We start from the raw sequence: 69,233 nt of genomic DNA, 5'->3' as shown, positions 1-69,233 counted from the left end.
TAGATCATTAGGAAATACGTCCAAAAACTCACACACCAATCTGGTCTCTCCCGGGCCTGCCGGCATAACCCTAGTAGTATCCACTACACTAGCCAGAAAACCTATACATCCTCCCTGTAACAAGTCTCTGGCTTCCAATGTTGAAATCATGGGTACGCGGGGTCCAGACATCGCACCCACAAAGACAAAAGGATCCTCGCCCTCAGGCTCAAAAGTCACCATCTTCTTCCTACAGTCGATTGTAGCCCCATACCTGATCAACCAATCCATCCCTAAGATCATATCAAAATCCTCCATATCTAACTCAATCAGATCTACCGAAAGTTCTCTACTATCAACCATCATTGGCAGTGCCCTAATCCATCTCTTAGAAACTACCAGTTCCCCTGTAGGCAATAAAGTCCCAAATCCCGCAGTCCGATATTCACTAGGTCTACACAATCTATCAATCACTTTACTAGAAACAAAGGAATGTGTAGCACCAGAATCAATCAATACAGTAAAAGGAGAGCCAGTGCTATAAAGCTGACATGTCATTACCGAGGGACTAGCCTCGGCCTCTGCCTGTGTCAAAGTGAATACTCGAGCTGGAGTCAAGCTATCCACTTTCCCTGTTTCACCTTTCTTCACTGTTGGGCAGTCTTTCTTGAGATGCCCCACTGTTCCGCACACAAAACAAGCTTTGGCCCAACATTCACCCAAGTGACGCCTTCTACACCTCGGGCACTCTAGATAGGTCCGCCACACCTCGCCGCCACCCTGTCCACTCCGACCCGTCCTATCAAGACCAGCAGCGGTCGAAGTGTCAGGAGTCGTTCTCTTGAAGTCACTGGGGCCTCCGCCCCTACCTGTCCCTGAATAAGGAGGCACCACTCTGCGGCCCTCACGCCTCACCAAACTTTCCATCCAAATCTTATTCTCCGCTTCCTCAGTGGTAAGAGCCTTCTCAATGGCCTGGGCATAAGTTGTTCCTCCAGGTACCGTTGTAATCCTGACATCCCAGGCTATCATAGCATTAAGCCCCCTGATGAATCTGTCTTTCCTAGCAGCATCGCAAGCCTATCAAATTTTAGGGCATACACTGTAACAGTCATATTGCCCTGCACCAAACCCACAAACTCATTAACTTTTGCTGCCCTGACGGCAACATTGTAGTATTTTTGACTGAACAAGTCTCTTAAGCCTTCCCAACTCAGAGTAGTGACATCCCTGGTCTGTGAAGCCACTACCCACCAGATGTGGGCATCCTCTCTCAACATATATGTGGCATAGGCCACTCTATCATGCCCCTCTATCCTTATAAAATCCAGGATAATTGTAATCATTGTCAGCCATTGCTCGGCCTTTAGTGGATCAGGTCCCCCTTCAAAGATTGGAGGTTACTGCTTCCTGAACCGTTCATATAACGGCTCCCACATGTTCCCAACCTCCCCAGACTGTACAGCCGGTACCACTACAGGTGGTACAATAGGGGTAGCGCTCCCTGATGGAGCCTGCTGTCGCAGTAGGCGAATCTGTTCATCCTGGCTCTGTAATCGAGTGTGCATATCTTCCATGACTTGCTGCCAGTTCTCAGGGACTGGCAGAGGAATCGGGCCCTTGTCATCACCCTCGGTCTCAGACCTAGTGTCGACTAGTCGCGTAGATTTTCTTGGACGCATAGCTATCCAAGTCAATATGCAATCAACGAGTCGGCAGTCAGACCATAACGACAGGGTAAAAACTTCTCCAAAATCCACCAATGGAACATAACCAATCACAAACAATCAACATATATGCATTTATCCACATGCACCGGCTACTAATAAGCATGCCCACCCCCCCCCCCCCCCCCGACCGATCTCATCACACAATAGCTATGAAACAAGCATTCATCCATACACAATATACAATTAATCACCCAAATATTCATTTACATGCACGACGATGCTAATGAACATGCCTCAATATTCTCACACAACAATCAAGTTCCAGGCCCTATCAGTATCTCATGCTCCCTATTAATCTAACAAATAACAACAATCGTAGTTCATTCCAGGCATATAAGCATATAAACACATATACACATTATTAAACCCTGAACCGAGCTTGTCTCTAGCAGTAAATGTACATGTCCAGCCGATTCTCAGGAACCCTCAAACCTAGGACGCTCTAATACCAAGTTGTAACGCCCTGGATAGCCAAGACCGCTACACTGTGTACTTATAAACGTGCAAGACTTGCTAATCAAGTCATTAATTTAAAAACGTGTCACTAAACATGTATGAGCTAGAGTTAAAAAGGTTTTGGTCTCAAAGGTTACACTTTATATAATTAAACAGTTTTATACATGGGATCCCAAAAAGAAACAGAGTTTAAAAGTTGGTTTACAAAATCTCCAAAATACAGACAACCATCAGCCATACTAAGGCAAAATAGACATTTTTGGTTCTCACGTCCCTGCCTAATCCTCAACCGTGGTGGCTGAGCAGCTGGTCAAGTACATTCAGCTCGCAGAGCTCTCCAAGTCAGGGTTGATCAAGCTCTCCCTTGCCTTTACCTGCACCACGTAGCACCCGTGAGCCAAGGCCCAGCAAGAAAACATATTATGCAACACGAACAACAATAACAGATAATCAACTCTTTAAGCATGTTCAAACACTTAATACTCCACATTGACCACTCAGCACTTATACATAACCAATAATCCAACTAATCACAACTAACAATTAGGTCACATAATAGTTAGGGCCGACAACTTAGGTCGCACCCTCTGTTTACCCCACTGACTCCGGCCTGCTTAAACCGAGCTCAGTGCATAATAAGTTGTCCTTAGCTACTAGTGGCCAAGCCGCGCCCTGTACGCTAGTGTAACCCTTGGCACTCTTAGGTCATTGGTTCACTGTCTACATGGCATAATACCATCCTTTCAGGCATACATATTAGGGAACCCTTAGTCCCATTACAGATATACAATCGGGTGCAGTTTTCTTACCTTTAGTTTTTGCGTTCACTGATTACGAGCGACGCTCCCCGAGCACGATCCGTTCCTGGGCCCTAACCTTAACACCTAATCATAACCAAGGTATTGGATTCCATTAATATTCAAGTAAATATTTTCGCGTACAATACTAACTTCCGGGACAACGAATTCTATCAAGCACGGTGGGAAAATCAATCCCGAGCACCCTTGGCTAGACTCCTGCACCTAAAATCCCCAAATATTCAAGAATACACCTAAGGGCTGCGGCCCTTGAAGCCTAGCTGTGGCCCGCCTCCAAAATAGATCCCAAGGCCCCCAGCAAGCAGACACGCACCGCGGCCCTGCCCAAGGGCGCTGCGACGCTCTCCCCTGGCCGAGCCTCCCTGGCTCTCTTGCTTCGTAGGGTTGAATTGCTCTAGAACAGAGCCGCGACCCTTCCCTTCGTGCCCAGAAAAACCACCATTTCTAGCATCCTAACCCCATCTAAAACCATTCCAAAGCACCTTAACTCAAAATCCATTAATCACAAAACTTTTATCATGACTCTAACAACATAATCCAACATAAATTCAGCCTAAAAACCTACTAAAACTCCATTTTGATTCTCTGAAACCCAGCAACTCTAAACACCAAAACCAGTCATGCAAAACTCAAATTTTAACCTATGAATTTCGAATTGAAGCTTACCTCTTTTGCTAAACCACCTTCTTGACGAATTCCTGAGCTTAAATCCAAGCTTCTAAGCTTAATTCAAACCTTAAACATCAAAACCATAAACTCCCTTAATACCCAGTCAAAACTCAAAATTCAAATGCCCAGAGACATGATTCAGCCCTTACCTTAATCTTGGTTGAGTTCCCTTAGATGAGCACTAGATTTAACCTACAAGTTCCATCCCAAATCACTAAATTCCCAGCTGATTTCCCTTGAATTTTTCTGTGTTTTCCTTGAAAGAGAAGAGAGAAGGAAGAGAAGGGAAGAGAGAAGAAAAGTTGAGGTCGGTTTGTGTTTTGTTTCTCTATTTTTTCATTAACTTAGTCTAATCCTAACCAGTTAAGTCAATCCCGAGGCTCGGGGTACCGGAAACATCCCCGAGGGCAAAACGGTAAATTTCCCCAATATTCCCGTCTAAGCTTTCTATCCACAAATATATCAACATATATTTATTTCCATAACCCAATAGTCTAGATAACTAACCGATACCTAAAATACCCCTGACTTATCCAAAGTCAAATATTATTAAGCTCCGTTGTGACTTTTCCCGCTATCTGGCTCCCTAGGATCGCCTCAAGTCGCTCACCACTCATCTATCCACATAATAATGTGATTCTCACAGATATAACATTTAACTACATTTACATTCAAATATTCATACAAGCATGCATTAAATCAATAAATTCACTCATAAGTCAATTATGCCTTCCCGGCAAACTAATCAGGGCCCTTTAGCCATATTAGTGAGTTTGGGTCATTACATAAGGTTTCATCTTTGATTTTGAGTCTCCATACTTGTTCTTGAGAGTTTGGGGTTGAATGTTGGAAATTGGATTTGTGGCTTAATAATTGTGAAGATTCAACTTGGGAATCAGAGTATTTAAGCTTGGAATTGGACTTGAAAGTAGCTCAGGGTCGAATTCCTACTCAAGGTAAGAATTTCATTAATTTCTGAAATGAATTTTGTGTTGTGGTTTAAGTTTTGTGGAGATTTAAACCACTAGGTGATTTTGAGCTTGGATAAGTGTTTGAGTTAGTTTTTGGTGTTTATATGTTATGATGTTGTTCATTTGGATGTTTGGGTCGAATTGGGACTTGGGTGTACTTGGGCAATGATTTAGGTAAGTTTTGGCTTGGGGAAAATAGTGGGAAAAACCCAGTTTTCTGGGTTCGTGTATGAGCGCCGCGACCCTGTTCTTCTGTGTCGCAGCGCTGGGATGAATCTTGATAAGGATCCCCTGCTGGGTGCTGCGTCCCTTGTAGGGCTGTGCCGCGGCGCTAAGCCATTTTCAGGATGATGGATTTTGTGTTTTTAGGGTCTTGGCCCAGGGGGCTCAGGGGACACTTTCGCCACCTTGTGTGGGGAAACGGGAGGTCCCGAGAGCATGGGATTGGTTCCAGGGTACAATTATGAATTGGTTAGTAACGAGAGCGTTACTTGTATGTTGTGACTAGGTTTTCAGCGAGGCTCACGTTAGAGGACTGTGCTCGGGATTTCTGTGCTCAGGAAGCTCGGGACACAGGTAAGAAAACTGTTGTACCCGTAAAGCATCGCATGGCCCTATATTTTGTATTGTAGGGCACGACCCTATGTGATTGAATTGCAGGGTGTAGCCCTATTATTTATGTTATGTATTTGTTTAAGTATTTCTTGACTATATGCTATGTATTGCATACTTGTGAATGAACAGCAAGGCTGGGAACAACGAAGGTCGAGAACGATAGGAAGCCGAGTACGGCAAGGGGCTGGGAACGGCGTTAAGCACGTGGAGTGCAAGGCCGAGTACGACAAGGGGCCGGGAGCGACGTTGAGCACGTGGAGTGCAAGCCGCCAGGGTGAGACCCTTCTTGGATGCTTGAGTCATCCTCCCGGTGTAGACCGCGAACCCAGGGCCTAGTAAAGTACCTGGGACGGCATGGCCACTATATGTTTAGCCTGTTGGCGACTTTGTTATATGCTGATTGATAAATATGCGTATGTTGACTATTTGTGTTGAGTGTTCTTGCTGGGATTCGGCTCACGGTTGCTCTATGGTGTAGGTAAGGGCAAGAGAAAGATCGACCAACCATGAGTACGGAGAGCGTGAAGCGACGTGTACATGTTGGGTCTGCCTGGTTGCCACGACCAGGGGTATTTTTGGGAAATGATGTGTATTGACCTGAATTTGTCGCCTAGTCGACTTTAAATGTATTTTGAGTTGTAAAGTATTTTCTAAACAACATTTTAGGATCCCAAATGTATAACGATTTATAATTTCAATGAATGTCTACATTTTCAAATTAAATGACTTTTATTACAGTTTAGCCACACTTTGAACCTAAAACCTCGATTAGCAAGTTAATTGCACGTTTTCAACTCACTTAGTAACATATTTAAGGCAGTAAGGCGTTACATTGAGGATTCAAGCTAGGGAATCAAAGCTTGAGGTTTTAGGGTTGTGATCAGTAGCTGAAGGGGGTTCATTTCAAAACTGAGGTAAGGTTTTCAGCCATGTTTTTATGGTTTTGCTATGTTTTTAAGTTAGTTTTGAGCTTGAAGTTTTGATTATAGAAGTGGCTATTTGAGGTGGTTTTAAATGGTTCAAATTTTGGGTTTTGTTGGTTGAATGATGTATATATTGTGGTAATGCTTGGATGTGATTTATGGGTTGATTTGATAAAGGTTTGATGAGGTTTGAATTAAGAAAATGGCAGGGGAGCTAGGTTCGTGGGGTCAAGTCGCCACTAAGTTCTAGCAAGTCGCAACCTAGACCCAAGTCAGAGCCTCCCCTAGGCTCTGTTAGGCAGGCGTGCCGCGACTTGCTTGGCTAAGTCGCGACCCACCCCTGGTACCCCAGACAAATTTCTCTCTGTCTTGGGGGCGTGCCGCGACTCACTAGGCCAAGTTCTGACCCGCCCCATCCTTTTGTGTCAGGGAGGAGTTTTGCTAGGGCTTAAGGTCGGGGTGTCATTTACTAAGGCTCAGGATACTAACCATTTTAGTATGATTCGAGGTCCTGGGAGCGAGGTTTTAGATTATAAACCTTTTATTATTTATTTTTATTGATGGGATTTCATATTGGTTATGACTAGGTGACTGCTAAGGAACTTAAGGACTGATCATTCTCAAAGGTCGTTCTTTTACTATTTCTCGCTCGAACCAGATGTAAGAAAACTGCACCCAGTATGTGGCATGCATGGTTATTGGTGAAGCATGTTGAATGCTTTATTTATTGACATTGATTGCATTGTAAATGCATAATAGCCTTGCTTATCTGAGTAAGGGAATGAATTATTTGTCAGAGAACGACAATGGTGTTTAGTATTGATCCTGAAGCTGTGACTTATTTGTCAAGTTCAGCGGTGATATGAGCATTGATCGTATGGTATTGGCTTAAGAGTCAAGAATGACATTAATGTGTTTAACACAGGCCGAAATGATTAGATCTAATCAACATGAGCATTAAATGCTTGACCGACCCTAAGTTTGATGAAAACTAAAAGCGCTTGTCTAGTCTAAAGGCTAGATACGTAGAGCTGGGGCCAAAAGGCTTAGGTGACTGTAATGTCACATGGCTTAGGGTGCGGAGTCCAAGTTTGTGACTCATTAGTCACTTATCTGATTAAGGTGAAAAGCCCAAGTGTGTAACTCATTAGTCACCTATCAAGAGTGTGACTAATGAGTTACACACTTGGTAGGTGACTAATGGGGCACACACTCATTAGTCAACTACCAAGTGTGTGACTCATTAGTCACTTATTTGATTAAGGCTGCAAGCCCTAGAATGATTACCATAATCATTTATTGATATTACATACATGCAGTAATAAGATTTCTTGCTGAGCCTTGGCTCATGGGTGCTATATGGTGCATGTAAAGGGAAAGAAAAGCTCACCCAGCCTTAAGTGAAGAGCTTAGGTGGTGATGTGTACATATGCGACCGCTTGACCACCACGACCAAGGTGTTTCTCAGAGGAACTAGGGGTTAACCTTATTTTTGCTGCTTAGGTCGGCAGGTTGTAATTTTTACACTGTAATGACCATTTTGGTTTGTAAATAACTTTGTAAACACTTTTATGGGGCCATGTACAATTTTATGTTTTAAATAAAATATATCCATTCTTGTTAATCAAGATTTTTCACCTTAGCCTATTAATAATACCTAGATGCACGTTTATAACCAAATGACTCGTTTAGCGAGTTAAGCACTGTTTAAAGTCCACAGTAACGATATTTGAGTAACCAGGGCGTTACAATACACCTCACTCTCTCTAGAATGGTCTTATTCATCTTCTATGCTAGGCCATTCTGTTGAGGTGTTCAAGGGACAGTTAAATGTCTTCCAATGCCATGTTCCTTGCAGTATTGAGTAAACTCATCAGCACAAAATTCCAATTCATTTTCGGTTCTCAGTTTCTTAAGCTTCTTACCAGTTTGATTTTCGAGCAATATCTTCCATTCTGTGAACTTTTGAAAAGAATCATTCTTATTCTTCAAAATATACACCCATACATGCCTTGAATAATAATCTATAAAGGATAAGAAGTATTTTGTTCTTGAAGGCCCCCATAAGTCCGAGTGGATATAATCTAATATCCCTTTTGAAACTTGCAGACCAGTCCCAAACTTCCCCCTAATAGCCTTCCCAAGCACACATTGCTCTCGAAACCCAACTCCACTATTTGATCTTTACCAAATACACCTTGTTTCTTGAGAACCCTTAGTCCTCCATTGCTAATATGGCCGAGTCTCCTGTGCCAAATCATGGCAGAGTTCTTGAAATCTTTTATGGCAGCATTAACTTAAGGCTTCATAGTACTCCCTTGTAGAACATATATCCCATTCTCTTTTGCTCCCTTCATAACAACCGTGGAACCTTTTAAAACCTTCAAGATTCCATTTTTGATCTTGACATGACACCCTTCTTGATCAAGCATAGCCACATAAATAAGGGTTCTTTTAGTTTCAGGAACATGCTTGATGTAACGTCCCAAATTACCTAATAAGGCTTAGGGCCTTGATTAGGGGGCAAAGATGGAAAATTATGGAAAGTGTGTGTTTATGTGATATATATGTGTATCATTATATGATTATGTGAGTTATATTATAATATGAATTAATATGCATGTTTAGGTGTATTAAATATGAATGTGGACCCGTTTCTCATCAGAAAGGCAATTTTCATAATTTGGCCCGTTATAGGTATATTTAGCATATATGTGATATATGTGTGGAACCACATTATTATGTGCATATATTTGGGTTACTCGACACGAGGCGATCCTAGGGAGCATGTTAGCGAGAAGTCACAACGAGAACAATATTTGACTGGGGGTGAGTAAAAGGGTATTTTGGGTATTTAGTACATTACTATGATATTGGGTAATGAGAATGAATATTTGAGGATATATTTGGAGTTAGTGAGATCAGGAGGGAATTCTAAAGATTTTGACCATTTTTCCCTCGGGGACGTTTTTGGTACCCCGAGCCTTGGGATTTGCTTAAGGTTACTTGAACTCGAAGTAACCTCTCATAATCATATAACCATATAATGAGTTTTAGCTTGTTAGCTTTTTCAAAGGAAAGTCAAGTTTTAGGGCTCAGATTCAAGCAAGGTTAGAGTCATAACGATTCTAGGGAAGATTAGAAGCTTGATAGCCAAGGGATTTAGCTAGAAAACAACATAATCAGAGGTAATCTAAGCTTTAAGTTTATGAGTTTTGTTTTCCTTAAGTTTCTGAAGCTTTGATTAAATTTTATGGTTTCTGTGAGTTTTTGATCCGTTTGTAAGTTGAGTTTTGTTGCCTGAATACTGATGATGTTTTGGGATTGAAATATGGGCTTGGTATTGTGTTAGGGGTGAGTTTTGGAGGATTTGGCTCGGAGAAAACTGAGTTCGTGGGGCCGCGCCACGACCCTCATAACCCAGGGGCCTAGGCGGTTCTCTGAACCGCTATCGCGTCGTGCTGCTTGAGGAGCTGCGTCAAGGCCCGAATCCAGAGTAATTTGGGTTGGGCTCTTTGTTTTGGTAGATTCGTGACTCTAATTGTGGGGCATTGCGACCCTAATAGAGGGGTGTCGCGGCGCAAATAGGGGTTTTTGGCCAAAGAAGGTTTTGTGTGCGGGAACTTAAACCTAAGGGCTCGAGATCGATTATGTCCTAAGATTAAATCAATACACTAGATTTTTACTGATTGGGTAATCTACGATAAGATCTACTTGTACATCTGGTGTGATGTCATATCTAGGACATTGACCAAGTAGATAAGATTGGATGTAGGGGTGGCAATTCGTGTTATCGTGTCATAATCGTGTCGACACGATTATGACACGACACGATTAGACTAAACCCGTACACGACACGATTATTATTCGTGTCAGAAATCCAAACCCGTCCACGACACGATTATCTTAGCGGGTCACACGTGTTGACACGATAACACGTTTAATAAATTTGTCATTTGACACAAATCTAAAATTGATACGATTAATACACAATTAAACGTGTAATGACACGACACGAAATTGACACGATTAACATAATATAAATAAATTAAAATGTTTATATATTCTTAAACGTGTCTTAAGTGTGTCATTTTCGGGTTAAGCGGGTTGACCTGAAAATGACACGTTTAATAAACGTGTTAAACGTGTCGACATGATTATGACACGAAAATTAAATGTGTCACCCAAACCCATTTATTTCGTGTCGTTTTCGAGTCGTGTCATCGTGTCGTATCGAAAATTGCCAGCCCTAATTGGATGTATTTTGTTACATTGGACTGGACCGATATTGATTATTGAATGATAAGTAAGTATCGCTATTATATAATCAAATCATATCACAACGCCGACATAGGTCAATTTAATCTTAATTCTAAGTGATTATTATTCTGCTAATTGTATTATTTAAGTCTTTTGATTTGTTCGTTACCAGTATACCATACAGACTAGCTCATACTTACATATTGGAGATTTGATAGTATAATTGAGTAGGAGTATTTATCATAGATATGGAATCAATAGCTCCTGTTTAAGAAGTGAAACAGTGATTTCCTTATAGCTTGGTTCTAGTGTTAAATGATAGAGTATTCATTTCTGTAATTAAATTTACGGAAATATCATTTACAGGGAACGTTGTGGGAGTTAAGGATAAACTACCAATGATGGGTAAAACGATAATTTTCCCCCGTCTTATTAGTAGATCATCTATAGATGATTGAATGATGATTATGGTTATAACAATGGATAACATATTTACATTTGGTGGAAAGCGTTCTATGAATTAAAGAATGCAATATGAGTCTATAGGGGAGTCACAATGAATTAATAAAGTAGTAAGATTATTTGTTATAAAAAAACTCACGGCAACTTATTAGAGCTTGAGTTTATGAATCCATGGTCCCCATGTTATTTCTTATCAAAACGAACCTAGTAGTCTTGAATAATTAATTATAAAATTATCACATTGACTAGGTTAATGAAAATAAATAATGTTAAATTATTTATTGATATTTTGTGAAAAAAGAAATAGAAGAAAATTTGAGATTTTTATTGCAAAGTCTCAAAAAGAGAGTATTATAGCCAATCGGGACAATTTTGTTAATATTGATAAATTGATATTAATATTACTACAATGAATTGAATAAAGGTCAAAATTATAATTAGTTAATTTTGACAAGTATTTAATTAATTATAATTATTAAATATAAAATGGGTAGTTAAAACCTATTTTATGTCCTAGCTAATTGCCTATATATACTAGTGTTATAGAATGCATTAAGTCAGATGAATTTGACTAGGTAAAATTTTACTCCTAATATTCTATACCTAGCCACCTACTCTCTCTTAGTTTTCTCTCTAGGAATTCTCTTCTCATGTGTTGAGACTTGCCCACACAAACACTAGGTTGTTTTAGAGAAAGACTTGGAGCTGTGGTCTTGTTTCAAAGCGGTTTGAATTCATTGCAATACCTAGCATTCAACACTTTGAACAAAGACGGGTAGTTTGTCATATCACTAGGGTGTAGTCATTGTTCCGCTACGCATCTTGTAAGTACTCTATTGATTTTATTTTTGTATTTGCGTATCTCAGTAATAATATTCACATGCTTGTATGATTTTATGCTTTCTATTATGTATATTGTTTTGAATATATATTTATAGGGAACATGCATATAGACTTATATAAATGAGATCCTACAATTATATCACCTTAAGTCTAGCCAATGTGTTTTCATGAAAAGTTATGGAATTTTGTATCAATGTTTACAATCAATTTCTAGGTTACCTCTTGAATTTGAATTTAGTTTTTATAGAAATATGGAAATTGTGACCTAGTAACCCATCATCAATATTTTTATTTTTATAGTGGTAACTGATTACTAGTCTATAATAAATTTAAAATTAAAAAAATGATATTTGCAGCGAAAGTACTTAAATTATTGTGTCGGCGAAAGTACCTTCCGTCCATGTTTTGGTACAGTTTAGTGCAATTGTCTGTTTTATCGTTAAGTCCACCTACATGGTGTAAAGTTTGTTTATAACTTGGGTACTTTAACCACACACATCTCTTAAATTTGGTACTTTCGCCGCAAACATCTTTTAAATTGGGTACTTTTGCCGCAAATATGCCTTTAATTTGGTACTTTTGCCTACGTGTCACGAATGAACTTAACGGTCAGAATTAACAGTTGTACCAAATTGCCCCAAAACATGGATGAAAGATTATTTCACTGCGAAAAACATAACTTGGGTACTTAAGTGATACAAACGTAATAACTTGAGTACTTTCGTCGCAAATAACCCTTCAAAAAATTATAGAAATCCAACACAAATTCAAGAAATTACAATAACCACAGATCCCTTCAATCTCATCATCCGCACCCTCTACATCTCTACCAACAATCTTAATCCACATATATGGCAGCTTAAAAGGAAATAATTTTGCCAGATTTAGTTTTGAATCTACAATTCTAAAATTTGCATCAACCAATGGCAACATTGATCAATATGCAATTCTTGTATAAAAAGGGGCTTACAATTGATTTATGGGTTGATTTTTGAAATTGATATTTTTTTTTTTTGTGGAACTTGAAAATCATGATATAGTAACATGTTACCAATTTTAGAATGATAATTGGTTACTAGTTTGCAACAATTTTCTTTTAAAACAAGCATTGGTTAATTAAAATATTCAAGAGAATTTTACATAAAATGTCGAAATTAGACATTTTGTTACATTTTTACTGTTTGGCGGAAATTTAAACTTTTATATCATTTTATATTTTTTTATACAGTATCGTTAGTTTTAATTTTTCAAAAATATGGTTTTGTGTATTACCGTGTATACCGACTTACATTTATATCTTTCTTTTCCATTTTTTTTATTATTTTCACACTCTCTCTCTCTCTCCAACACTCATCTACTTTAATTGTCATTCTCCATCATTTTTTTCTTGCTGCACGGTCACATCATCATCGTCTTTTTTTTATTATTATTTTTAATTGGTAGAAGCGTAGAATATAATATAATTTAATAAAATAATATTTGAGTGTAAAAGAAAGAAAACTGTAATTATACCCAATAATACTCCACCATCTTTAATCATGACACTCCACCATCTTCTATTTCTACACCTTTAATCATTTTTTTCCTTTTCTTTTCTTGCACTTTATCCTATATACTCATTTTAATTCTTCTTCTTCTTCTTCTTTTTTCGAAGATCAATATATTTTTTTAATCTCATATTCGTCATAATGATCACTGCTCAATGACTTTTTTTTCTTGAACATTACCTTATACCCATTACTCATTTTAGTTGTTGTTCATCTTCTCCATTTTCTATCTTCTTCTTCTTTCTTTTTTTGAGAGATAAATATATGTATTTTTTTTATATCATACTCTTCAAAATGCTTACTGCTCAATGAAGCTCTTGTTCTCCTTCTCCATTTGCAAATAAAGATATGGTTGTTGTTTTGTTGGTTTTAAGTTTATGTTGTGTTTTTCGTTGGTTATTTTAATGTTGCATGTTGTTATCCAGATTATTTTTGTGTCGTTTATTTTTTAATTATTTTTTTTCATTTCAGCATATCATTGTCTTTTAAGATGTTTTGTAGTTATTATTGGGTTGTTTTCTGTTTTTAAGTTTGTTTTGTTTATCTTCGGCTTTCTATCTCTAATAGAGTTTGAGCTAATCATCAAGGTTTTTGTGGATATTATTTTATCTGTGTTGTGAAATAAATGGGGTTTGTGGGGTTTGATTCTCTTCTCCAGAGATGAGAAGTAAATATGTTTCTTAATTCTATGTTTTTTATTTTATTGTGAGAAAAATGTGCTACATTGTGTTACACACCCTTTTGATCATTGAATTTTTTTATGCCTATTTTTTCAAATTTGTAACGTTGAATGATTTATTTTTATTATATATTTTGTTGTTTTTCAGCTTCTATTGTGTTGTTTGTTAGTTGTCTTACTGTTGTTGTTATCCAGATTATTTTTGTATTGTTCAATGTTGTTTTATTTATATATTTTAATTGTTATTTTCTTTTATTTTTTTATTTTTTTGTTGTTTTTTGTTGTTTGTGTGTGTTACTTTTTGAGGATGTTGTTGAGGGGGAGGGGAGAGTAGTGGCGAATAATATTTTGTGGTTAAAGAAGACGATGATTTTGTCATTGAACAATTGTTGTTTATTAGTTTTTGGTTCATTGTTGTTCAATTAATTTTTGTTAATTAGTTGTTTTAATGTTGCCGTCAGGTTGCGATGATATTGATGTTCCTAAGTCAAATGTTGTTTTTATATATATTTTACTCCACTTTTTATTTATTTATTTGTTATTTATTATACTCTATCTCCACTTATTTTCCTACTACACTCTCTCTCCATTTGTTTCTTTTATGTGATTACATGTTATTATTATTATTAGATGTGTAGAAATAGTTAACAGGTAGCAAGTGATATGACAAACTACCCGTCGATGCCCATCATGTTGATCTGTCTCGTTACCATGCCTTGAACGAGTAACTACCATAATCAAGCATTCGCGATAGCACTAATTTGAACCCTCTCAATGAAAGCACCAAACTGTCGATGCAGTTTTTCGCCAACAGATAATTATATGAATAAATAGGATGGATTAGTACTGATTGATAAACCATAATATGAAAATGATAATAATCGGGAATGTGGAAACTAATTGCAAAGAAAAGATGGTCACTCCTTTTTTAGGTGGTTTGGAGGTTAAAATCCCCCTAGTCCACCAGTCAATATTATTGATCTCTCCTTACTATTTCTTACAAAGTATTTGCTTTACAAGAGGAAGCCAACCCCTTGCACTACCCAGGGTTTTGGTATTTATAGGAGATTGATCTCTGAGTAGGTATTGGGGTCATCCCGTGATCTCTTCATCCATGATGTCATTTATGTGACATCGATGATTAATTCCTAAACCTTACAGTGAAGTGTGGTCTAATCAATATGTAAAGATGGGTAATGGGCCGTATGGCCCAAATCAGGTGTGGGATGTCTGAACACGCACGTTTATACTGCGTATCCGAGAATTCAGGAATAAAACAGACACGTGATGTCTGGTATATGCACGTTTATATTGCGTGGTTGACTTTATAAGAATTCGGGGGTGTCAGACCTCTGATGCACCATGAGCTTAATGCGCCGCCAGCTCGTGGCTTCTATTATGTCGGCACAATGGCTCCAAGGAACAGCTAAATGATCCATCAACTCAGGCTGGTTGTTTAGGGGACTGTAACAAACAGCTCCGGGTGGACGGTTGACACGTGACAGATCGATTTAGCCCCTTTTCTAGCTTGCCAAAGTGTGTGCGGATATTCAGGCCGTACATTTGCCCCCAAGACCCTGCTCGTGACCTATGACGTCAGCTTTGATCTTCACAGCGGGGGCTTTTAAACTTCCCTTTCGACTCTTCACGTCCTGCCCACCACATTGGTACCGGACACGTGGAACGTCGTGGTTGGTGACTGTTCAGATTCCAAGTGTAATGCCCCGAATTCTCCGATGTGGTTTAATGGCGGGATTAGTAGGGGATTAGTAGGCCGGGAGGGCCATACTTGTTTAATTATGCCATTAAATGATATTATGCATGTATATGTGAATTATATTATAATATGATGTTAAATGTATGCATGTGAGTCCACATTTTAATTACAGGGGTGTGACGGTAATTTGGCCCGTTGAGTTTATAATTGTATAATCGTATGCATGTCGATGATATGTGTTTAGACCACATTATAATGTGGGTTTGTTCGAGCTATTCGGCATGAGACAACCTTGGATTATTGATTAGCGGTCTAGTCACAACAGGTTTGAGTGCGGGACTCGGGTTGAGTCTCGGGGTAATTTTAATGATTAAAGCGTTACCGGGTATTAGAGGGTAACAGGATGTGAATTATTGGTGTTTGAGATTATTGGGAATAACAAGAATTGGAGAGCGTTAATTATGATTAACGAGATAGGAGGAAAATACCAATTTTGCCCTTGGGAGCCTTTAGAAACTTTAAATTGACCTAGGGGTAAAATGGTCATTTCACCCCTAGGATAGATATAACCATTGTTGGCTGAAAGAAGGTAGAAAAACAGAGCAATTTGGAGAGCCTTCCCGTACCATCTTCTCCTTCAGTTTTCTTTGTAATTTTTGAACCATTCTTGAGGATTCAAGCTTGGGAAGCAAGCCTTGGGAGTTTGGGAGTGTGTTCCTCCATTGAAGAGCATCATAAGCTGAGCTTTGGGTAAGTTTCTAACTGTTGACCACGTTTTTGGCCAACGACGTGAGAACATCAAATACGACAAAAACCTTCAAGAGAAATAAACGACACAGACGATTTTAAAAAGAAAGTAAATAACACACGTAATTTTTATAGTGGTTCAGCCCCAATATGTTGGTAATAGCCTAATCCACTTAGAGTTGTGATTATAGATCTACACTCAAGATCAGATGAACCTGAGTCAACTGAGTTTCTTCAGTGTAGATTACAAGAATACAAGAATTCTCTCAAATACAAGTACTTTCTCTCTCTAGAAAATTCAGATCAAAAATTTTCCCCCAAAAAAGTCTCAAAAGAAGAACCCCCATTTATGATGCCATAATCCTTGTATTTATAGGCTCAGGATCGTACAGTTGATATCCCCCATAATCGGGATATTTCATTATCCTCGTTATATTTAAATTACATCAATATTCAAAATGTAACAATGCACTAAATTTGTGGAATAAATTGAGAGATTCCCGAGTATGCCAAGACCGATTCTTGTTGAGGTCGTTTATGGGAATCTTGATGTAGTCCTCCTCTATATGGTTGATCCATATCACCTTCAGTCTGGTAGGCCACAATTTTACTGGGCAGTCACACACTTGACTGGGCAGACATGCACTTAGCTGGGCAGTCATGCACTTGACTGGTCGGACATGGTCATGACCGATCGGCCAAGTTCATGCCTGGTCGGACAAAGTCATGTCTGGGCAGGCAAGGTCATTCCTGGGTAGACTAGGTCATTCCTGGGCAGACAAGGTCATGCTTGGGCAGACAAGGTCATTCTTGGGCAGACAAACACGTGACTGGTCGGACAAGGTCATTCCTGGTCGGTCATGACACTTCTCAAGCCAGTCAAAATTCTCCAATGGCCTACTGGGCTACTCCTAAGCCAGATCACTTTATCACAACTCTGAGGAGCCAATATATTTATTGACTATTAATGTGTCTTTTAAGGACCATGTATTGCCAATTTTCACCTCCATTGCCACGTCATCGATCTCCAATTTTTGGGGATAACACTAACCATAGAATTCTCTAGTTTGCCCTGTTTTGGTTCTGTTTTGCGGTTGAGATTTTTAGGGTGAATATTTGGTTTTGTTGGAAGTTTTGGCTAGGGTTCCTACGCTTGTGATGTTTGGGGTGTGTTAGGATGGTTTTTGGGTTCATTTGGCATCAAGAATGGGATTTGGAAGCTTGGGAATCAAGTTGGAATCGAAGGAGATGAAGAAGGTCGGTTTAGGGAAGTTTTGGTTTGGAGGTAGCGCTGTAGCGCCCACCCTAGGGCGCTACAGCGCTCCTCAGGAGGCTCTTGGGCATGTTGGGGGTTCTGAGTATAGCGCTGGGGCGCTAGGGGTTCAGCGCTGTAGCGCTACCATGTTCCTTCAAAGTCCCGTTTTGAGTGTTCTTAAGGGTTTTTTTGACTTGGGGTTTCAATCCTTAAGGCCCGGGATCGAATCTACTCACTGTGTGGGTATGTTTCGAGGTCTCGAGAGTGGTGCTTAGGTTAAGACCTATTATTGTGGATTCTCATTAATGAAGGTTATAATTGGTTGTGATTAGGTAACCGCTAAGGAACTAAAATATCGATCGTTCTCAGGGGTCGTCCTTATCATACTTCTCGCTCGAACCTGAGGTAAGAAAACTGCACCCTGTGTATAAATGACATGTGTGATTGTTATTGAGGCATGTTGATTGATAAATGTGGACATGGATTGCATACTAAATGCTAGTGAATGTTGATTACTTGTATATGACACTAACTAGTCAGGGACATTGACCTAAGAGTCAGAAACGACATAAGCATCCTGAACGCGGGGCCGAATGAAGATTAGATCTAATCGATATCAACAATCGAATGGCTCTATGGCATTAATGCTGGACCGACCCTAAGGTCGATGTACTAATAAGTGCTTGGCTAGTCCAAGACTAGTTATTCAGAGCCAGGGCATAAGGCCTCGGTGACTGTTGACACATGGCTAGGGAACAATGTTCCAGGTTTATGACTCTATGGTCATGAGGAAGGTTATGTTGGTGACTATTCACCATACACCTATCTTAGTCAAACTTATGAAAGGCTCACTTATCAATTAAGCCCTGGTGACCCTATCGTCACATGGCTAGAGGGGGCTGTACCCACTTTTGTAACTTTTGCGACTATCACCTATCCGTTTGGACTGATAGTCCTGAATGATTATTATGATCATTGTTGATTTTATGTCATGCTATATTTTTTTTTCTTGCTGGGCCTTGGCTCATGGGTGCTATGTGGTGCAGGTAAAGGGAAAGAAAAGCTCACCCAGCCTTGAGTGGAGAGCTTAGGTGGTGATGTGTACATATGTGGCCGCTTGACCACCACGGCCAAGGAGTTCTCAAAGGAACTAGGGGGCTTACCCTATTTTGCCGCTTAGGTCGGCGGGATTGTAAATTTGAAATAGTAAGGACCATTTTGTACTGAGAACAACTTGTAAATGTTTTGATTAGCTCTGCAGAGCGATTTATAATATAAACTATCCTTCCCTTTTATTGATTTTTCACCATAACCTATTAATCACATTTATAGCACGTTTTTAACCAAAGGACTTGGGTACCGGGTCAAATTTTCGGTTCACCGATCACCGTAACTGTTATGGGGTAACCAGGGCATTACAACTTGGTATCATAGCAATGCCAAGGTTAGGGTTCCTGTAGACTGGCTGGGCATGTACACACATCACTGAAGTCAAGCTCGACTCATGGTTTGGTAACTATTTATGTAGTTATATGTATAACTGCTTAAATGTGGTATATATGCTTTGCCTGTATGCATGAGACACCATGTTAAACCTGTGCCCTGAAATATTATATTCTCAGTAATTGTGTGCTTATTAGTACTGGGATTGCTGGAACATAATTATAAGTATGATTGATTATGAGATACATGCTGAGTGTTAAATGCTATAAACATGTATCTGCCTGTATATCTGTATGACTGTGGAATGTGATAATTTTCTGCTTGTTCTTAGACCATAAGGCGGCAAGAGGTTTAGTTATTACTACCTGACTGGCTGTATTGATCATTATTTCAGCAAGGTATCAGTGATAGAATTATGAATCCAGGGCAGACAGACACTTCAGCTGGCCAGAGTGATCAGGGCCAAAATAATAATAACAGTCAGGGTCAAGAAAATGACCAGTCACTGATTCCACAGCCAGCTCCTGTAAACTGGCAGCAGATAGTCAGTGATCTGCAGGCTACGATATTAAAACAGGGGGAAGAGCTTCGTCTCCTGAAACAACAACAAGTGCCTGCAGCGGCCAGTGGATCAGAGGTGCCTCCTGTGTTAGTGCCAGCAGCTGGGTAGTTTCTTGAGGTTGGAAATAAATGGGAGCCTCTCTATGAAAGGTTCAGGAAGCAGCAACCTCCAGTATTTGAGGGCAGTGCAGATCCTGCCAAGGCTGAATAGTGGATGAGCATGATTACCACTATCCTTGACTTTATGAGGGTATCTGGTAATGAGAGGGTGGCCTGTGCCACCTATATGTTTCGGGAGGATGCCCGGATTTGGTGGGAAGTGATTACCTAGACCAAGAATGTGAATGCCCTGACTTAAGAAGAGTTTCAGACTCTATTCAATGAAAAATACTATAATGATACTATTAGAGCGGCGAAGGCCGAGGAGTTTTAGGCTTTTTAGAAAAAAACACTGGTTAATCAATTTAACCAACTTCTAAGTTTTAGGACCTGGTTGGTGTCTAGGATATTTAATTTTAAAACTTAGTTCGCATTAGTTTTATCGATACCTCATGCTTTTTAGAAAAAACACTGGTTAATCAATTTAACCAACTTCTAAGTTTTAGGACCTGGTTGGTGTCCAGGATATTTAATTTTAATACTTAGTCCGCGTTAGTTTTATTGATACCTCGTGCTTTTTAGAAAAAATAATGGTTAATCAATTTAACCAACTTCTAAGTTTTAGGACATGGTTCTCGAGATATATGCCCCCCAAGTAATCAGAAGAAGAACTTTCTCGGTTACTTTGGACACACTCTTTCAAATCTACACGCACACGGAAACATACAACGATATAAGAAATATACTTCTCATTTTTTTAATAAAAAAGGGTGGCTTTTATAATTAAGCGTTACAAAAGTATGAATATTGATACTATTTCTTTAGGTGCACAACGTTCCATGTCTGTGGGACTGTTTCTCCATTAAGCCGAGCTAGTTTAAAGGTCCCTTCCTTCACAACCTCTATTATTTGATAGGGTCCTTCCCAGTTTGGTCCCAAAACTCCATCCTTGGGATCCTTACCGGTTAAAAAGAGTCTTCGGAGCACCAGGTCGCCTAAGTTAAAGATGTGTCTCTTGAACCTTGAGTTAAAATAACGAGTGACTTTTTGTTGATAGTGCGCGAGCTGCAGCTGTGAATCTTCTCGTTTTTTGTAGATTAGGTCGAGGGACGCGATAAGCTGCTATTGGCTGAATGCTTGGACTCTGTGCGTAGCTATTTTTGTTTCAACAGGAAGGTTGACCTCACTTCCGAAAGTCAGGGAGAAAGGAGTATGCCCCGTCGAAGTTCAGTGTGATGTCTGGTATGCCCACAGCACCTGAGGGAGCTGTTCAGGCCAAACTCCCTTAGCTTCGTCTAGCCTCTTCTTAAGGCTCGCCTTGAGCGTCTTATTCACAGCCTCGACCTGCCCATTAGCCTGGGGGTAGGCCACGGAGGAAAAACTTTTAATTAAGTCGTGCCTTCCACAGAATTTGGTGAAGAGGTCACTATCGAACGGGGTCCCGTTATCAGACACGATCTTCTTCGACAGCCCGAACCGGCAGACAATATTCTTAACCACAAAATCGAGGACTCTCTTTGATGCTATTGTCGCCAAGGGCTCCGCTTTTGCCCACTTCGTGAAGTAGTCAATTGCTACTACCGCATAGCAAACTCCTCCTTTTTCCGTGGGTAGGGCATCGACTAAGTCAATCCCCCAAACCGCAAACGGTCACGGGGACGAGATCATCTTCAGTTCGATTGGTGGAGCTTGGGCGATCGTGGCGAACCGCTGGCACTTGTCACACCTTTGAATGTAAGAAATCGAGTCCTTTGAGAGAGTGGGCCAATAATATCCTTGCCTCAATATCTTCAAGACCAGGCTCTGCCCCCCAGTGTGGTCCCCACAAAAGCCTTCATGCACCTCCTACAGAATAGTCTTGGCCTCATCTGGCAGAACACATCGCAGAAGAGGTAAAGAAAGACCACGTCGGTACAACGTCCCGTCTACGATTGTATACCTTGGAGCTTGGTAAAGTATCCTCCTCGTGTCGTTTCGCTCTTCAGGTAACTTTCCTGTTGCAAGGTATTCGACTATGGGAGTCATCCAGGTTGGCCTGGCATCGATCATCTCGACCTCTCTCGCAGTTTCTTCTTCGCTTGGCCTTTCCAAGAATTCTACCGTTATCAGGCTCAAGGTTTCGGCCTCCCTGGAGGTGGTGAGCTTTGCTAAGGCATCCACATTGGCCTTTTGCTCCCGAGGGATCTGTTCGACTAGGCTATACTCAAATGCGGACAACTCCTTCTTTACCTTGGCCAGATAGGCCGCCATCATGGTTCCCCGCGCTTGGTATTCTCCTGATATCTAGTTAACCACGAGCTGGGGATCGCTATAGCACTGGATGGCCCCAGCCTTCAGCTCCTGAGCCACCCTTAGCCCAACCAATAAAGCTTCGTACTTGGCCTCGTTGTTGGACGCTTCGAATCTGAACCGTAACGCGGAGTGGAAACGATGTCCCTCTGGGGATATCAAAATGATTCCAGCTCCGGACCCATTCTCATTAGACGAACCATCCACAAAGACTTTCCACAAGGCCTACATCGGTTCTTCCACTGGTTCCTCTTGGAATCCAGTGCACTCTGCCACGAAATTAGCTAGAGCTTGGCTTTTGATTGCAATTCGTGGTATGTATAGTATCTTGAATTGGTTGAGCTCGACAGCCCACTTCACAAGATGTCCCGACGCCTCAGGTTTCTGCAGTACCTGCCTTAAAGGTTGATCGGTTATCACATGAATTGAATGGGACTGGAAATACGGCCTAAGCTTTTTGGAGGCTGTGATAAGGTAGAACGCTATTTTTTCCATCAACGGATATCGAGATTCGACTCCAAGGAGCCTTTTGCTAATGTAATAGACTGGCTTCTGAGACCGGTCCTCTTCCCGGACCAGCACGGCGCTAGTCGCTTCTTCCATGACAGCTAGGTAAAGAAAAAGAGGCTCTCCTGTTGTTGGTTTAGACAACACAGGCGGCTCAGCTAAATGTGCTTTTAGGTCGACGAAGGCACGCTCGCACTCATCGGTCCACTCGAACTTTTTATTTCCCCAAAGCAGGTTATAGAATGGCAAACACTTGTCGGTTGATTTGGAAATGAACCGATTAATGACTGCCACCCTTCCTGTCAGACTTTGGACGTCTTTTCGTGACCGGGGTGATGGCATTTCGAGTAGCGATCTGATTTTATCGGGGTTCGCCTCTATTCCTCTGGTGTTGACTATGAAACCCAGAAATTTTCCTGACGCAACCCCGAAGGTACATTTTTGGGGATTCAGCCTCATACCATACTTCCTCAAGACCTTAAAACATTCCTTGAGATCGTGAACATGGTTATCGGTAGTTTTTAACTTGACCAACATGTCGTCAACATACACTTCCATGTTTTTTTCCGATCTGACTAGCGAACATTCTGTTGACCAATCTCTGATATGTAGCTCTCGCATTCTTCAGCCCGAAGGGCATGTCCTTGTAAAAATAAACGTTGGTTGGGGTCATGAAGCTAGTATGTTCCTGGTCCGCAGGATTCATAGCGATCTGGTAATAACCCGAGTATGCATCCATGAAGGACATGAGCTCGTGCCCCGCAGTGGCATCCACCAATTGGTCAATTCTCGGCAAAGGGAAGCAGTCTTTGGGGCATGCTTTATTCAGATTAGAAAAGTCGATGTAGGTTCGCCACTTCCTGTTGGGCTTCAGGACCAAAACAGGATTGGCGACCTAGATCGGGTATTTTTCCTCGCGAATAAAGCCACATTTTAAAAGCCGAGCTACTTCCTCTTCTAGGGCCTCAGCTCGGGTCGTGCCTAGGCGCCTCTGTTTCTGGGACTTCGCAGGCATGTTTTTGTCCAAGTCAAGGGTATGCATGATGACACTTGGGCTGATTCCTATCATGTCTTCATGAGACCAGGCGAATACGTCTAAATTTTCTTGTAGAAATTTCAGCAGCTCCGCCTTTCTCTCATTACTAAGGTTTTTCTCGAGCCTAACCACCCTCGAAGGGTCTTTAGGATCGATGTTCACCTCTTCGATGGCTTGGATCTCGGACCTATCTTCGCCTATTCTTGGGTCGATATCATCTCTCAAGGTGGTACCTACGCCATCGAATTTCTGAGGTTTTTCTATCCCGGGATTAGATCTTACTTCCTGAGATTTGTCGCTTCCGCCCTGAATGGTCATCGTCTGCTACCCGAGTTGTGATTTTCCCTTCATGGAAGTGATATAGCATTCCCTGGCAGCGAGCTGATCACCTCGGACCAAACATACCCGTAGAGGAGGGGAATTTGATTGCGAGGTGGTAGATAGAAGTTATGGCTTCAACTGCCATCAACATAGGCCGACCCAGAATTGCGTTGTACATGGTGGGACAGTCGATAACTACGAACTCGAGGAATTTGGAGACAGTTCGAGGTCCCTCTCCCAAGGTTATTACTAATTCGATCGTCCCTATCGCTGCCGACCCTTCGCCAGAAAACCCATACAACATCACGGAGGTGGCCTTCAGCTCGGCTACTAACAACCCCATTTTTTCTAACGTGGATCGAATAGTAGGTTCACCGAACTCCCATTATCAACTAGTATTCTCCTAACTCTCTGATTGACGAGCTGGGCAGTTATGATTAGAGGATCTTTATGTGGGAACTGGACATGACTAGCGTCCTCTTCGGTAAAACTGATTGGTTGCCTCTCCAATCGCTATTGTTTAGGTAGATGCTGCTCTGGGATAAACTCAATTCCGTTATGAGACCTCAGCTCATTGACGTATCTCTTCTGGGCACCTCCGCTCGTGCCTGCCAGATGAGGGCCTCCAGAGATGGTGGTTATCTCTCCCCCTATTATGGGAGGAGGGGTATCTTGATTCACCCGGGCCCCGGGTTGGTTTATGGGAGCCTTCGGAGCTTGTTGACTGGTAGGGACTCGATTCCGCGCATACTGAGCCAAAGGTCTTGCTCTAATGAGCGTCTCTATCTTGTCCTTCAAATGCCTACAATCATCTGTGTTGTGGCCGATGTCGTTGTGGAATCGACAGAATTTGGAAGGGTCTCTCTTGGCCTTCTGATTTTTCAAGGGTTCTGGCTTTTTCTAGGGAAGGCGGGCAGAATTTTCTAGGAAGATGTGCACCCTAGTGTTTGTGAGTTTGGTATAAACCGCGTAGATCGGCTTGAACTTTTCCACGGGCTTGTTCTTCTTTGAACCATGCTGGCCGCCCTCGTCGTTCCCCTTTCTCTTGCTTCCACCCCCTTGGTTATTCTGGGCAACGGTTTGAGTCATTTTTATGACGTCCGTTTCCGTTCCAACGGGTTGGTCAGGGATTTGGCTGGTCCCCGCGACCGAAGCTCGCGCTTCTTCCAAGTTTATCCATTCTTGGGCCTTGTTCAAGAATTCATACACCGTGCTGACACCTCTCCTCTGGATTCTTTCCAAAACTTGCCCCCAACAAGGATTCCAGTTCTCATAGCCATGAGTTTGTAACTACCGTCCGCATCCCTAGCTCGAGCCACAACGTTTGTAAACCTGCTCAGATATGCTTTTAGGGTTTCCCCGGGCTGTTTCTTCACGTTCGCCAGGGTGTCCACTTTGACGCGAGCCGCTTGAGAGGCTCGGAATGCCCTCTTGAAATCGGCAGAGAAATTCTTCCACGAGTTGATCGACTGTTTCTTACATTCCTTGAACCATTGCCTAGCTGGCCTGATCAAATTTGAAGGGAATATCAAGCATCTTAGCTCGGGGCCGATATTATGGGCCATCATCAGGGTATTCAACATCCCCAAGTGATCCGACGGGTCCCCGTCCCCATCGAATTTGGATAGATGGGGCATCTGGAAACCCGGCGGGTATGTCGTGGCTACTATGTTGGGGTCAAAAAGCTCGAGCTCGTCTCCCGAGTCATATTTGTCTTTGCCCTTTTCTAATAAGAGTTTCTTCATTAGCTCCTCCATCTGAGCTAACCTTTCGAGGGTCTAGTCCTTGATCCCCTGGTTGTTCGAGGGCTGTTCAACAGCTCCCGTACCATTGTACGCGTTAGGCGGGTTATTATCCCTCCAAGCTTGAGCTTGATTTGGTGGGACATTCCCATTGTCACGTATTTCGGAAGGACCATCCCCTCGGTGAGTATGACTTTCATTTCTAGTTGTATCCCCCCTCTGCGAGTTGAGGCGATCTGGAAGGTCGGTCCTCGAGGTGGCCCGAGGGTTTTGCGCCGAACTTAGATGATCGCGCAGGTCTCCACCGGATCTGCCACTTCGGTGGCTCTCGGTCCAATAGCTCCCATTGGAAAAGCTTAGAGTCTGCTGTCGGGGGTGAGGATCTAGGACATTTTCGCGCACTCGCGGGCGATGGGTAGGAATGGCGGGAGGAGGATTCCTTCTGTTTCCCCCGTGCGCAGGAATATCTCGAGCAGGACGAGGAGGGGATGGGTATCTTATCGGCAAAGGGGGATTCCTAACTGGTGAAGCGATCCTAGTCCCGTCTGGTCGGATCAAACTAGCTCGCGGTCGTTCTACCCTACAGCCTCCAGCTTCCTGCGTCCGGCGGTCTGACCGCGGCATGGGAGGGCTGGCCGGAGCAGGTTTTCTGCGCGAGCTTACCCCGGACCTCCTCCACGAGCTGCCACGAGCTCTTCTGGGTGCGTTCGATGGTGGAGTCGAACTTGGTGTTGAAGTTCTGACTGATCGGATGACTTGCTGATTGGCCCTGGGAAACTCCTTAAACATAGTTTCCTGGTTATGGTGCGACATGGGCGCAGAACTTGGGGTTGAGGTTCTAACCGACCGACTGGGTCTGAATCGACTATCCCGGCGGGACTTGTGAGTCCTGCTTTGCCTCTTTTCGACATTAACGTCGGTTGCAAGAGGGGGTAGTCGGGCCAAGACCTCCTCGATTTGCTTATTCTCTTTGAATAGATGACTCCTCAATTGCATGTTCTCCATTTCTATCGCCGTCAGGTAACCCGGGTTCAGATTTGGCGGTAGGGGCGCTGAACTTCCGATGTCGTCATGGCCCATCGGCTGCTTTCCCGATCGCTGCTGGACCTCTGGGTTTAGTTCGTTGGATATGGCAGCATGCTGGGCCTCCTGCCCATCATGTTGATCTGTCTCGTTACCATGCCTTGAACGAGTAACTACCATAATCAAGCATTCGCGATAGCACTAATTTGAACCCTCTCAATGAAAGCACCAAACTGTCGACGTGGTTTTTCGCCAACAGATAATTATATGAATAAATAGGACGGATTAGTACTGATTGATAAACCGTAATATGAAAATGATAATAATTGGGAATGTGGAAACTAATTGCAAAGAAAAGATGGTCACTCCTTTTTTAGGTGGTTCGGAGGTTAAAATCTCCCTAGTCTACCAGTCAATATTATTGATCTCTCCTTACTATTTCTTACAAAGTATTTTCTTTACAAGAGAAAGCCAACCCCTTGCACTACCCAGGGTTTTGATATTTATAGGAGATTGATCTCTGAGTAGGTATTGGGGTCATCCTGTGATCTCTTCATCCATCATGTCATTTATGTGACACCGGTGATTAATTCCTAAACCTTACAGTGAAGTGTGGTCTAATCAATAGGTAAAGATGGGTAATGGGCCACATGGCCCAAATCAAGTGTGAGATGTCTGAACACGCATGTTTATACTGCGTATCCGGGGATTCAGGAATAAAACAGACACGTGATGTCTGGTATATGCACGTTTATATTGCGTGGTTGACTTTATAAGAATTCAGGGGTGTCAGACCTCTGATGCACCACGAGCTTAATGCGCCGCCAACTCGTGGCTTCTATTATGTCTGCACAATGGCTCCAAGGAGCAGCTAAATGATCCATCAGTTCGGGCTGGTTGTTTAGGGGACCGTAACAAACAGCTTCGGGTGGACGGTTGACACGTGGCAGATCGATTTGGGCCATTTTCTAGCTCGCCAAAGTGTGTGCGGATATTCAGGGTGTACACTACCTATTTATTCTTTTTACCCATTTTAATCACTTTTTTCCTTTTATTTTCTTATTCATTGCCTAATACCCCATACATATTTCACTTTCTATTCATCTTCTCTATATTTCCTCTTTTGTTTTTTTAGAAATCAATATGATACACAGCCCATTTATCCTTTTCTTTTGTTTCTCAAGCCCAACACCTGTCTCTCCATCTCTTTCTATATTCCTTCTTCTTCTTCTTCTTATTCTTCTTCTTCTTCTTCAAATATTTACGAGAATATTGATTTGTTGTTGATTTGGTGTTGCTCTTGCGTTGACTATACATGTTTTGGATTAGACCATAGTTGTATGGTTTTTATCCGAGATCGAACTTGTGTTGTTTTTCATTTTCATGAATTAATTCTTGTTGTGTGCCAAGTTATTGTCACTATTGACTATCTAGAGGTGAAAAATAGATTGGTTGATTGTGTTGCCTTATTTTCAGTGGCAGATAACATTAATTCACTTGATACTATAGTTGAATGGTTGTTGATTTTGGGTTGCAGTTTCGTTGCAGATATTTCTCAACAAGGTCTTCATATTTGCAATCCTTCGGTATAAATTCTTCAATTGCTTCAAAATCAACATACTTTTTTTTTCGATCATCCAGTGTCCATTGCTTTGTACCAGAATCAGTATTGGATTCCATTATCTGAAAAGGAAAATACTCTCAGTTTTAAAAAATATATATATATGATGCAATGTTTTCAGTGGCAATTATACATTTTATATCCTAGGTTCAGTGATATAAACATAAAAACAACCTGAAAACAACACTACATACACATTTGGATGAATATAAATTTCAAAACATTCTTCTTATTTTCACTATATTTTCTATCTTACATCGTTTATTTGAAGTTGTTTTCTCATTTTTTTCCCCTCCATCTCTACTTCTAAATCTTACTGAAAGTTATATTTTTTTTGGTTGAAATTTCGTTGATATAGCTTGATGGTGGCTGAAAATGGTGATTTTTTCGTTGCTGATTACCATTGATTTCCAAGTTGTTGGTTGATTTCATGCTATTCTTTGTCGACATTTATGATGATTTGAATAACATGTTGTTTGAGAATATTCTTACCCATTTTTTCTTCCAATTTTGCTGAAATCGAATGTTTTTTTTTTAATTTTTGGATCCAAATCTTTATGTTGTTGTTATCAAATGGAGTTTACTTCTATGATGCTTTTTTGTTGCTCTAAGATCAGTGTTGTGTGTAGTATAGGAAGGAGAAACTTCCGAATGATGAGGAAAAAATCATATTTTTGTTGAATTTTTTTTTATACCGTATAATTTTTTTTTTCCGTATAGCAGTATTTTTGTTATTTTTTGGCAGTACGTGGGTATTTCAGTTAAAAGCCCAATATTCAAATATCCTTTCAGCTATACACATTTGGACTTCGAGCGATTTTCGAATAAAGTCTCTGTCTGTAATTATGCATATATTTTTATTATTCTTTTGATAATTTTAAATAATTTAGAGTCAAAATAGAAACTTGACTTTCCTTTCTCAAAATAAAATTATAAAAAATGACTTTCCTTTCCAATCCTTACTGTTGTCTTAACATCACCATTAAATTCGTAAGCTATTACATCACCATTTACCTACTGTGTTAACAATAATAAAACTATATCAGTACTTTAACTTTAATACATACGTGTTCTTTTTTTAGTTCAGGTCCTTTTAACTAAAAAAATATGTATTTAAGAAAAAACATCAAAAACAAATTTAAGGTGAAAAAACTTGCATGAATGAGTAGTCAAATTGAGATAGACTCTTCCACCGACTTAAACAACTGTTTTCACCGATTCCCAACTAATTCAATAAAAACTACTGCAACCACACGTATATTATATACAAAAATACATGAAAAACATCTTGCTGCTCAAGAAAATTGTGGCTACAAAACCATTATAAATAGAGGCAATAGAGAGGCCTGAACAAACACAGCTAAAGATCCAAAACAAGTACTTTTTTTTGTTAGGAAGGAATATAACAATATGGGAGATGAAGTGAAGCTTTATGGTGCTAGGGGAAGCCCTTTCAGTGACAGAGTCAATGTGGCTCTGAAACTCAAAGGTGTTGAATACAAATACTATGAAGAAGATTTGAAGAACAAGAGTGGTTCTCTCCTCAAATACAACCCAATTCACAAGAAGGTCCCTGCCTTTGTCCACAATGAAAAGCCCTTAGCAGAGTCACTTGTCATTCTTGAATACATCGACGAGACATGGAACACTCATCCCATCTTGCCTCAACACCCCTACGAAAGAGCTCAAGCCCGATTTTGGAGTCGTTTCATTGATGACAAGGTAACAGTTAATTCTTCCAAAATAATCTTTTTTTTTTTGAGCTAGAACTTTCGTCGAACACTCTTTTATGTTCATGCGCGTATTGTAAAGTAATAGTTTTGACAGTGAATAATATGACTTTCCAAACTCGTAATAAAGCCCATATGATAAGTCACACATTCTCTTTCATTTTTTGAGCTTGAACTTTCGCCGGTGTGCGAATTATAATTAACAATTTGACGTTGAATATGGTTTTCTCAGGTCGTGCCGACTGCATGGAAAGCATTTTGGGTAAAGGAGGAGCAGAAAAAGGCATTAGAAGAAGCAACTGAGTATCTGGAGTTTCTAGAAAAAGAGCTGAAAGGCAAGTACTTTGGAGGAGAAAGCATTGGGATGGTGGACATAGCAGGAAACTTCATAGCCCAATGGATTCCAGCCATACAAGAGCTTGTGGGAGTAGAGATATTGACAGAGGAAAAGTTTCCCAAGCTCTGTAAATGGAGCCATGATTTTGCCACTCACCCTGTGATTAAAGAAGCATCACCTTCTAAAGAAGAACTCATTGCTCTCTTCAAGCCTCGTTTGAACCCCGCCAACTGAAAACTGATTTTGTTTAGTTATATATCTTATCATGTTATCATAATATATAATATACTGGATGTTGTTATTGTACTTGTGAAGTCATTACTAGTATGTTTTATAATAAAGATCTTCAATGTATTCCACAGTTTATTGAGAATGGCATAGTTTTTTATTTGAATAATTGTGTGAACATTAACTTATTTCCAGTATATGACTAAAAAGAGAGAGCATTATTGATGTTGAAAGGTATTATATGTCGTCCAACACAATTTAATGCATTGTTATTATGGAGCTCAATGGTTCATGATTAAAAAACTAAATTAAAAAAAAAAAAGAATATGAACTAAAAATCTGAATTTAGTGTGTGAAAACTAAAAAAAAAAAAAAAAAAAACAAAATTGGTAGATATGAATCCAAAAATAATCTTTGTTTAATAAATGTAACTAATTTTATATGAGATTAAATTTTAATGAATACATTCAATCAAAATCTAAATCTCGACATTATGCATTGAGAAGTACAGATAATTACACCATTACTTGAAACTTTTGACTTGTCTTTATTTGTTATTCTTAAAGCAAAATAGATTAAAAAACTACTACAAAAATGATTATTTGTGACAATTCTCAACTGTCACAATTGATTTTTCTAAATCTCATGACGCAATTCAACATGACATTTGCGTCACTGTCCATCTGTCACAAACGTGGCATTTGTGGCAATTTTCCACTAACTCAACAATTGTGTCAGTGGAAAACAGCCACAAATGCCACATTTGTGACAGTTAGACACATACGCAAATGCTATATTAACAAAAAAAAAATGCTATGAACCTTGACCTCGTGTACCCAGCCCCCAACCACCCTATGCGACCCCAGCCCCTGTGTACCCAGCCCTCTAATGGGTGCTGTAGCGCTACCCCTAGCCAGATACACCTCTGAAATCTCTTCCTTCGAATCCTTCAATTCCAACTCGATTCCAATGCTTCCAAACCCCATTTTTGATGCCGAATGAACCCAAAAACCATCCTCACATGCCCCAAGCATCACAACCACAAGAACCGTAGCCAAAACTCCAATCAATTCCCAACTTTCCAACTCAAAAACCAGCTGAAACTTAACTAAGAAAACAGAGCAAAAGCAAGAGTTCTAATGGCTAAAAACTCACCTCAATTTCAGAAACACAATCTCTTCAATGGTGGAGCATAACCCTAGCATATCCCAGCTTGGTTCCTTGGCTTGGTTCCTCAAAAAGAGCTTGAATATTCATAGAGAAATGAAGGAGAAAAACCATCGGGAGAGAAGTAGGAAATGGGACTCTGTTTTGGTAAGCTTCAACAGCCTTAATGGCTGATATAAATCTCTAAGGGTGAAAAGACCTAAATTCCCTCAAGTCTAAAATAAACCTTAATAGCCACCAAGTGCAAAATCGTCCTTTCGCACCTGTTTCATTAATCATAATTAATACCCTCCAATTTCCGTTATTCTCAATGTTCTCAATTACCAATAAATCATACCCCATTACCCTTTAATTCCCGGTATTGTTCTTACCATTAAAATCACATCGAGACTCACTGACTCACCCCGGAATAAGAATTCCGCACAACTAATTCCAATTTCCCAGGTCGCTTCCTCGACCTCATTGTTTCTGTAACATACCTTAATCCAAGGTACAATCTGTTCCTCAGAACCTTATTACTTTTGTTACAATCTGAACTGGCTATTCCTTACCGGAATACTTAAATTTAACCTTCAGATTCTTATAACTCAACTCATGAGCTCCTTTCAACCCATGTCCACTGCATGGAAGTACATAACACACTGTATACAACTGACAATGCCAAGGATAAGGCTGATCCAAAATCAACCTAACCAGTCCTATCCAGGACTCAACTGCCAAGATAATCTAGGGCTTAACCTGCCCTTAACTCTTCACCTCTTTCCATGGTGATACTTTAAGGAAGATACATTCTTCTACTTGGAACTCCACGTTCCTACTTTTTAATTCAGTAAAACTTTTCCATTTATTCTGAGAAGTGAGCATCCAAGCTCTAATCTATAGTAATCTCAATGGTCTCCTGAATCACCTCAGGATCCAGATATATATTAACTCATTTATCTTATAAGATGTTCTTCCAATAATAATTGGATAACCCTCTCTCTCTGATTTACCATTAGTCTGAGAGTAATAACCTGTACTGAATTCCATCTATATATTCATCGCCTTCCTTAACCCTTCAAAGACCTGGAAGTAACAATAGAGTCTTCATCTAATAAGATAGATCTTGAATTCTCAAGAAGGCACATTATCTCTTTCTCACATAGAGATCTGAATACTGATCTGCTGTATCACTTATCCTTACTGATAGAAGTGAACTCACTTGGGAAAACTGGTCCACAATGACCCCATGTCAACTCACGTCGACCCATTAACCTGGGCAACCCCATCGCGATGATTCCTTGTTTCCATTACAAAATACTCAAAACTTGCAAGGGCCTTACTGAATCCTGATACTCTGTCTTGACCTACTAACTGGTTAATAACTTTATCACACATTCCATTATGCCCCTCTCCATCTCAGGCCACCACTATAAAGCTTTCAACCTTTGATGCACTATCACAACGCCTGAATGAGGAGAATAGAAGAATAACACAAGATTCATACATAATCTCCCAATTAATCCCAGTGTCCATCGGATCCCATATCCGATCTCTATATCATAAAAAATCCATATCTGACACTGCTTAATCCTTAGCTATTCAACCTATGACATTCTCCTCAATCTTCTCTATATGTGGTTCACTTAATTGTTTTCCTCTTTGATCCTTTCTGAGATAATAATCTCAAACATAAAACTGGCCACCTGGCCCACCAGAAACTTTACTCTAGTTCTGGTCAGATCCTTTAACCAACATGTTGCATAGGCAATCACTTTTCTCTGCTACTGAGGTGTCATAACAACCTCCAAATTGATTCTGATTTGCAAGAAGACTCAGAATTAATTCCCAAGGCACTTGAAATATCTTTCCCACCTAAGGAACTCCTGCCCCCCAAGGCGTTCCTTGACCTTGGCGAATTTCCGCAGAGAAAACATCACGATACGATCGTCCAAGACGATCACAATTCCCATTCAAATAAACCTTTGAATGCTCTGTTCATCTGACTCAACAAGACAAGTCAACATTAGCTACCACCTTAAATAACTCAACACTTCCAGTGCCTTTATCTGTTATAACAGCAGACTTCTGCATATTCTTTTCCTGATCTCTAGCTGGCACTAACCAGATTCAAGATCCACCCTAAATAATTCCATCTTAATCACTAGCTGAACCTTTAATTATAACAACTCCGCTGAGCCAATCAATACAGTTTCCTAAAAACTGTTTCCATTCCTTGCACCAACCATTTACCATTTTATCTCTTCACATAAAGGAACCCTGAAAAATCCCCTGGGAACACATCCAGAACTCACAGACTAGTCCAGTCTGTCCTGATCCCGCTAGCACAATCTATATGGTATCCACCACACTAGCTAAGAGTTCCATGGACCTCCCTGCACTAGAACTTTAGCTCTCAATACAGATGTCATAAACATATCAAATCCACACACCGTGCCAATTGCCACAAGGCTTTCCACTCTCAAGCCCAAGAGTTACTATACTTTCCTTGCCATTTAAAATTGCCCCACACTTGGCTAACCAATCCATACCTTACCACCCGAGGAACTAGTCTCGGTCTCAGACTCTGACTGCCCCAGAATAAACACTCGAGTTGGAATCGAGCTGTCTATCCCCTTTTGCTCATGCTCTCTTAGCTTTGGGAAATTCTTCATGATATGCCCAGCCATATCACATGAAAAACATGCCCTTGCTCAACATTCTCCTAGATGACGCCTCTTGCACCGAGTGCATATTGGACGAGTCTTCCAGCTTTCACTCTTACAATAAGTGGAGATACCGCTATTTGAGCTCCGTGCTCCCTAGCACTCTTCTTCTCATCTTTTATGCTCTTAATAGCAAGAGCCTTCTCTACCACCTGAGTATAGGTAGAGACTTCATGCACTGGGGAAATTCTAATGCCCTGAACTATTCCAGGATTCAATCCCTGAACAAAATTTTCCTTCCGAGCCATATCTGTGGGTACCATGTCTAAAGAAAACTTGGCCAACCCATCAAATATGTTAACATACTCGGTTACTGTCGTCTTTCCCTGAACGAGACTCAGAAACTCATTCATCTTAGCAGTCTTAGCTGCATCACAGTAATATCTTTCATTGAACAAATGCCTAAATTCTTTCCAATCCATACAACTGTATCTCGTGTCTGGGATACTATTTCCCACCACGTCCGGGCATCATCCCGCAATACATATGTCGCACAAGCCACCCTATCGTGACCCACTAGCCCCATACTGTCAAGAATGGAACTAATCATGCCCATCCATTTCTTAGCTCCGAATGGATCTAGGCCTCCCTCGAAGACTGGAGGGTAAAACTCATGGAATCTTTCACAGAGAAATTCCCACCTCCTCTCAACCCTAGGATGAGCCAAAGCTGGTGCCACTCCTGGCACAACAAAGGAAGAAGTACTTCCCAACAGATTCTGTTGTTGCTTCAAACACCTAATCTCTTCCTCATGCCTCTCCAATCTTGATTACAAATCTGTGAATATCTGTTGAAAATTCATAGGAGCAGATGAAGAACTAATACCTTGGTTGTAACTCTCAACTTCTTAATAACCACCACCAGGCCTCATTATCTGATGTGGATATAAACCTGCTAATTGAATCGGCAGTCAATAACTTGATCCATTAATCATGATGAGCATATGAAGAGCTTTCCCCACCCACGGGATAAATCTTACCACACCATATTCACTAACCACTTGCAGTGTTAACAGCATGCCCATGGCATTCATACATCAATCATGATCCCTGCTCTTCCAACATTCACACCATGCCTCCAACTCCGGCATGCAAGTAATCATATGATCACATTCATATATATATATATATTCACGGAGCATATAATCATATAATCAAGAGTCAGGCTCTATCAGAATCTCATGCTCCCTAATACAATGTGCAGGTAAAGCATTTACATTCTATTTAAGCAGTTAAGCACATAACTACAGAAATAGTTACCATTCCCTGAGTGAAGCTATCTTCAGTGACGAGTGTACATGCCCGGCTTGTCTTCAGGAACCATAAACCTTAGCTCGCTCTAATACCAAATTTATAACGCCCCAAAGTCCAGGGATCGTTACGGTGCGCCTTACAAACAGTGCTAAACTCGCTAATCGAGTTATTTGGCCAAAATCGTGTAACTAAGTATGATTAATGGTTAGGGATTAAAAATTTTGGTTAAGATATAACGTTTCATTAGAACGTTTACTGTAAAAAGTCTATTACAAGAAAATATTTACAACATGTCGATCTAAGCAGTAAAACAGGGTTTAACCCTAGTTCCCCTTTCAACCCTCGACCGTGGCGGTCGAGCAGCCGCATATGTACACATCATCACCTAAGCTCTTCAACTCAAGGATGGTACAACTTTCTTTTGCCTTTACCTGCACCACATAGCACCCGTGAGCCGAAGCCCAGCAAGAAAACTTAATATGCTCATGAACAGTAATAACATGTCATCAGATCATAAGGCACACGCCTAGCAGATATAGCCCTAATCAAGCAGGCAAACAAATCCACGTAATGTTGAGTATAACAGATCAACCAATGATCATAATAATCATCCAGGGATTTTAGCCCCAAATAGAAGAGTGACAGTTGTAATAGTCACTGAGGTGGGTTTATTCCCAATAGCCATGTGACGATAGGGTCACCGGGGCTTTATAGATAAGTGAACCTTTCACTAGCTTAAACAGGATAGGTGCATGATGACTAGTCACCAACATAACCTTCCTCATGACCATAGAGTCATAACCATGGAGTACTGCTCCCTAGCCGTGTGACAAGCTGTCACCTAGGCCTTTGGCCCTGGCTCTGAGTAACTAGCTTAGACTAGTCAAGCGCTTATAAGTTTCATCGACCTTAGGGTCAGTCCCGTATTAATGCCTTAGAGTCATTCAATGCTGATATCGATGAGATCTAATCTTTAATCGGCCCTACGTTCATGACACTTATACCGTTCTCGGCTCTTGGGTCCGTAGTACGCAACCAGTGCCGACCCTGACTAGTCAGTGCCATACACAAGTAAGAAATGCTACCGAACATATATCATGTGTCAAATATCCGAATACAGGGAATTCAACATGCTTACTCAATAATTACTAGCACAATTAGGATCATGCATAAACATAGAGGCTCAAGTTTTGAACCATCTCATATTCAATATTCATGGCATGTCCCAATCACATGTGTCTCGTGCAATAAATTTATACATCCAACATGCATCAAGAATAACCATGCATGCCACATATACACAGGGTGCAGTTTTCTTACCTTTGGTTCGAGCGAGAATTAGAACTATAACGACCCTTGAGAACGATCGATCCTTTAATCCCTTTGCGATCACTTAGTCATAACCAAATACTGTCTCTGATTAATGAAAATATCAAATAATAGGGTCTTGATCTAAACCCCACTCTCGGGACCCTGAAACGTACCCACACGGTGAGTAGATTCGATCCCGGACTTAAGGATTGAAACCCTGAGCCAAAAACTATTAAAATTACTCAAAATAGGCTTCTGAAGAAACAGAGTAGCGCTACAGTGCTGCTCAATAGCGCAACAGCAGTATACTCAGAACCCCAAACCGCCCAAACAAATCCTGTGTAGCGCTACCCCCAGCCAGATACTCCCCTGAATTCTCTTCCTTCGACTCCTTCAATTCCAACTCGATTGCAATGCTTCCAAACCCCATTTTTGATGCCAAATGAACCCAAAAACCATCCCCACATGCCCCAAGCATCACAACCACAAGAACCGTAGCCAAAACTCCAATCAATTCCCAACTTTCCAAACTCAAAAACCAGCTGAAAATTAACTAAGAAAACAGAGCAAAATGAAGAGTTCTAATGGCTAAAAACTCACCTCAATCTTAGCAACACACCCTCTTCAATGGTGGAGCATAACCCTAGCTTATCCCATCTTGGTTCCTCAAAAAGAGCTTGAAAATTCAGAGAGAAATGAAGGAGAAAAATCATCGGGAGAGAAGTAAGAAATGGGACTCTGTTTTAGTAAGCTTCTACAGCCTTAATGGCTGATATAAATCTCTAAGGGTGAAAATACCTAAACGCCCTCAAGTCTAAAATAAACCTTAATAGCCACCAAGGGCAAAATCGTTCTTTCGCACCTATTTCGTTAATCATAATTAACACCCTCCAAGTCCCGCTATTCGCAATATTCTCAATTACCAATAAATCATACCCCATTACCCTTTAATTCCCGGTAATGTTCTAACCATTAAAATCACCCCGAGACTTACCCCGAGCCCCGAACTTAATCCTGTTATGACCAGACCGAACACTTGCATTTCATGATCGTCTCATGCTGAAAAGCTCAAACAAATCCACATATAATGTGGTACCATTCATAACTCACCCACATGCACGAAAATACACAATTACGCCCTCAATAGGCAAAATTACCAAAATGCCCTTATAATTAAAAATACACTCATATGCATGCGTTTATCATCATATCATAATATAATTCACATAAAACATGCATATGATCATTTAATAACATAATAAATCAATTATGGCCCTCCTGGCCTCCTAATCAAGGTCCTAAACCTTATTAGGAATTTTGGGGCATTACACACCCCCACGACCCCTGCAACCCCAACCACCCCCATGACCCCTGCGACCCAATCCCTGCCACCACCCGCAACCCCAGCCACCCCCCACAACCCCTGCGACCACCACCAAGAGGCTCCTGCAAAACGAAACCTAATTAGAGAAAGAAAAAAAAAAAGAAACGAACCCCAACACCGAACCACCGACCCTACGACTCACAACTCAAGAGATGAAGGTTTTTTGGTTTTGAGTTTTCAAACAATAATCTTCAAATTAAAAAATCTATACAAAAAAAAATGTATAAGGTTCATAAACATATTATATTCATCAATTTAACCTTAAAATTGAAAAAGAAAAATGAAAAAAAAACTCATCAAAATGGGTCAAGAAAGTTGGAGGCAACACTGGTGTGGATGGTTTTTGTGCAAAGAAATTTTTTATAAGTTTTTAGGGCAAATGGCAATCAGGGATGAAGCTGTATATGTAATGTGGTCTGGCGACATTAGCATCAATGCCCCACTGACGCAAACCTTCTGTTTCCGTCAATTAGGCACTGACACTAACGTCCCCGTTAACAACGTCATATTACCACTCACGCAAATTTTCCTTATTAACGTTGTCAATATTGAAACTGACGCAAATACCCTTGCATTTGTGGCAGTGCTCAACTGCCAAAAGCGCTAATTATCGGTCAACGACGTCATTGACTGACGCGTTTGACTGACACAAAAGAGGTATTTTGGAGTAATGAAAGCAATAACCTAAAATTCAGCATTATAAACTGAGATGTACACAACAATCACTTGAAACTTTCAACTTGGTTTTATTTGTTATTCGTAAAGCATGAAGTGGAAGCCACTGGCTTCTTTCACAATCAAGTTTTACTTTATCAAGATAAACTATATACAAAACGAACATCGTCATCTTTGTAAAGAAGCAATTCTCTTTTTGGAATCATAACCATGATTAAGATAGATGATGTGGCAATTGTTCCTTCTAGACTTAACGAGCTGGTTCTTTTCCATTGGTCAAGCTACTAACCACCCATTCCAATTAGTTTATTAGGTCGAGTTGGTTACAAGCCTAGTGTAACGCCCTAAACTCCAGGGACTGTTACGGTGTGCCTTATAAACAGCGCTAAACTCGCTAATCGAGTCATTTGGCCAAAATCGTGTAACTAAGTATGATTAGCGGTTTAGGGATTAAATTTTTTTGTTAAGATATAACGTTTGATTAGAACGTTTACTATATACATTGGGATCCCAAAAATATAATTTAAAGGTCTATTACAAGAAAATATTTACAACTAGCCAATCTAAGCGGCAAAACATGGTTTATCCTTAGTTCCTCTTTCAACCCTCGGGCATGGCGGTCGAGCAGCTGCATATGTACCTAAGCTCTCCAGCGCAAGGATGGTCTAGCTTTCTTTTGCCTTTACCTGCACCACGTAGCACCCGTGAGCTGAAGCCCAGCAAGAAAACTCAATATGCTCATGAACAGTATAAACATGTCATCAAATCATAAGGCACATGCCTAGCAAATATAACCTTATTCAAGCAGGCAAATAGGTTCACGTAATGATTGGTATCCAGGATAGAGAATCCTGCCCTCCTGAGTGGATGACTATTAAGTCAATCCTAATCAGATAAGTGATTTAACACTGGTGGTTCCGGTAACCACACCGGGCTTATAGCCCTAAATAGAAGAGTGACCGTTGTACAAATCACTAAGGTGGGTTTCGTCCCCTTTATCCATGTGACGATAGGGTCACCAGGTTTTGCAAATAAGTGATCCTTTCACTAGCTTATCGAGATAGGTGCTCAATGTACCAGTCATCAATATAACCTATCGCATGACCATAGAGTCACAACCATGGGGTTTCGCACCCTAGCTACATGACAAACAGTCACCTAGGCCTTAGGCCCTGGCTCTGAGTATCTAGTCCTAGACTAGTAAAGCGCTTATAAATTTTCATCAACCTTAGGGTCGGTCCAGCATTAATGCTCCTAGAGTCATTCAACGCTGATATCGATTAGATCAAATCTTTTATCGGCCCTGCGTTCATGACACTTATGCCGTTCTCGGCTCTTAGGTCAGTGATACTCGACCAGTGCCGAACCTGACTAGTCAGTGCCATACACAAGTAAGCAATGCTACCAAACATATAGGATATGTCAAATATCAGAATACAGGGCATTCATCATGGTTACTCAATAATTGCTAGCTTAATTAGGATCATGCATAAATATAGAGACTCAAGCTCTGAACAATCTCATATGCAATATTCATAGCATGCCCTAATCACAAGTTTCTCGTGCAACACATGCATCACATTTCATTCAACGTGCATCAAGAATAACCATGCATGTCACATATACATAGGGTGCATTTTTCTTACCTCTTGTTCGAGCGAGAATTAGAACAAGAACGACCCTTGAGAACGATCGACCTTTTAATCCTTTAGTGGTCACCTAGTCATAACCAAATACAATATTCGATTAATGAAAATCAACAAAAATAGGGTCTCGATCTAAACCCCACTCTCGGGACCACGAAATACCCACACGGTGAGTAGATTCGATCCCGGGCCTTAAGGATTGAAACCCGAGCCAAAAACCCTTAAAAACACTCAAAACAAGGTTCTGAAGAAATAGGGTAGCGCAGTAGCGCTACCCCCCTAGCGCTCCAGCGCTCTTCATAGAACAAAAACCGCCCTAGAGCCACATCAGGTAGTGTTGTAGCTCCCCCTTGTGGGCGCTGTAGCGCTACCTCCAGCTTGAAGTTGCCTAGAAACTTCTGCCTTCGATTCCACCATTTTTAACCCAAACCAAAAGCTTCCAAACATCAAATTAAGTCCCAAATGAACCCAAAAACCATCCCCATATGTCCTAGACACCACAACCCCAAGAACTCTAGCCAAAACTCCAATAAATTCCCAACTTTCCAACTCAAAAACCAGTTGAAACTCAACTAAGGAAACAGAGCAAGAACAAGAGTTCTAATGGCTAAAAACTCACATCAATCTCATCAACACACCCTCTTCAATAGTAGAGCATAACCCTATCTTATCACAGCTTGGCTCCCTGGCTTGGTTCCTCAAAAAGAGCTTGAAAATTGAAAGAGAAATGGGGGAGAAATGACCATCGGGAGAGAAGGGAAGTGAGACTCTGTTTTTGGTAAGCTTCTACAGCCTTAATGGCAGATATATATCCTTTAGGGTGAAAAGACCTAAATGCCCTCAAGTCTAAAATAAAACCTTAACAGCCACCTAGGGAAAAATCATCCTTTCGCACCTATTTCGTTAACCATAATTAACAACCTCCAATTCCCGTTATTCTCAATATTCTCAAATACCAATAAATCATATCCCATCACCGTTTAATTCTCGATAATGTTCTAATCATTAAAATCTCCCCGAAACTCACCCCGAGCCCCGAACTTAATCCCGTTATGACCAGACCGAAAACTTGCATTTCATGATCGTCTCATGCTGAAAGGCTCAAACAAATCCACATATAATGTGGTACCATTCATAACTCACCCACATGCACGAAAATACACAATTACGCCCTCAACGGGCCAAATTACCAAAATGCCTTTATAGTTAAAAATAAATCCATATGCATGCATTTATCATCATATTATAATATAATTCACATAATCATGCATTTAATCATCTAATATCATAAAAAATCAATTATGGCCCTCCCGGCCTCCTAATCAATGTCCTAAACCTTATTAGGAAATTTGGGGCATTACACCTAGTATCTATAAATAGGTATTGTGATAGTCATTTTAAAAATATAGAGATGACGGTGAATACTTTTGTAAACTCTAGTGAGAGAGTGAGAGAGAGTTAGCTTTGTATTGTGTAGTTTTATCCTTCAAGAAAGAAAGAGAACAATTTTAGTCCTAAGTGAGGGAATGCTTCAAGAAAGGGAGAAAGCTTGGAGGAGTTTAATGTACAATAGATTGTGTACTGTCACTTAGTGCGTGTTCTTCTCAACAGTGAAGAAGGGTTGCACGAAAATGTTCGAATATTAATAAAGCGTGTGGTGGTGCTCAACTGGATGTAGGACAAACTGTCTGAACCAATATAAATCTGGGTGTTTTTATCTTCTACGTTTATTATTTTTGTATTGTTTCCTTCTTGAGACACATTTCATATACTCTACTCATATATTGTGTTAACTGCTTGTTTTTCACATCTTTATAATTTTGGTTTCTAGTCGTGTATTTTTTGTTGTAGTTCTTTCTTGGTAATTGAGGTGTATTGAAGATTTGCCTCATTTTTACACAATGGTCGCGACCTGGATCATGTCTGGTCCCAGCCTCCTAGTTAGAGAGCAACAGGTGCGGCCAGGAATGTTAGTGGCCGCGGCCTGAGCCCATGTCTTAACATGCGATTTTGGATGTCTCAACATATCTGGTTTTTATATTAGAAAATCAATTTTGACTGGATTTGCTGATGTGGTAGGTTCTTTTATTATAACTATATTTTCCCATTTCGTTTAGAATGATCCAAATTGAATTAGAGAGTGCATTTTGTAATTGAGAAAGATTTCTAAAGAGAGAGATTAGTTATTGGGGAACTATTCTCTAGGGTTTGTAACTTTCTTCTAATTGTTCTTGATACACAATTGGGGTTTTAGAGTGGTTCTTTAGATTTCTATATATTACATTGGTGGTTGTAATCTCTTACATTTTCATATTCCATCTAAGGCTTTGCCCTGCCTTGGATGTAGATAGCAAAATCATATTGCTTTTGTTTACTGAACCAAGTAAACTTGGTATTGTCTGTTTATGCTTTTGTTATGGCTTATTGTGTTCATCTTTCATCTATTATCTTTAGGTTTAATCCTAACATATTGGTATTAGAGACAGGTTGGTGTAATTGGCTGGAAGATTGAAGTTCTTGGTTCAAAGAAGACAAGTTCTTGGTGTCAAAAGGTGGGTTCTAATAGAAATATTTTAGTTGAAGACTTCCTAGCTAGAAGCTTCTTCAATCATGTCAACCTCTAAATTTGAAGTAGAAAAATTTGATGGCAAGAACGATTTCAATCTATGGCGACAAAAGATGATGGCGTTGTTAGGAACGAGTTTTCTAATACGCAGCGGAATGGTGGTGGGGTTGGCCCAGTGTACAACAAAAATTTTGTAACATATGCGGACCCATTAATATACATACATAAATTATAAGCAAGTTAAGAATAGAAATCATACCAATTGAAGCCTATCAAGTTTCCTTGCTATCTTTTCATAATAAGAACGATCTTTATATCCAAGCTGCTCCTAGGTACTCACACCAAGATCTTCCAAAGCGTTCTCTACACCTCAAGAAGTGTGTGGGCACTTAGAGAATGAATGATAGTTTATTTGTGATTCTGCTTGATGTACACAACACATGAGATCAAGATAATAGGCCTGAGAATTGGTTCTTTATTTTTAGGGGAGAGAAGACTATCATTCTATTTTTCACAGAGCGAATCTTCGACTTAGTTTTCTGAGATTGGTTATTTGTATATTTTCTGATTAGTCATACTTTATGTTATATTATTTTATAATATAATGTGATATTATATTATATTATAATATAATGTTTTAGATTAAATAAATGTGACAAAGAGTGTCATATATTGTAACATATAATAGAGAGTTACAATATTTAGATATATGAGATATATCCAAATAATGTAACATATTTGGTGTTACAAATTTGTAACTTTCAAATATTACCCTTTATTGTGTAAATTTGGTGTTACACAATATTGAGATGAATTTCATAAAGCCATTTGAGAAATGGCTATTAGAGATATGATTTTAACCCCAATAATATGTTTTGGGGGTTACAAAATCATTTGGGAGGGTTTGGAACCATTTGGAAAAACAACACAAATTTTGTGCTGAAAATGGTCAGTGGCCGCGACCTGTGGGACAGAGAGTAGTGGCTGTGGCCACATGCCAAAACTGACCATTTTTTAAGTTTTTCAATCTTTGTTGAACGGCTCAAAACCTAAATAACTCCCAAATCTCATTTTTAATTCCCTATTAATCCAATTAAACATTGGTAACAGCCATGGGGGTTGGTGGAATTTGAAATTCAAAGGGTGTCTCTAAACTCTATAAATAGGAGCCTATAGCTCACTTGAAAGACACAACATTTCTATCCATTAGAGCACTTGGATAGAAACACCTTGAGGCTTGATAATTCCAGAAAGCATTTCCAATATATGAGATAGATCCCTTAGTGCTTGAGTTATGGGGAAATAAGCTTTTGGACAAAGGTTTTAAACCTTGTTCAAGTTGGTGATCCCCAACACTCTTCACTTAGGTTGTGTGAGTGAGATTTTTTCTTTTGTTTCTGTTCTTACATTTTTCTCTATTGTTTTTCTTCTTATTTTCTTATTCTATTTACTTGTAACTTTTGTTTAGAGTTGTAATCTTTCTTTCTCTTGTTTCAAACACTTTTACTTTACTTATAATCTTTTGCTTAGAGTTGTATCTTCACTATTCTCTTCTTCTCCTTCTTCTTTCTTTTTCTTTGTGTATTTGTATTTTCAGTTATAGAGTTGTAACCTTATTTAATCAATCATTATTTATTTGTAATATATTGCATAAATTTGTATTTTCTTACCATTTCATTGAGGCAAATCTATTTTTTCTTAACATTCAAAAGCTTAACCCTTGTTTATTTCAATGGAAGGTGAGACCATCAAGATAATGAATCAAGACCAAGTGAGTTTGGATAGGTTTTATGGGTCCAATTTCACTAGATGGCAAGACAAGGTGAGATTCCTTTTGACCACTCTCAAAATCGCCTACATTCTAGAATCCACTCTAGAACCTCTCCCAACGCCATTCGACAAGGACACTCCCGAGGAGGTGGAGAAAAGAAGGAAGAGGGAGGAGGACAATCTCCTTTGTAGGGGTCATATCCTCAACGCCCTTTCCGATAGGCTCTATGACCTCTACACCGAGACCAAATTGGCCAAGGAGATATGGAATGCACTTGAGAAAAAGTTCAAGGCGGAAGAGGAAGATACCAAAAAGTTTTTGATATCTCAATACTTTGATTTCAAATTTTTTGGTGATAAACCTATTCTTCCTCAAATACATGAATTGTAAATAATTGTTAACAAGTTGAAAGTGTTAAAGATTGAGCTTCCCGAGGCCTTTCAAGTTGGTGCTATAGTGGCTAAATTACCACCAACTTGGAAGAGCTATAGGAAAAGAATCCTTCATAAAAATGAGGATTATTCTTTGGAGGAAATCCAAAAGCATATTCAAATCGAAGAGGAATCGATATGTAGAGATAAACTTGTGGAGGGGTCTAATGGAGAGACTTCCAAAGCAAATGCGGTGTCACAACCAAAACATTCCAAAAACGAAGGGAAAAAGGGAAACGAGAAACCTTTGGGTCCAAAAACCAACCCAAACAAGTTTAATAGCGAGAAAGGTCATTGCTTTGTGTGTGGGAAAAATGGTCACTATGCTAGAGAGTGTAGGCATATAAAAGACCAACATGGACCTAAGGTGAATGCAACTCAAGAGGAAAAAATAGTTGCTACCCTTAGTGAGGTGAATGCGGTCCAAGGCAAGGTGAAAGGATGGTGGTATGATACATGTGCCACCGTCCATGTCACCTATGAAAAATCATTGTTCAAGACCTTTGAAGAGTCAAAGGGCAACTGTAACTCCCCACGTCACTATGGCTGCTTCCTAGAATGACGACTGGCCCTACAAACCAACATGAGTCTTTCCAGCGTGCTTTGTCCTCACTCGCACACTTCCTCGGAAAACTTCCCATAAGGTCACCCATCTTGAGATTAATCCAGGTCAAGCACGCTTAACTTTGGAGTTCTTAAGTGATGGACTACCGAAAAGAAGATGCATCTTGTTGTCATAAGTAGTACCCACCAATCCATTTAAACCCACTTCAACTGTGTAGTCCCATACCTACACAGTCTTAGAATCATCAAACTTGACCTTCCCCAGGCGGTGTGGGATTGCACAGCTTTACCCAGTCTTTCCCCTTATGGATCATGGGATTCTAACTGTCACAGCAACCATGAGATTCAAATGGGAAATGAGGGCAAATCCAAGTTACTTGGCAAAGGTACCATTAGTGAATGTATTTTTATGTTCTCGAAATGAGTAGAAACTTTTGTAAGTGGTGATTTGCTTGGCGAGCCCGGCATTAAAGTCGTTTTTGAGTCCAGTAAACTTATACTAACAAAATCAAATGTATTTTTGGGAAAGGGGTACTCTTGTGAGGGTATGGTTAAATTGTGCACCAATGATGAAACTTTCAATGTTATCAATAAAAATGCTAATTCCGTCTATATTGTTGAGTATGATTCTTTATTTTTGTGGCATCTTAGACTATTGCATATTGGTTTTTCAACCATGAAAAGAGTTGTAAAATGTGGTATGATTGCATGCAATATTAAAAACTATGGTAAATGTGAAACATGTGTTAAGGAAAAAATGATTAAGAAACCATTTCCTAGTGTAGAAAGATCATCTAATTTACTAGAGATTTAATCCATAATGATCTTTGTGAATTAAATGGTGTTTTAACTAGAGGTGGAAAATGTATTTTCTTACTTTTATAGATGCTTTTAGTAGTTATACCTATACGTTTCTTTTAAAGCATAAAGATGAAACTTTTGATGCTTTTAAATTGTATAAATTAGAAGTTGAAAATCAACTAAATAAAAAGATTAAGGTGCTAAGAAGTGATATTGGGGGAGAGTACTTCTCTAATGAATTCAATACATTTTGTGAAGAAACTGGTATAATTCATGACTACACTGCACCTTATACACCACAACACAATGGTGTTGCCGAAAGAAAAAATAGGACTTATCTAGAGATGATAAATTCTATGTTGGTGTTTTCTAAGTTGAACTTCAACTTATGGGGTGAAGCGCTATTAACTGCTTGTCACATTCTTAATCGAATACCGATGAAGAAAAATGAGATATTTCCATATGAGTTATGGAAAGGAAGAAAACCCAACATAGGGTACTTCAAAGTGTGGGGGTGTCTTGCATATTGCAAGAAAAACGAACCTAATAGAACAAAGTTAGGTTCAAGAGCCATAAAGTTTGCTTTTATTGGTTATGCCAACAATAGTAAAGCTTATAGGCTATTAGACTTAGAGTCTAATATTGTGCTTGAATCTAGAGAAGTTGAATTTTTTGAGATTATGTTATGTGACAACAATTCTCAAGCTTCAACATCTCTAAAGGAGAATTTGTTATATGAGAACAATTCTCAAGCTTCTACATCCAAAGTTGATTCTCAAGAGGAGAATTCTCAAAAGGATGTAAAACAACCCTTTGAACCTAGAAGTCAAAGGCTTAAAGATCATAAAAGTCTAGTAGTGGATGAGATAGATTCTCAACGAATTTCATTCTACATGGTAGAAGGAAATAGAGAGGAAGTCATTAGGAAAATTCCTATTGTACTTCTCATTGAGGATGATCCTAAGACCTATAGAGAAGCTATGCAATCGAGAGATAGGGCATTTTTTAAACAAGCCAACAATGATGAGATGGATTCCATTCTTTCCAACAACACTTGGGAATTGGTAGATCTCCCGCCGGGGTCTAAGCCAATTGGGTGTAAGTGGGTATTTAGGAGAAAATACCACACTGACGGCACTATCCAAACCTTTAAAGCTAGATTAGTAGCTAAAGGGTTTAGGCAAAAAGAGGGTATCGATTATTTCAATACCTATGCACCTGTTGCAAGAACAACTTCTATAAGAATTTTTTTCGCTTTAGCTTCTATACACAACTTGTATGTTCATCAAATGGATGTCAAAACGACATTCCTTAATGGTGACCTCAATGAGGAGGTCTATATGGAACAACCCGAAGGGTTTGTCCTACCAAAATATGAACATAAAGTATGTAAACTTGTAAAATCCTTATATGGATTGAAACAAGCTCCTAAGAAATGGCATGAGAAATTTGATCAAGCCATCATGTCTAATGGGTTTAGACATAACAATGGAGATAAGTGTTTGTATTCCAAAACTTGAAAGGAATATGTGATCATTGTTTGCTTATATATGGATGACATACTTATTCTAAGTAATAGCATGAAAGGTATAGAAGAAACGAAGAGGTTTCTATCATCAACCTTCAAGATTAAAGATCTTGGAGAAGTTGACACCATACTTGGTATCAAAGTAAAGAAACATAGTGGGGGCAAGCCCACTATGTTGAGAAAGTATTGAACAAGTTTAACCATCTCAAGGTTAAAGATGCCAATACTCCATTCGATCATAGTGTAATACTTGAGAAGAATGAAGGAAGAGTGGTTGCTCAATTGGAGTACGCTAGTGCTATATGGAGTCTAATGTACGCTGCCCAATGTATTAGACCTGATATAGCATTTGCGGTAAGTAAACTTAGTAGGTTTACAAGTAATCCAAGTGTGGATCACTGGAAGGCAATTGGAAGAGTCCTAGGCTACCTCAAGAAAACCAAAGGACTAAGCCTTCACTACTCCAAATTTCCTTCAATTTTAGAAGGATATACAGATGCAAGTTGGATATCCAATCTTGGGGACAACTTGTCCACAACTGGTTGGGTATTTACACTTGGTGGAGGTGCAATTTCTTGGGGTTCCAAGAGACAAACCTGTATATCTCGTTCCACTATGGAAGTAGAGTTTATTGCTCTAGCTGCTACCGGCAAAGAGGCCGAATAGTTAAGGGATTTGTTGATAGAGATTTCCCTAATCAAAGAGAATGTATCTACTATATCAATACATTGTGATAGCCAAGCGACATTGGCTAGAGCATACAACAGAGTATATAATGAGAAGTCTAGACATATTAGTCTAAGACATGGATATATAAGAGAATTGATTCAAAGAGGAGTCATCTCAATATCCTATGTGAGAACAAGTGAAAATCTGGCGGATCCTTTCACTAAGCCACTAACGAGGGATTTAGTGGCTGCATCATCTCGAGGAATGGGACTTAAACTCCCTAAAGAGATTCACGATTGATGGTAACCAATGTTAACACTAGTTATTCAACTAGTGTTAGGTTCAATAGGCAACAACAAGTCAATCAAGTGAAGTTGTACTCAAAACAAGTCCCATCTGAGATATTGAGTGCTTGTGTGTTACCAAGTTGAGGGTTAAAACCGAAAGGTTTTTTTAATAGAAATCAGTATTGTGAAGACAAGTATTTTGGTAACAAATAATGTAAGAATTATACCTATATGGACCTAGAGGTGGTGCCGCTTCTCATGAGAATTGGGAGTATTCTCAAGAACGTCCATGAATGGAAAGTGCACATGGCCATTAATGGTGCAAAGCGAGACATAGAGGTCTCACGTGAATATCGCAAAGGTGTGTGTGTTATCACCGATTTGTTATCATGAAAATATGGTTCAATGCCTAGTGCAACCAAATTTTTGACAAATTTTGTGATAATTACACTATAGTAAAGTTCAAGTTGAAAAACACATTGCTTTATGCACTAATGCAATGACTCCTATAAGAGAGAGTTCTTATTTAATCAAGTGGGGGATATGTTATATTTTAAAATATAATGATTGATTAAATAAGTGTTACAATAGATAAATATTTAATCTAGTGGGGGAATGTTATATTATATTATAATATAATGTATTAGAATAAATAAATGTGACAAAGAGTGTCACATATTGTAACATATAATAGAGAGTTACAATATTTAGATATATGAGATATATCCAAATAATGTAACATATTTGGTGTTACAAATTTGTAACTTCCAAATATTACCCTTTATCGTGTAAATTTGGTGTTACACAATATTGAGATGAATTTCATAAAGCCATTTGAGAAATGGCTGTTAGAGATATGATTTTAACCCCAATAATATGTTTTGGGGGTTACAAAATCATTTGGGAGGGTTTGGAACCGTTTGGAAAAACAACACAAATTTTGCGTTGAAAATGGTCAGTGGTCGCGGCCACCAAATGTTGGTGGCCGCGACCTGTGGGACAGAGAGTAGTGGCCACGGCCACTAATGTCTCTGGCCGCGGCCATAGGCCAAAACTGACCATTTTTTTTTCTTCAGTTTTTTCAATCTTTGTTGAACGGCTCAAAATCCCCAAATAACTCTCAAATCTCATTTTTAATTCCATATTAATCCAATTAAACATTGGTAACATCCATGGGGGTTGGTGGAATTTGAAATTCAAAGTGTGTCTCAAAACTCTATAAATAGGAGCCTATAGCTCACTTGAAAGACACAACATTTCTATCCATTAGAGCACTTAGCTAGAAACACCTTGAGGCTTGATAATTCCAGAAAGCATTTCCAATTTTTGAGAGAGATCCCTTAGTGCTTGAGTTAGGGGGAAATAAGCTTTTGGACAAAGATTTTAAACCTTGTTCAAGTTGGTGATCCCCAACACTCTTCACTTAGGTTGTGTGAGTGAGAGATTTTCTTTTGTTTCTGTTCTTACATTTTTCTCTATTGTTTTTCTTCTTATTTTCTTATTCTATTTACTTGTAACTTTTGTTTAGAGTTGTAATCTTTCTTTCTCTTTTTTCAAACACTTTTACTTTACTTGTAATCTTCTGCTTAGAGTTGTATCTTCACTTTTCTCTTCTTCTCATTCTTCTTTCTTTTTCTTTGTGTATTTGTATTTTCAGTTATAGAGTTGTAACCTTATTTAATCAATCATTATTTATTTGGAATTGTACGCCCTGATTTTCCAATGGGCTATTAGCGAGCTGAGATACGGCCTAATTATATCAGCCAAGTGGATACCCCATGACCGGAGCTTCTGTCGTCAGGTCCTACCTCTTTATCTCGAGGTAACCAAAAGGTTCGTCAAGATTACTCAAGGGCTGAATCAGGACTATTAAGGCCGCAGGTCGAGAAGGCATCTAGCTCGGGGTACGAACTGGAGTTGGAAGCTATGACCTTTTATAAAGTCAACCACGCAATGTAAACGTGCATATATCAGACATCACGTGTCTGATATATCCCTGAATTCTCGGACACGCAGCATGAACGTGTGTATTCAGACACCAACGACTGGGTTGGGTCGTGCGGCCCATTATCCCCCTTACCTGTTGATTAGACCACACTTCATTTGTCAAGGTTTAGGAATTAATCATGAATGTCACAGTAGTGACATGATGGGTAAGAAGGTCACAGGATGACCCCCCTTACCAACTTCCAGGTGCCCTCTCCTATAAATATGGAGACCCTGGAAGTTTCAAGGGGTTGGATCCGATTATGTAAAAAAGTATCCTGTAAAGAATACCAGAAATATAGCAATAATATTGGCTGGTGGAGTAGAAGGATTTTAACCTTTGAACCACCTAAAAATGTAGTTGTGTCATCATTCCATAATAAGATCATTCATCTATTTCAGTTCATTATTAAGCACTAATCTCTTTCTCTTATTTTCTTAATTACCTGTTGGCGAAGAACCGCGTCAACAATTTGGTGCTTTCATTGAGAGCTAGTTAGATTGGTGCTATTGCAAACATCCAACTATGGTGACCACTGGATCAAGACACGGTAATGAGGCGGAACAACATGATGGGCAGGAGGCTCATCATGCCGCCATCTCTGGTGAGCAAAATCCTGAAGTTCAGCAGTGGCCGGGCAAGCAGCCGATGGGCCAGGATGACACTGGAAGTTCGGCACCCCGGCCTCCTAATCCGAACCCGGATTTTTAAACGGCGATAGAGATGGAGAATGCTCAGCTGAGGAGTCAACTGGAAAAAGAGAGTCAGCAGATTAAGGAGGTGTTGGCCCGGTTACCCCCTCTTACAACCGAAAATAACGTTGGAAAGAGGCAAGGCGAGACTCGTAAGTCTCGCTGGGGTAATCGATCCAGGCCTAGCCTCTCGGACAGACCTTCGACGTCCAACTCTATTCCCTTATCGCACTGTCAAGAGGCAAACTTCGAAGAAATATCCAGAGCCGAACAACAGTATAGCTGCTCGGTCCGAACTTCAACTCCCAGCTCACTACCAGCCTCGAGCGTGCCCAGGAGGGCTCGAGGGAATTCTAGAAGGAAATCCGGGGAGGGCTCACAACACCAGCCCATCCCCGCCAACCATCCTGCGCCTCGTCCAGATCGCCAGGCGCGGGGCTCGCAGGTTGGCAGGGCCTAAAGGCCCCCACCTAACTTGATCCGCCCTGACGGAACTAGGATTTCATCCCTGGTCAGCCATCCTCCGTCACCAATAAGATATCCATCTCCTCCTCGGCCTATCTAAGATATTCCAGCTTATGGAAGCAGCAGGAGAAACCCGCCATCTGCAGGACCTTCCTGTCGTAGCAGGGAGCCCAGAGGGAGCCCGGATCCTCTCCTCCAGAGGCGGACTCTGAGCTTCTCTAACGGGAGCTACTGGACTGGCAGTCGCCGTAGTGACCTTTCTGGCGGAGACCTGTGTCAACGCTTAAGCTCGGCGCAAAGTCCTCAAGCCACCCCAAGGGGCGACGTACGAGATCGCCTTAACTCTCATAGGGGGGACCCGGTAGGGGGTGGCAGCCATGCTCGCTCAGGGGGAGACCTGTCCGAGGTACGTAACGACGGGAATGCCCCAAATAACCTATCTCAAGATAGGAGGGGCAATAACCCACCAAACGTATACAATGGATCCGGAGCTGTTGAACAACCCCGGAGTAACCAAGGAAATCAGGACAAAACCCTTGAGCACCTGGCTCAGATGGAGGAGCTAATGAGGAAGCTCCTGTCGGAGAAAGAGAAAAACGAATATGATTCGGGGGACGAGCTTGAGCTCTTCGCCCCCAGCATAGCAGCAACGGCATACCCACCTGGTTTCCGTATGCCGCACCTGTCCAAATTCAACGGAGATGGAGATCTGTCGGATCATCTGGGGATGTTCAATACCCTGATGATGGCCCAAAACATTGGCCCTGAGCTAAGATGTCTGATATTTTCCTCCACACTGACTGGACCAGCCAGACAGTGGTTCAAACAAAGCAAGAAACAATCAATCAGCTCCTGGAAAACTTTCTCTGCTGACTTCAAAAGGGCATTCCGAGCCTCCCAGGCTGCCCGCGTCAAGGCTGACTCCCTGGCTAATGTGAGGCAACAACCCGACGAGCCTTTGAAGGCTTACCTGAGCAGGTTCGCGAATGTCGCTGCTCAGGCCAGAGACGCAGATGACAGCTCCAAGCTCATGGCTTTGAGAAATGGAATCCTCGTCGGAGGGGGACTCTGGAATGAAATACAAAGGAAGGGAGTCAGCTTAGTAAACGAATTCCTGAATAGGGCCCAAGGATGGATCAACTTGGAGGAAGCACAAGACTCAGCTGCAGGAACTAGCCAGGTCCCTGATCAGCCTGCAGGAGTGGGAACGGAGGTCGTGACAGCAACCCAGAACGTTACACAGAATAACCAATTCGGTGGAGGCAAAAGAAAGGGGAACGGCGAGGGCAACCAGCACGGCCCAAAGAAGAATATGTCCACAGAAAAATTTAAGCCAATCTATGTGACTTATACAGAGCTCACCCACTCTAGGGAGAACATCTTCCTAGCGAACTCTGCTCGCCTCCCCTAGAAGAAGCCGGAGCCGTTAAAGCACCAGAAGGGGAAGAGAGACACCTTTATGTTTTTCCGTTTCCACAACGACGTTGGCCACAATACTGATGATTGTAGGCATTTGAAAGATGAGATCGAAACTCTCATTAGAGCCGGCCCCTTGGCTCAGTACGCGCGGAACAGGGTTCCAACAAGCCGGCCTGCTCCGGAAGTCCCAGTCAGTCAGCCCGGGTCTCACGTCGATCAAGATGTCCCTCCTCCAGTGATAGAAGGAGAGATATCCACAATCTCGGGAGGTCCGCATTTGTTCGGTACGAGCAGGGGTGCCCAAAAGAGGTACGTAAACGAACTCAAGGTGCATAATGGAGTAGAGTTCATCCCAGAGCAGCATCTGCCAAAGCAACAGCGATTGGAGAGGCAACCAATCATTTTTACGGAAGAAGATGCTGGCCATGTTCAGTTCCCTCATAACGACCCTCTGGTCGTAGCAGTGCAGCTTGCTAATCGGAGGGTTAGGAGAGTGCTGATCGATAATGGGAGCTCGATAAATCTTCTATTCCGGTCCACACTGGAGAAGATGGGTTTGATTGTTGTCGAGCTGAAGGCGACCTCCATGATGCTGTATGGTTTTTCGGGAGAAAAATCAGTGGCTACAGGGACGATCGAGCTGGTGATCACCTTAGGAGAGGGACCTCGGATAGTCTCAAAACTCCTCGAGTTCGTGGTCGTTGACTGCCCCGCTGCATACAATGTTATTTTGGGTCGACCCACACTTATAGCTTTTGAAGCCATCACCTCCGTTCGCCATCTCGCACTGAAATTCCCTTCTTCCATGGGGATATGCATGGTCCGTGGCGATCAGCTGGCTGCCAGGGAATGCTACAGCATTTCCATGAAGGGAAAATCGAAACCTGGGCTGCTAGCGATGGCCATCCAAGGTGGAGGAGAGGAATCTCAAGAACCTTTAACTAATCCTGAGATTGAAAAACCTCAGAGTGCCGAGGGGGAAAGTATCATCCTATGTGAGGATATCGACCCTCGAATAGGCGAGGACAAGTCCGAGCTCCAAGCTATTGAAGAGCTCGAGGAAGTAAACATCGTTCCACAAAATCCTTCACGGATGGTCAGGCTCGGGAAAAACCTCTGTAGCAAGAGGAAAGCGGAGTTGATCAAGTTTCTGCAGGATAACCTGGATGTGTTTGCGTGGTCACACGGGGACATGGTGGGAATCAATCCAAATGTTATCATGCACACCCTTCATTTGGATAAGAACGTTCCTGCAAAGTCCCAGAAGCAGAGGCGCCTGGGAATAACTCGGGTTGAGGCCTTAGAAGAAGAAGTAGCCCGGCTCAAGAAATGTGGCTTTATCCGTGAAGCCAAGTTTCCGGTTTGGGTCGCCAAACCTGTGCTAGTCCCGAAGCCCAACGGGAAATGGTGGACCTGCATCGATTTCTCCAACCTGAATAAAGCATGCCCCAAAGATTGTTTTCCCCTGCCAAGGATTGATCAGTTGGTGGAAGCCACGGCGGGGCACGGGCTCATGTCCTTTTTGGAAGCGTACTCGGGCTATAATCAGATCGCCATGAATTCGGCGGACCAGGAGCACACCAACTTCATAACCTCGACTAACGTCTATTGTTACAAGGTCATGCCATTCGGGCTGAAGAACGCCGGTGCTACATACCAGAGACTAGTGAATAGAATGTTCGCCAACCAGATCGGGAAGAACATGGAAGTGTACGCTGATGACATGCTGGTCAAGTCAAAGACTGCTGATAACCATGTTTCCGACCTGGAAGAATGCTTCAAGATACTAAGAGAATACGGCATGAGGCTTAACCCTCAGAAGTGCACTTTTGGGGTCGCGTCTGGAAAATTCCTGGGTTTCATTGTCAACACTAGAGGAATTGAGGCGAACCCCGATAAGATCTGGTCATTGCTCGAGCTTCCCTCACCCAGGTCGTGTAAGGACGTCCAAGGCCTGACAGGAAGGGTGGCAGCCCTAAATCGGTTTATTTCAAAATCCACAGACAAGTGCCTGCCATTCTACAACCTGCTCCGAGGAAATAAGAAATTTGAATGGACAGAGGAGTGCGAAAGTGCTTTCCTCGACCTGAAGGCACGTCTGGCCGAGCCGCCCGTATTGTCCAAACCAAAGGCAGGAGAGCCCCTTTTTTTCTACCTAGCTGTCACAGAAGATGCAGCTAGTGTCGTATTCGTCCGAGAAGAAGACCAGGTTCAAAAACCGGTCTATTACATCAGCAAGAGACTTCTCGGGCTGAATCCCGATATCCGTTGATGGAGAAATTGGCGTTCTGTCTTATCACGGCCTCCTGAAAGCTCAGGCCGTATTTCCAATCCCACTCAATACACGTCATGACCGATCAGCCTTTAAGGCAGGTTTTGCAAAAACCTGAAGCATCGGGACGTTTGTTAAAGTGGGCTATCGAACTCAGTCAGTTCGAGATTTTGTACACCCCACGATCTGCTATAAAAAGTCAGGCCTTGGCCGATTTCTTGGCAGACTGCACAGGATTCAGGGAGGATCCTGTGGAAGACTCACCCCAGGTCACCTCGGCCCAGACGACTTGGAAGATCTTCGTGGATGGCTCGTCCAATGAGAACGGCTCAGGGGCTGGGATCATTTTGATATCCCCAGAGGGATATAGGTTCCACTTGGCGCTGAAATTCGGATTCAAGGCCTCCAACAACGAGGCCGAATACGAAGCTTTGCTGGCCGGGCTAAGAGTAGCCCAGGAGCTGAAGGCGAGCTCCGTCCAGTGCTTTAGCGACTCCCAGCTCTTGGTAAACCAGGTGCTAGGTGAGTATCAAGCACGAGGAGCCAAGATGGCTGCTTACCTGGCTAAGGTAAAAGTCGAACTGTCCGCGTTTGGGCGGGGCTCAATCGAGTAGATACCTTGGGAGCAGAACGCCAACGCAGACACCCTCGCCAAGCTCGCTATCTCCGGGGAGACGGAGACGCTGGGGTTAGTACCCGTGGAATTCCTGGAAAAACCAAATATAGAAGAGGTCGGGGCGGAGGTCGAGATGATTGTCGCCAAACTGACCTGGATGAATCCCATCCTCGAGTACCTCACCAAAAGAAAGTTACCCGAAGGACGGAATGACGCATGGCGGGTACTGTACCAGGCTCCAAGGTATACGATGGTAGACGGGGTGCTATACCGACGTGGGCATTTCCTACCCCTCCTACGATGTGTTATGCCAGGCGAAGTAAAGGCCACCCTGCAGGAAGTGCACGAAGGTTTTTGCGGGAATCACATTGGGGGGCAAAGCCTGGCCCTAAAAGTCTTAAGGCAAGGGTATTACTGGCCCACTCTGTCAAAGGACTCGATCTCATACGTCAAGAAATGTGACAAGTGCCAGCGATTTTCCATAGCTGCCCGTGCTCCCCCAGTCGAGCTGAGGATGATCTCGTCCCCATGGCCATTTGCGGTATGGGGAATCGACTTGGTTGACGCCCTCCCTACTGGGAAGGGCGGGGTCCTCTACGCCGTGGTGGCTATCGACTACTTCACGAAGTGGGCTGAGGCTGAACCTTTAGCAACAATAACTTCCAAGAAAGTTCTCGACTTCGTGGTCAAGAGCATTATCTGCCGGTTCGAGCTACCAAAGAAGATCGTATCCGACAATGGAACTCAGTTCGACAGCGACCTCTTCACCGAATTTTGTGAAAGGTACGGAATCGTGAAAAGTTTCTCCTCCGTGGCCTATCCTCAGGTGAACGGCCAGGTTGAAGCTGTCAATAAGATGCTAAAGGCGAGTCTTAAGAAAAGACTAGACGAAGCCAAGGGGGTCTGGCCAGAACAGCTCCCCCAGGTTCTGTGGGCATACCGGACCTTGCATCGGACTCCTACGGGTCATACTCCTTTCTCTCTGACTTTTGGGAGTGAGGCAGTCCTCCCTGTCGAGATTAAGGTATCGTCGCATCGAGTCCAGGCATATGACCAGGACTGAAACCATGAACTACTTGGCGCCTCCCTCGACCTGATTGATGAAAGACGAGAAGATTCGCAGCTTCAGCTCGCGCATTACCAGCAAAAAATCATTCATTATTTCAACTCAAAGGTCAAAAAATGCGCCTTTAGCATTGGCGACTTGGTCCTCAGGAGAGAATTCTTGGCCGGTAAGGATCCCAAAGATGGAGTGTTGGGACCTAACTGGGAAGGGCCATATCAAATCACCGAGGTCATTAAGGAAGGAACTTACAAATTAGCTCGGCTTAACGGAGGGGCAATCCCACGAACTTGGAACGCCATTCATCTGAAGAAATATTATCAGTAGCACCTTTGTAAGGCTTATAGACCACTTTTTGTTAAGCAATGAGAATTAAATCTTTGTTTATTATTGTGTATATTTGTGGGTGTAATCTCAAGTAACCACGAAAGACCCTTTCCTAGTTACTTGGGGGGCATATGGTACCTGGATATAAACAGGTCGCCTTAAAGACTTAGAAGTTAATTCAAATTGATTGATCGTTGTTTTTCTTAAAAAACACGAGATATTGATAAAGAATTAACGCGAACTAAGTCCTATCCTGGATATAACCAGGTCGTCTTAAAGACTTAGAAGTTAATTCAAATTGATTGATCGTTATTTTTCTTAAAAAACACGAGATATTGATAAAGGATTAACGCGAACTAAGTCCTATCCTGGATATAACCAGGTCACCTTAAAGACTTAGAAGTTAATTCAAATTGATTGATCGTTGTTTGTCTTAAAAAACACGAGATATTGATAAAGGATTAACGCGAACTAAGTCCTATCCTGGATATAACCAGGTCGCCTTAAAACTTAGAAGTTAATTCAAATTGATTGATCGTTGTTTTTTTTAAAAACACGAGATATTGATCAAGGATTAACGTGAACTAAGTCCTATCCTGGATATAACCAGGTCGCCTTAAAGACTTAGAAGATAATTCAAATTGATTGATCGTTGTTTTTCTTAAAAAACACGAGATATTGTTATAGGATTAACGTGAACTAAGTCCTATCCTGGATATAACCAGGTCGCCTTAAACTTAGAAGTTAATTCAAATTGATTAATCGGTGCTTTTATTAAAAAGCACAAGATATTAGTCAAGAATTAACACGAACTAAGTTTTTAAATTAACGTCCTGGATATAACCAGGTCCTAAAAACTTAGAAGTTAATTCAAATTGATTAATCGGTGTTTTTCCTAAAAAGCACAAAATATTAGTAAAGAATTAACACGAACTAAGTTTTTTCAAAGCAATGACCAAAATGCGTAGAGGCAAAAGGAAATAAATCAATTAAAAGTAAAAATTGATAAAACCAATTGTCTCGAGGTGGAAAAACCTCATACAAAAGTTACAAAAAAAAAATGATGATAATAATAATGTGGGCGCGAAAAAGAAAGGCCCTAGGCTCCACCGGGCTGCTCTGTTGAGGTCGCCGTCTCGCCCTCCTGCTTGGCCGCTGTGGAGGTCTCCCCGGTCTCAGAGGGCACCTCTCGCTGAAGACGAGCTTTGAACCCCTCCAGGAAGGGCTCCCAGACTTCCGCTCCTAGGAAGGAAAAATCGCCATCAGGGTTGAAGACCCAGTAGTGGCATAACATGTCATCCATGGCAGAGCTGGAGGCGGCCTTCTCTTTTTCAAGGGCGACCTTAGCCTCCTCGGCCTCGACTTTTGCGGTATCCAGCGTGGCCCGGGCAGTCCTGGCCTCCTCGAGTTCGGCCGTTGCAGCGGCTAGGGAGGCCTTGTTAGTCTCGGCCTCTTCCAGCTTGGGGCGGGACGCTTCCAGCTCGGCCCGCGTGGCCGCCAAGGCATCCCTAGCCTTCTGTTCCTACTTTTGGGCAGTCTTCAGGGTGGGCAAAGTAGTTTGCTGGGCGGCCAAAACAGCCTGATGCTCGCCCCTCATGTCCTCGAGGCGAGCCTTGGACCTGGATATGCTCCGGTGAAGAGCCAAAGCACCCTGCAAAGCAAAGAGGCAACTGCCTTAGAAAAGAAAAAGAAGGAACGTATGATGCATGGAAACCAAAGGGTACAAAGTGTAAAACCGGCTTACCGTTAGAGCCATTCCCAATGAAGACTCCATCACGCTCTCCAGGCTCCTTATTTCGATCGCCCGCAGGTCCCTTTTGGTGGCGCCATAGTAGTGGTCGACGGTGTAGGTCGCCGTCTCGTACACGGTCCCCTGAAAGACGTCAGGAATTTTCTCTAGGGCCTGAGGGTCCACCGGAATGCACACCTCGGGGGCTGCAATTGCCGAAATCCCGGGCTCCGCCCCCGTATCCCGAACAAAGGCCGGAGCTCGTGGAGGGGGCGGGGGCATCTTCTCCACTGCGGCAGGAGGTGGAGGTATCTTGGCCTGGGCAGCTGGGGTCTAGTCTCTCCCCTCTATAGGGGACTTGGTTGGGGTCCCAGTGGCCTTCTTCGCCACCCGGAGCTTCTTCATTCTGGGCCCAAAGGCCCCAGCAGAGGAGTTCCCTCCGGCGAACATAGCTCGCAGGTCTCTATTCCCGGGCTGAGACATTTCCTTTGGCAAAACAAAGACAACATTAATATACAAGTAAGCATTCATGCAAGAACAAAAATAAGGGGGAAAAAGCGGAACTCAAGTATAAATATTGAAAAGGATCCTACCCCCCGAGCTAGAAGAGGAATCTATGGTCACGACCATCAGCCCCGGAGCTTCTGTGGGGGAATCTAAGACAATGACTTCGCGGGCTGGTACGAGTTCTGGGTCCGAAACTGGCTTGGGAATAGACTCTTCTACGTACTGCCTAAGACCCGGAGCTACGATACCCTCCCGGAGCGAGGGCCATGACCGAAGATTGGTCCCATACTCCTCAAATAAGGCCGACCTAAAGGCTAAAGTGTTGTCTACGACTACGGTACCCCTAGGACGGCTACTCTCGTAATCCAGCACGAGCCGGTCGACACATTGGAGTAGGGTTACGTCGAGGTCGGGGTTGTTTCAATGGCGTTGGACGGGCTAATTGGGATTAAACCTAGCTAGCCGAGGATGGGCGGTGGCCCTATCTAAGCCCCTAAACATGTAAAGAATACCTTGTCCAGAGGGACATGCGGCTGCTCCGGACCGGATCCTCTCCTCGTCCGTTCTTTGGGCGACCTTCAGTGCCCGCTTCCTCCTCATCCTTAGGAGGGGCACCTCGTCCTCCTCGTCCTCATCCCCCACGGCCTCCTCCTCGGGGATGGGCCTCATCTCGCGAGCTGGGGGAAGCCCCCGGGGTCTCCTCAGGGCCAAAGTCTGGCTCGGTGAGATCAGCTTGCATGCAAACATCGTCTCATCTGTCACGAGCTGGCGATAGTCCTTTTCACTGGGGGGCAAGCCCGCCAGTGTCTCGTACTGACTCTCGAGGATCACAGACTTATCTGTCCTCGCGAAAAATGGCTGCAGAATTGTTCCAAGTCAGAAGCTAATAAAAGGGAGCTAACCGATACTTAATTTACGAGCTAAGAGAAAAAGGTACTTGCGAGGATGGTTGAAGTAGTGCAGTTCGCAGTTGCGAAACCCCTTGGACATAAAGAACTGGTCTTTGAAGTCGTTGGGGGTGGCTGGGCAGCTCGATGACCGCAGCCGTATTTGGAAATCGGGTCAAGTAATAGATCCCGTCGCCTCGCCCCCGCTGCTCCGAGCTGGCCTTGAGGCAGAAAAAATATAGGATATCTGCCAGAGTGGGGACCTCCCACTCCTGTTTCAAGAACAGATATCTCAACCCCGCCAACAAACGGTAGGAGTTGGGGGGGAGCTGGAAAGGAGCCAACTTCACGTAGTTGAGGAAGTCGACGAAATACTGGTCCAGCGGGAGGAAGGCCCTAGCCTTGAAGTGCTCGTCACTCCAAGCCGTGTATTCCTCGTCGAGCGGCGCACAGCTCCGCTCACCTTCTAAGGAAGGTCGGGCGATCAGGGCACCCCTCCTCAGCTCGATGTTGTGGGAAAGGAATATTCTATTCACTTTCTCCTGGTCAGTGATCTTCGAGACGATCCTCTCGGCCTTGAAGAAAGCATCAGGCGCCACCTCGAGCTCCTGCTCCACGGTCAGCCCAAAGACGGGGATTGGGGAGTCTGTCATCACCTCCTTTCCTTTGGATTGTTGGGAGGACGAGCTGCCTGCGATCCTCTTAGGAGCATTCTTCTTGGGTCCCATCTGGTCGCCTAGCGAACAAAAGGAGAAATTTCAGAAAAGTCGACCTAAGCATAAGGAAGAATATAAAGAGGTGTTTCCTTTACACGGGCTGAGGTAATCTCATCCCGTGGGGAGTGAGACCACGTGGTTCTGTGAACACGCGCCTGTGCTCCCAACAGATCCCCAATTTCTCAGAATTCGTGTGTCAGGAGGGTCAGGATAGAAATTTTCCTTGGGGGGAAAGTTTCAGTAGGCAAGAGGCGCAAAACTGCTTGTGAAGCGTGTCTCCTAAGCTACCCGGTTTTGCACCCAAAGTACTGGATATTTACCAAAAATCCTACCCAGAAGATTTCCCCAGAAAATTCACCCTATAAACCATGTCCTAAATGGTTTTCTTCTACAAGCAATACCTAACCTAAAAGCTTTCTCCCTTCATACCCACAAAAAACCAACAAAACCTTGCATGCAGCTACAGGAATTATTTACCTAGGCTACAGTGAAAAAGAAATTCAAAACATGCACAGTCAGGAGACTTACGGAGTATTCTGGTTGAGAAGGGGACGAAGGGGTCGTCTGGGTTGGGGCCTCGTCGGAGTAGCTGATTCCAAAGCCTCAAGGGAGCCCTTGCACCTGAACTTCTGGAACGCTGGGAATGGTAACGGGAAGAAAAATAGGGTTTCTTGAGGGTGAGAAAAGAGAAAAAGATGGGAGATTTGGAAAATTTTCAACTGAACGGGTGGCCCATGCGTAAGGTGGCCACCCCTTTTATATACGTGAAAGGCCATGTGAGGAGGGCTGTTGGATTGCCCTGATGTGGGATCCGAGACTCTCCACTCGAAAGGCGAAACGACGGCGGAGTATAGGCTATGCCATTTAATGCGGTTCTCGAAAGACATACCGTCACCAACCACGATGTTCCACGTATTCGGCGCCTGCATAAAAGGTGGAATATAGAGAGTCCATGGAGAAGCCTAAAAGCCCCTACTGTGGCCCTACACGATGTCGTGTACCACGAGCAGGGGCTTGGGGGGCAGATATATGCCCTGATTTTCCAATGGGCTATTAGCGAGCTGAGATACGGCCTAATTATATCAGCCACGTGGATACCCCATGACCGGAGCTTCCGTCGTCAGGTCCTACCTCTTTAGCTAAAGGTAACCAAAAGGTTCGTCAAGATTACTCAAGGGCCGAGTCAGGACTATGAAGGCCACAGGTCGAGAAGGCATCTAGCTCAGGGTACGAACTGGAGTTGGAAGCTATGACCTTTTATAAAGTCAACCACGCAATGTAAATGTGCATATATTAGACATCACGTGTTTGATATATCCCTGAATTCTCGGAAACGCAGCATGAACGTGCGTATTCAGACACCCACGATTGGGTTGGGTCGTGCGGCCCATTATCCCCCTTACCTGTTGATTAGACCACACTTCATTTGTCAGGGTTTAGGAATTAATCATGAATGTCACAGTAGTGACATGATGGGTAAGAAGGTCACGGGATGACCCCCCTTACCAACTTCCAGGTGCCCTCTCCTATAAATATGGAGACCCTGGGAGTTGCAAGGGGTTGGATCTGATTATGTAAAAAAGTATCCTGTAAAGAATACCAGAAATATAGCAATAATATTGGCTGGTGGAGTAGAAGGATTTTAACCTTTGAACCACCTAAAAACGTAGTTGTGTCATCAGTCCATAACAAGATCATTCATCTATTTCGGTTCATTATTAAGCACTAATATCTTTCTCTTATTTTCTTAATTACCTGTTGGCGAAGAACCGCGTCAACAGTAATATATTACATAGAGTTGTATTTTCTTACCATTTCCATTGAGGCAAATCTATTTTTTCCTAACACTTAAAAGAAAATATTCAAATTTAAAAAATAAATCAGTAACCAATTTACAATTTACCTTTCAATTAATTAATTATTTTATTAATGAAAATATCCAAAAACTAATTTTTGAATTTGTAACGCCCCACATCACTATGGCTTCTTCCTGGAATGACGATTGGCCCTACAAACTAACACGAGTCTTTCCAGCATGCTTTGTCCTCATTCGCATGCTTTCTAGGAAAACTTCCCAGGAGGTCATCCATCTTGAGATTACTCTAGATCAAGCACGCTTAACTTTGGAGTTCTCAAGTGATGGACTACCGAAAAGAAGATGCATCTTATTGGCATAGGTAGTACCCATCAATCCATTTAAGCCATCTTCAACTGTGTAGTCCCATACCTACATAGTCTTAGAATCCTCACGCTTGACCTTCCCCAGGCGGTGAAGTTCTAGAAACTCTAGAACCTTCCAGAACCATTAAGAGCATGACACTTGTCATAATCATGTTTATATAAGGATTTAAGTATTTTTTTAATAGGATAGTTTCACTCCTCAAACTCTATAAATAGTACCTAGTACTTAGCCATTTTTCTTTATTCTTCAAGCTGTGTTCAGAGCCTTCAAGCTGCTAGTAGTTCTATAGAGAGATACACTTGGGTTTTGGGGATAAAAGCTTTATCATCTTAAGCTTTATAAACACTTGGGTAGTGAGATTAAGTGTGTTCAATATTGAGGTGGAGATTGGTTCTAGTTCATCCGAGGTAATATTATTCATAAGTTCTATTCTTTTTTATTCCTTAGTTTTCCTTAAGTTTCTTTCAGATCCTAACTTTTGTTAATGATTTTGTGGTTAGGTGTTTAAGTTCTTGAAACTTAAGATTAAGTGATGGCTACTTCCTAGAATAACGACTGGCCCTACAAACCAACACAAGTCTTTCCAGCGTGCTTTGTCCTCACTCGCACGCTTCTTGGGAAAACTTCCCAGGATGTCACCCATCTTGAGATTACTCCAGGTCAAGCACCCTTAACTTTGGAGTTCTCAAGTGATGGACTACCGAAAAGAAGATGCATCTTGTTGGCATAGGAAGCACCCATCAATCTATTTAAGCATTCTTCAACTGTGTAGTCTCATACCTACACAGTCTTAGAATCATCACACTTGACCTTCTCCAGGCGTTGTGGGATTGCACAGCTTTACCCAGTCTTTCCCGTTATGGATCACAGGATTTTGACTGTCACAGAATTATCTTAGTTAATTAATTAAATAAATAAAATTGAAAATCAAATCCCTTAAAATAGCAGTACACGCCACACACAGTCCATGGACTGTGTGTGCACGTGAAGCATCCCTATTTTTAGGGATGTTGGTTTTTTTCAATTTTTATTTAATTATTTATTCAAACTACTTTCTCAGATAAGATTTAACAACCTGATAACTAATTCAAATTTGAATTCAAATTTAAATTAAATATATTTTTAACTAATTATCAAATATAATTAATTGTTTGAATAAATATTAATCTTTTAAATTCAAATCCAATTTGAACTTATCAGATTATTATCTCCCACTCAAATAAAGATATTTAATTAATTCTACCAATTAATTAAATCCAATATTTTCGAAAATAAATATTTAATTCATTATAATTTCGAAAATTATTATTAATGAATTATTTAATTAAATTTCGAAATTAATTTAATTATTTAATATAATTTAAAAATTTATATAATAAAATATTAATTAATTATGTTAACTACAACTAATTTTTAATTAATTAATTAATCACTATTATCATATAATTGCATATTTGGCCTGAAGAACAAATTTTTTCTTAAATATGTTTTAAAACTATTTTTCCCTTCATATAAACTCTTACCTCAAATAGTGTTGATAGAACCGCTATGGGGTCCTATGGACCTATAATTCCAAGCTCCAATAAATTTGAGATTATTAATTAACCTCTTTAATTAAATAATCTTAATTTATTAATCTCGTGATTATTCCACTATAAATATAAGACTGCACTCTTGTAATTATAGACATTTCATTACTAAGTATTTTATAATTATAAAGCGTCCATTGATATAATCACTGCATACAAATTGACCCTCTAATAATGATTCATAATTAATTGGGAATAAAATTACCGTTTTACCCTTTTAATTATCTCTTGTTTCCTTAAGTACCATTGATTTTACTAGTGGAGGTTAATTCATAACTAAATTATGAATTTGAGCTCAATAACCTTTCAGTCCCAAAAGTCAACCCGTAAGAGAACCATCATTCAATCTCTTGCGAGAAGGCATAGATTCCATATCTGTATACTATGTCCCCAGCCATTTACATTAATGAGTTCCCAAGACAAAAGTTTCTAGCTTGATCATTCTGACATACCTAACGAGTGAATCAAAGAACTCATATAACATAAACAGGAGTTCATAGTAACTTCAGGATTAAGATCTATTTGTATATGATCATCAATTGATATATTTAATTAATACTTCGAAATGGTATTTACCTAAGTATTAATAAACATATCTGGTCCAGTTTTATATATATTCTCTAATATATAAAGCACCTCCACTAAAGTGCCCTACCACACTAGTGATCCGGATCTAGATCACATGTATTCATAATACTAGTGGACCGTACTTGCAGTAATTAATCTAAAGATTTCATAACTTTATTTTACTGCGAACTATTCAAGTTCATTTATCTCAAACACAATCCTCCCATACCAATACGTGTTTGAGATCACATATATGAACTTGGAAAGTTTTTTATATTTACATAATATTATCACAGAATAATATAGTCCATAAAATATATACATAACAAATTCAATTCATTTATTTATTTCATAAAACAATGTCTACTACATATGCTTTCAGGGCACAATTCCCAACAATCTCCCATAGGCCCTAAAGAAAATGATGCATCTCTCTCATTCCCATGTTTATTACATGCTCCTTAAAAGATTTTATGGATAAAGTCTTTGTGAAAGGATTTGCAAGATTATGCTCTGAAGCTATCTTCATAACTGCAACATCTCCTCGATGAACTATCTCTCTTAGCAAGTGATATTTCCTCTCGATGTGCTTTCCCCTCTTATGACTCTGTGGTTCCTTTGAGTTAGCTACCGCCCCACTGTTGTCACAGTATAGGACTAGCGGCTTATCACATTTGGTACAACTTCTAGATCGGAATAGAACTTTTTGAGCCACACAGCCTCCTTAGTTTCTTCACAAGTCGCTATATACTCGGCTTCCATGGTGGAGTCTGCAATGCTGGTTTGTTTAATATTTCACCAAACTATCGCTCCTCCTCCAAGAGTAAACACTGATCCAGAATTCGATTTCCGACTATCTCTGTCTGATTGAAAATCAGAATCAGTGTAACCAGTGGGGTTCAGGTCTCCACCTGAATATACAAGCATATAATCTCTAGTATTTCTAAGATACTTGAGAATATTCTTCACTGTAGTCCAATGACTCAATCCAGGATTGGATTGATAATGGCTAACTATCTGTAATGCCCCGAATTCTCCGATGTGGTTTTATGGTGGGATTAGTAGGCCGGGCGGGCCATACTTGTTTAATTAAGCCATTAAATGATATTATGCATGTATATGTGGATTATATTATAATATGATGTTAAATGCATGCATTTGGGTCCACATTCTAATTACAAGGGTGTGATGGTAATTTGGCCCGTTGAGGGTATAATTGTATATTTGTATGTATGTTGATGATATATGTTGAGTGCGGGGCTCAAGTTGAGTCTCGGGGTGGTTTTAATGATTAAAGTGTTACCGGGGATTAAAGGGTAACGAGATGTGATTTAATGGTGTTTGAGATTATTGAGAATAACGAGAATTGGAGAGCGTTAATTATGATTAATGAGATAGGAGGAAAGTACCAATTATGCCCTTGGGAGCCTTTAGAAATCTTAAATTGACCTAGGGGTAAAATGGACATTTCACCCCTAGGATAGACATAACTAGTGTTGGCTGAAGAAGAGAGCAAAAATAGAGCAAGTTTCAAAGTTTCACCCGTACCTTCTTTTCTTTACCTTTTTCTGTGATTTTTGAATCATTCTTGAGGATTCAAGCTTGGGAAGCAAGCCTTGGGAGTTTGTTCCTCCATTGAAGAGCATCATAAGCTGAGCTTTGGGTAAGTTTCTAACCATAGAATTCTCTGGTTTGCCCTGTTTTAGCTTTGTTTTGCAGTTGAGATTTCTAGGGTGAATACTTGGTTTTGTTGGGATTTTTGGCCAGGGTTCCTATGCTTGTGATGTTTGGGATGTGTTAGGATGGTTTTTGGGTTCATTTGGCATCAAGAATGGGATTTGGAAGCTTGGGAATCAGGTTAGAATCGAAGGAAATGAAGAAGGTCGGTTCAGGGGAGTTTGGGTCTGGAGGTAGCGCTATAGCGCCCACCCTAGGGCGCTACAGTGCTCCTCAGGAGGCTCTTTGGCATGATGGTGGTTATGAGTATAGCGCTGGGGCGCTAGGGGTTGAGCACTGTAGCACTACCCTGTTCCTTCAAAGTCCCGTTTTGAGTGTTTTTAAGGGTTTTTGACTTGGGGTTTCAATCCTTAAGGTCCGGGATCGAATCTACTCACCGTGTGGGCATGTTTCGACGTCCCCGAGAGTGGAGCTTAGGTTAAGACCCTAATATTGTGGATTCTCATTAATGGAGGTCATAATTGGTTGTGATTAGGTAACCACTAAGGAACTAAAAGATCGATCGTTCTCAAGGGTCGTCCTTATTATATTTCTCGCTCGAACCTGAGGTAAGAAAACTGCACCCTATGTATATATGACATGCGTATTTGCTATTGAGGCATGTTGATTGAAAATGTGGACATGGATTGCATATTAAATGCTAGTGAATGATGTTTATCTGTATATGGCACTGACTAGTCAGGGATACTGACCTAAGAGTCAGAAATGGCATAGCGTCATGAGTGCCGAGCCAAGTGAAGATTAGATCTAATCGATATCAGTGTTGAATGGCTCTAAGGCATTAACACTCGACCGACCCGAAGGTCGATGAACTTATAAGCGCTTGGCTAGTCTAAGACTAGTTACTCAGAGCCAGGGCATATGGCCTCGGTGACTGTTTGTCACATGGCTAGGGAACGTTGTTCCAGGGTTATGACTTTATGGTCATGAGGAAGGTTATGTTGGTGAATATTCACCATACACCTATCCTGTTCAGAATTATGAAAGGTTCACTTATCAGTTAAGCCCGAGTGACCCTATCGTCACATGGCTATAGGGGGGTTGTACCCGCTTTAGTGACTTTTGCGACTGTCACCTATTTGCTTGGACTGATGGTCCTGATTGATTATTAT

General features: G+C 41.3%; 1 protein-coding gene across 1 annotated transcript; it reads left to right on the top strand.

Moving 5' to 3' along the window:
* Nucleotides 1–29,615: 29,615 nt before the first annotated feature.
* Nucleotides 29,616–30,777, top strand: LOC133801288 (probable glutathione S-transferase). Its single transcript, XM_062239460.1, has 2 exons — nt 29,616–30,035; nt 30,276–30,777. The coding sequence occupies exons 1-2, from the start codon at nt 29,724–29,726 to the stop codon at nt 30,612–30,614; spliced, it is 651 nt and encodes a 216-aa protein (XP_062095444.1). The 5' UTR covers nt 29,616–29,723; the 3' UTR covers nt 30,615–30,777.
* The last annotated feature ends 38,456 nt before the right edge of the window (nt 30,778–69,233 follow it).

This window comes from Humulus lupulus, chromosome 9 (genome assembly GCF_963169125.1).
Source record: "Humulus lupulus chromosome 9, drHumLupu1.1, whole genome shotgun sequence".
Classification (NCBI taxonomy): Eukaryota; Viridiplantae; Streptophyta; class Magnoliopsida; order Rosales; family Cannabaceae; genus Humulus; species Humulus lupulus.
Note: the sequence above shows the minus strand (reverse complement) of the source record. Positions and strands in the feature narration are given on the sequence as shown.

Excerpts from the sequence above, each read along its gene's own strand:
- LOC133801288 (XM_062239460.1), top strand. The coding sequence starts at position 29,724 with ATGGGAGATGAAGTGAAGCTTTATGGTGCTAGGGGAAGCCCTTTCAGT. Across the intron at positions 30,036-30,275 it reads GTCGTTTCATTGATGACAAG|GTCGTGCCGACTGCATGGAA; the intron begins GTAACAGTTAAT and ends TGGTTTTCTCAG.